At 39.6% G+C, this 64512-nt stretch overlaps 1 protein-coding gene across 1 annotated transcript; it reads left to right on the forward strand.

Annotated features, from left to right (window-relative positions):
* Positions 1–2614: 2614 nt before the first annotated feature.
* LOC118768401 (putative ankyrin repeat protein RBE_0319) lies at positions 2615–60342 on the forward strand. The gene is made up of 7 exons (XM_036514784.1): positions 2615–3217; positions 4025–4253; positions 23449–24061; positions 29946–29982; positions 39432–39641; positions 56084–56256; positions 59997–60342. The coding sequence occupies exons 1-7, from the start codon at positions 2615–2617 to the stop codon at positions 60154–60156; spliced, it is 2025 nt and encodes a 674-aa protein (XP_036370677.1). The 3' UTR covers positions 60157–60342.
* Positions 60343–64512: the final 4170 nt, after the last annotated feature.

Genomic DNA, 64512 nt, shown 5'->3' on the forward strand with positions numbered 1-64512 from the left:
CGGAGCATTTCAACATCGTGCTCAACCGACCAGTCCAGATCAATGAGGAAGCCATCGCACGACTCCCCCAGGTGCCGACAAACCACGAGCTGGCTGCTCCCCCTGCAGTCGAGGAAGTGAGCAGAGCCATCAAAAAAATGTCCACCGGCAAAGCTCCAGGCTCTGGCGCCATCCCTGCAGAGGTGTTCAAGTCGGGCGGCCCCACCATGATCAGTCAGCTCACCAGCCTGTTCCAGTCGATGTGGGACAGGGAACAACTCCCTCAATATTTATGGGACGCAACAATCGTCCACATTTATAAGCGGAAAGGAGATCGGCAGTACTGCGACAACCACCGAGGAATCTCCCTCTTGTCCATAGCAGGCAAGATCCTGGCCCGAGTCCTGCTTGACCGCCTTCTGGAACACTTGGAGCAATGCCTTCTCCCTGAGAGCTAGTGTGGCTTCCGCACGGGTCGAGGGACCACTGGCACTGATATTCGCCGCCCGCCAGCTGCAGGAAAAATGCATGGAGCAGCACCTTAACCTCTGCATGACCTTTGTTGACCTCACCAGGGCTTTCGATACAGTCAGTCGGGAGGGACTCTGGAAGGTCATGGGAAAATTTGGTTGCCCCAGCAAATTTATTGCAATTGTCCGCCAGTTCCACGACGGAATGACAGCCAGAGCCCTTGAAGACGGCAACTTGTCTGAAGTCTTCCAGGTGACCTACGGAGTCAGGCAGGGCTGTGTCCTGGCCCCAACACTGTTCAGCATCATGTTCTCGGCAATGCTGTCCGACGCCTTCAGGGACTGCAAGTCTGGTATCGACATCAAGTACAGGACGGACGGGAAATTTTTCAACTCCAGAAGATTGCAGGCCATCACAAAGGTGAGGGAGACAGTCGTCAGAGACTTACTCTTTGCTGACGACTGCGCCCTTAACGCAATCGATGAGCAGGAGATGCAGCTCGGGATGGACAGGTTCTCATCAGCCTGTGACAACTTCGGTCTCACCATCAGTGCCAAGAAAACCGAAGTGATGTTTCCGCCAGCCCCCGGCAAACAATACCATGAGCCTCAGATAAAGGTGAACGGACGAGTCCTACGAGCGGTGGAAAACTTCACCTACCTGGGCAGCACTCTCTCCTGCAATGCCAACATAGATGCTGATATCATCAACAGAATCTCCAAGGCAAACAGCGCGTTTGGGAGACTGTGAAGGAAAGTCTTGGAGCGGAGAGGAATCAGCCTCAACACCAAGCTGAAAGTCTACCGGCCAGTCGTGCTTACCACCCTACTATACGGCTGCGAGACGTGGACTGCTTACCGAAGGCACGAGCGCCAGATTAACCACTTCCACCTCAGGTGTCTTCGGAACATCCTTCACATCCGCTGGCAAGACAAAGTCCCAGACACGGAAGTTCTGAAGCAGACAGATCTCGCTAGCACCATTATGATAATGCGCAAGGCCCAGCTGAGATGGGCAGGCCACGTCTCCCGCATGTCCGACACTCGCATCCCAAAACAGCTCTTCTACGGTGAACTCAGCCAGGGTAAATGCAAAGTCGGAGGGAAGAAGAAGCGCTTCAAGGACAGTCTCAAAGACTTCTCCATCGGCACAGAGACTTGGGAGACACTTGCTGTCGACCGATCATCCTGGCGCAGCGCAATCACCACAGGAGCAGGGACAGCCGAGTAGGGACGGTTTCGGTCAGCAGAACAGAAACGCCAGATGCGGAAAGCCAGAGCCACCTGCACCAATAGCACAGCACCTACCCACTTCTGCCCCACCTGTGGGAGGTGCTTTCTTGCCCGGATTGGCCTCACCAGCCACCTCCGGTCTCATAGCAGCAATTCCACCAAATGATGTCAATGGACATCTTCGAACCTGAAGGACGAACATTAAGATACATATATATATATACACATATATATAAACACATATATACATATATATACATATATATATACATATATATATATATATATACACATATATATACATATATGTATATACATATATGTATATATATACATAATTGCAGCGTACATAAATATATACACATATATATATATATATATACATATATATACATATATATACATATATATATACATATATATATACATATATATATATACATATATACATATATATACATATATATATATATACATATATGTATATACATATATATACAATATATATACATATACATACATATACATATACATATACATATATATGCATGTGTATATACATATATATATATATATATATATATACATATGCATACATATATACATATACATCCATATATACATATACATATATATATATGTAATAATGGAAAACCTCTATAATTGGCTGATGATTACTCAGCATTTTAAAACTGTTGTAATACTTACATCATTTAATAAAATGATGTAGTACGAAACGATCGTGCCAAATTACCGGATTCATTCTTGTTGCTTATTTTGATTATAATCACCCCACGGATTTATATGGATAACACCACGCAGAATTCTGGTGCGTCTAAATTAAGTACCATATTCATTTGAATCTAAATTTTTGCTGAACTTATAATTCCATAAATTGTGTATGCTTTCCGGTACTTAACTTCTCAACAAGGATGAAAAAGGTAAATATAGAGTTTTCCCCAAAGGATATCCCATTTCATAGTAAGGACGAATACATATGGCTATTGATCCACAGAACCAATGAGTTTATCCAAAGAATTAGATGGATTACTTACCACCACGATACCAAACCGAAAGAAGACCCTCAACTAACACACTTGAATAATCGCTACAAAAAGATTTTTAGAAGTAGGAAGAGCCCACCTCCGAATCCATTGCTTGAAAACTTTGAAAAGGATCTACTGGACCTTATCGTAAATATTAAATTCAAGGAACATCCACTAAGGTATAATCCACACCTTAGACATCTAAAGGATTACATTAAATCTATTCAAGGTAAACAGGACATCCTGGTCCCAGCCGACAAAACTGGAAACCTTTACAGAATGGATTATGCAACTTACAGCAAACTCATTAGAAAGGAACTAAACTTAAGGTATAAAGTAACAACAAAGAAAAACCTAAGAGATATTAATTTAGAAATCAAAAAAGTTACGGCAAATTATGATCTGACCGATAGAACGGAGCCTCTAAAACCATGTGAACCCAGGATTAATCTTAAGGACCACAAGAAAATTTTCTCCGAAAACCCCTCGGTAAAACACATATGTACAACTAAGTCGGACATTGGTCGACTTAGCAAATCTATTTTGGACAATATTCTACCCCGTATAATTCCTAATCTCCCCTTGAGTCTATGAATTAATACAGATGAGGTAATAGATTGGTTTAAATCTCTAGATAACACTAATAGAATCTCTTTTATCCAATTTGACATTAACAATTACTATTCTAGTATATCCCCCATTCTACTTAATAAATCACTTATTTTTGCTAAGAACCGCTCTCTCATATCTAGAGAAGAAATTGACATCATCCTATTAGCTAGAAAAACTATCATCGAATTTGAAGGAAAATTATGGACTAGGGTGGATACCCCTAATAATTTTGATATACCCATGGGCTCAAGTGACTTGGCGGAGATAACCAATCTGGTAGGAGCATACTTATTAAAATGCATAAACAGAGATATCCCAGAATTACAAGGTGGTCTATATAGGGATGATGCTTTGTTTGTTGTACCTAGCAACAGTAAATCAAGTATTGAGAGCATAAAAAAGAAAATTAGCAATTTTTTTAAAGATTTTCACCTAGGCATTACATATGAACCTAACACCAAGATAGTTAATTTCCCAGACGTTACCTTAGACTTGAATTCAAAGTTACATTACCCATTTAGAAAGGAGGGAAAAGTTACCAGATATGTAAGTCATCCAATCACCTCCCCCCCGAATATACTAAAATCATTAGATAAAAATATTTCTCTGAGAATTTCAAAATTATCATCAAATAGTGAAATCTTTAACTCTCACTCTAATCATTATAATGTTGCATTATCTAAGGCTGGTTATGAGCAGGAAATCACCTTCCTAGATATTGACAACATAAATCTCCGAAATAATGAAGTGAATGTAAATGGCTTAAGTAATAAAGAATCTCATACTCTAAATAAACATAAATCAATAGAGGAAAAGAACCTAGCGTATAAACCTAATTATAAGAATAGAAATAGTAAACAGATCATAAATAAATATGAAAATGCTAGCCTAGATAAACCCGATAGGCATAAAAGTAATACTAAAAGGAATAATAATTCTCGTATGAATACTGATAACACTAAACCTTCCTACTTTTACTTTAACAAAAAATATAAGAGAGAAAATGTCATTTGGCTAAATATCCCCTTTAATTGTACGATCTCGACGAATGTGTACAGTAGATTTATGTCTATACTGGAAAATAATTTCCCAGCCTCCCATAAATATCATAAAATAATTTCTAAAAGATCAGTGAGAATTTCATATTCCACTCTCCCAAACATGGCTGCCATAATAGCTAGGCTTAATAGTAAAAACATTAAGTTAGCCAGGAGTAGAATGAATAGTAACAACAATGATAGTAATAATAGTTGTAAAAATAGCAATAATAATAATAACAATAACAATAATAATAATAATAATAATAATAATAATAATATAATAATAATAATAATAATAATAATAATAATAATAATAATAATTGAATAAGGCATTCAGTGATGAAGGAAAGGATCAGGAGAGAATGTTATCGCAGAGTAAGAGCAATACTCAAGACAGAGCTGAATGCGAGAAACAGGATCGAAGCGATCAATGCATTAGCCATACCAGTCGTGACTTACAGTTTCAATATCGTTAACTGGTCAATTACTAAAATATGTAATCTTGACAGAAAAATACGAAAACTGTTGACAATGCATAGAATGCACCACCCTAAGGCAGATACAGAACGACTTTATCTGCCAAGAAAAGAGGGAGGCCGTGGACATTTACAACTGGCAATAACAATGAAGATTGCTGCAATTGGCCTAGACACCTACCTGAAAAACTCTGAGGACTGGATGTTAAAACTTGTCTCAAAACATGAAAACAAGAAAGCATCATACTCAGTAACAAAACAGGCAAAGGAATATCTAAGTGAATTCCGAATACAACAAATTTCGGAATTAGAGATAGACATACAAGAAACAAGCACAGAAAAAGCTAAGCGCATGAAATCTTGTGCTAAAACTGTGGCCTTAGATATTCTGAATGATAAATGGCAAGAAAAACCTCTCTATAGCAAATACCCAAAGTTAGTGAATAATGCAGATGTTGACAAAGCCCTGACCCATCAATGGCTAATGGCCTCTGGCTTAAAATCTGAAACAGAAGGGTTTATCATAGCAGCTCAAGATCAATGACTACCTACAAGAAACTACCAGGCCAACATATTAAAGAACGGCTGTGGCCCAACATGTCGTGTATGTCAACAACAAAATGAAACCATTGATCATGTTGTCTCCAAATGCAGTCTTCTAGCGCCTACAGAGTACCTCAACAGGCATGATAGAGCTGCACAATATATTCACTGGGTAATTTCCAAAAACCTGGATTTGCCCCATAATAAAAACTGGTGGGAACACAATCCACCTCCAGTGCTTGAAAATGACCACATCTCACTCCTCTGGAACTTCACCATTCAAAATGACAGAAAGATAGATGCAAATAGGCCAGACATCATATTGAAAGACTTCAAACAAAGAACATGCCTCCTCATTGATATGACTGTCCCAATCGATATAAACGTATCTGTCAAGACCTACCATAAACTGAGCAAATATAAAGATCTTGAAATAGAAATCAGCAAAATGTGGAAGCTGAAGACTAAATCAATACCTATTGTCATAGGTGCCCTGGGAATGATAGCAAAAGGGGCTGATGCTACCTAACTCAGATACCAAGAAACCCCAAAATGGCAGAAATTCAAAAGATAGTGCTCATGGGAACTGCTCATATCCTACGCAAAATACTTTCTATGTAATCTCAAGGTTTAAAACAAACATAATTTTCTTTTTTTTCTTTTTTTTCTTTTTCTTTTTTTTTGGACATTCACTAGTAAAACACCAAAAAGACCCCAAATATATGGCACACTAGGCATAACAACAGCATGAACTTCCAACCTGTTGTCTCTTGAGGTCTCTGGGTGAAACTTGGAGCCAAGTTGTACAAATATAAAGCAAAAGTCAAACAGAATAATAATGATAATAATAATGGTAATGATAAAAATAATATTAATAATGATGATGATGATGATAATAATAATAATAATAATATAATAATAATAATAATAACAACAACAACATTGATGTAAATAGTGATAATAGCAATACCAATAATATAGGTAGTATAAATAAAAGTATGGTAGGTGATGATAATGGGGATGGATTAATAACTAGTAACCCTAATTTACATAACGTAATTACTAATAATGAAAATATTACTAATACTAATAATAATTTAAATAACAGTAATGGAAATGAACTGTCCTTAAATAAATCCAGTACCGGACACTATCCCCCCAGTTGTAATTGTAGGATTATATCAAAATGTCCGGTATCTGGTCGTTGTTTGTTCCAAAACGTAATTTATAAATGCACGATAATAACTTTTAACAATAGCTTTCTTTATTTCGGATGTCTTAACAATCATTTTTCCTCTTTTAGGCTCAAACATAAGGCAGGTTGCACAACATTATCTAGCAAAATTTGGGAACTAAAAACAAATAATATAGAATTCAACCTAAAATGGGATATAGTAAGAAGGGCGCAACCTTATAGAAATAGTAGGGATGGTTGTCAACTTTGTTCTATGGAAACTTATGAAGTTTTGAAGCATCAGAGTAATACAAATCTGTTGAATAACCGTTTGGAGCTGGGAAAATCTTGTATACATCGTACGAACCGAACGTTTAAATACTTTAAATAATAATTTTGTGAATATTCCTATATTTTTCAAATTTTAATTCCTTAAAACCAAATAAGTAGGAATATTCCATACTGGCTTTCAATTTAACATTCATAGATGACTAAAAAAGACTTCACTGCAAACTTAAAATTGAATTCTTTTTTCTAAAATTAAACTGTATGAATCTAAATAGTTCGAATCCTAAATAGCATGAATCCCAATAAGTAGGAATACTAAATAGTATGAACCCTATGTCCCTAAAGAAACTATTCGGTTCACCTTGATTATCTCACTTCCATTTCTTAATATATAATTAGTCTAAGATATCTTTACAAAATATATATTTAACCAAATAGGAACGAATATACCATACTGGTTTTAGTTTAACACTCATAAATAATTAAAGAACTTCATTATAAACTTAAAATTATATTCTTCTTTTTATAATGTTCTCCAATACTAAGTAGTATTAATCCTATGTCCCTAGGGTAACTATTTGGTTCATCTTCATTATCTCACTTAAATTTCTTAATATATAATTAACCTAAGATATTTTTACCTAACTAATTAACTTTTATCCGCAGGTAGTAATTTTATTCCCAATAGATACCATTTTTTAATTCATTAATATCAACTTACTATCCATGAAATTTGATTAATTTTCTCTTCTAAATCACCTCCCCTTATATATCTAGATTCCATCCTCTCTTTCGTTCAATCCTTCCATCCTGCCCTCCACTTCACCTCCACTATCTCCTATACCTCTGTCTCCTTCCTCGACATTTCGGTCAGCATTCATCACTCCTCTCTTACCACCTCCATTCACTACAAACACACAGACTCACACTCATACCTAAACTTTTCTTCCTCCCACCCCAAACACACCAAGCTTTCCATCCCCTATTCCCAATTCCTCCGTCTACGTAGGCTCTGTAGTGACGACCATGACTTTGAGACTCAGTCTCAACTCATGGCTCGCCACTTCATCCTACGTGGATATCCCCTCACCACTATCCACACCGCCCTTGCCAGAGCGCGTTCCGTAGACCGTGCATCTTCTCTCTACCCCCCGAACCCGCCCTGCAGTCTCCCGCCTCCCTTTTCCCCTCACTTATCACCCCACCACGCTACCTCTCCAACGCACAATTCTTCGAGCTTTCCGGCATCTCCAGTCCGACCCGTCCACTTCACACCTCTTCCCTAACCGACCACTCCCCTCTTTCAAACGAGCCCATAACCTACGAGACCTCTTGGTCCACAGCTTCTTCCCTGCCCCTACCTCCCAACCTGGCTCACTCCCCTGCTCCCGCCCACGTTGCCGCACTTGCCGTTACCTCTCCAACACCACCCTCCTCACTGGCACCTATCATCGACCCTATCGCATCATCGACTCCTTCACCTGCACCTCCAGCAATATTATCTATTGCATTTCCTACTCTCTCTGCCATTCCCTGTTCATCGGACAAACGGGACGCCGCTTGGCTGACCGGTTCGCAGAACACCTCCGAGACATCCGCCTTGCCAATGACACACCGGTCTCACGCCATTTCCGCTCCACCGGTCACTCCTTTGATCACCTGTCTGTGTTCGGATTGTCCTTGCACAGAGGCCATCCGGATTCCCGTTTGCGCCGTGAACAGGGATTAAACTTCTCTCTTCGATCTTTTACGCCATTTGGTCTCAACTCTCCCCCTTTTCATCTACTTCTCTTCAGTCCTTCATCTTTTCACCCCTACTCTCTTTCCCTCCTCTTCCCTCCTTTCCCTTCTTCCCTCTTCTTTCTTCTTTCTTCTTTCTTTTTCCCTCTTCCCCCTCTCTCTTTCTCTCTGCTCCCTCACTCCCCTTCTCTTCCCCTCCTCCTCTTCTCCCTCTCCCCTACTTTCCCCTCCTCTTCCTCTCCCTCTCCCCTCCTCTCCTTCTCCCCCTTCTCCCCTCCCCTTCCTTCCTCCTCCTCTCCTTCCTTCTCTCTCCCCTCCTCATCCCCTCCTCCTCCACCCTCTCCTCGCCTCATCTCCTCTCTCTCCTCCCCTCATCTCCCCTCTCTTCCCTCCCCTCATCCCCTCTCACTCTCCCCCACACCACACTACACTACACCATACGACATTACACATCACATCATACATACATACACACGTCCAGACCACCAGCCCTCTTCCACATGCACATACATACTCTCTGATGCACACACGCACCTTCAGGTTGGAGCGAGGTCACTTGACCCTGTTATCTCCCCTACTATCCCTCTAGCGTCTAATGTCTGACCTCTAACGTTTGACTTCTGAAATCAGAATGCCATGTTGGATCGTTAGCCCCTACATGCAATTTTTTTTCTCTCCTTGTTTCTTTTCTGTGTATCTTTCTGTCAAAGAGCGTAGGCTCGAAACGTAAAAGACTTGTTCTATTTCTATTCCTGAGCACCATACTAATACAATTGTTTGTTTGTACTCCACCTGCCTTCGTCCTTTGTTTATTTCCGTAAACCTTCCCATTATATATATATATATATGTGTGTGTGTATATATATATATATATATATATAATATATATATATATATATATATATATATACTATATATATATATAATATATATACATATATATATATTATACATATATATATATATATATACATATTATATATATATATACATATATATATATATATATATATATACATATATGTATATATATATATATATACATATATATATATATATATATACATATATATATATATATATATATTATATATATATATATACATATATATATATATATATACATATATATATATATATATATATACATATACACTGGAGTAAACACATATATGTGAAACAAGGTGGAAAAAAAGAGTACTCAAATACCATGTCCGACGAACGGGAACGTGAAACTCAGAGTAACAGGTTTTGTTGAATTTTCTGCTGCTTTAAATAAAGTATATACATATATATATTTTTTAGTACCTCTTTATTCGAGTGCATAAGGATACATATGTACATATACATGTGTGTATGTATATATGTGTGTGTAGGGATATATATATACATACACGTGTGCGTGTGTGTATATATGTGTGCGCGTATATACATTTATTATTTTTGGGTGTGTATGTGTGAGTGTGCATGTATATATGTATATATACATAGCGATTTGCTTGCTTATGTATGTGCGTATGTACGTGTGTGCGCGCATGTACGTATATACGTAGGTTCTTGTGTCTAGGTGCATGCACGTTTCTTCCATGTGTGTATGTGTGTACATATATGTATGTATGTATATGTGTATATATATATATGTATGTATATGTGCGGGTACGTATATGCATAAAACGTTTAGATGACTGCTCACACGGAGCCCATAGTGAAAGATGTCACCCCCACTTGGTAGACAAACAGGACAACAAAGAATATTCAAGTGAGAAACCTGGTCGGGAAGTAAACCCAAGTGCAAGTGCCCCTACCGGCATCAAAAGACAAAACCATGGAGATGAAAGAGCCAACAAAGAAGTAAAAGAAGGAAAAACAAAAAGAAAAACAAAAGATGAAACAGCCAAAGACGGAAAAACTCAAGCAAAACCAAAAGATGAAACAGCCAAGGAAAGAAGCCAACCTGACTATCCATGTACCAAAAAGGATAGAAAGAGACAGCGCACACGAATGTGTAAATTCTAGCTGAAAGGTGTCTGCTGGCATGGAGAGAAGGTGCAGGCTGCCGTTTTGCACTCCAAAGACCCTTCCACATGAAACAGGGCAGAATACACCAGCCAAAAGGAAAAGGAAAGGACTATGCACCACCTGCCCAAAAACGGAGGTACGCAGATGTAGTGTGTGTTACAAACCATCAACATGCTATTGAAAGGGAAGCTGCTGAACAAGAATCGTTTTTGTGCATGGCACAAAAGATTGTTCAGAAGCTAACCTGGCTCCATCAAACTCAAACTCGCAGATGGGACTATCCACAATACACAAGACCGCCACAGCAAATAGACTCAAGGTGGACACCACTGGCAACAACGCACACATCACCTCGATGCTCCTACTGAACATCAGCGGACTGCTAACACTCAGTAACGGGACAAAAATCCCTTTCTTGAGAGACTTTGTTGCAGGCAATCAAGCCCTATGCATAGCACTTACGGAAACACACCTGAAACCGGACATAGCAGATGCGGAAATACACATACCACAGTATGTTGTATTACGGACCGACAGAAAAGGAAGGAGTCATGGAGGAGTTGCTATGTACATCCGTGAGGACCGCACACCCCAGGTCCTTTTGTCATTCTCAATTTCGGTGTGTGACACACTAAGTGTACATATAAGGCAACTTGGTGTAGTTGTGTGTGCTACATATCGCCCTCCAGATGCCCCAAGCCATGTAGGCAAGTTTGAAGACTGCCTTATAAAAATAGAAGAAGTCCTAATCACATTAGAACAACACATAAGTGTACTTCTTATGGGAGACTTCAATCTACCCAATGTCAGATGGCCCGAGGGCCTTTCTCTCCCAGGAATGACACGATGCGAACGAGGACAGGTGAGGTCCCTCCTGAACCTCATCAACACTCAGTATATGGAGCAAATAGTACTCCAACCAACCCGGGCATTTAACATACTGGATCTCTGCTTCACAAATAATATGGATCTCATCCATAATGTGAAAGTGACACCGACACTACTCTCGGATCACAACATGGTAGAGCTGACCATGTATGGGCCAAAGGAAAGCATGGACATGCAGCCTACAAGAAGCTCTCAGAATCTTTCCAGCTTGAACTTCCATAAGGCAAACTGGAAACAAATTGAGAAAAAGATCCTCAAACAAAACTGGCATGAATGTCTCTCCTCACCAGCCATCGACATGAAACTTCAACAATTCATATCTGTAATGCAAGCCATATGCTACAAATGTGTCCCAGAGAGAAAGGCCACTGTACACAAGAACAAAATCCACAGAGACAGGAAGATTCTTATGAGACGGCATACAAAAGTTTCAAATCGCCTAAACAAACAAATTGAAAGCAGTGAAAAGTCCCGCCTGAAAATAAAACTGTTGGAAATTGAAAAATGTCTGCAACTCTCCCATGAAAAAGAAAAAGCAGACAAAGAAGCCTGGGCTATAGACAACATAAAATCTAACCCCAGAGCTTTCTACAGGTATGCCAAAGAAACAGCTACGGTGCACTGTAGGATAGGGCCACTCCTTGAAAAGGATGGCACACACACAGGAAATCCAATGAGGATAAGTGAAATACTAAATGAGCAATTCAAGAGTATTTTCACTCCACCCCTAGGGCATTTTCAAGTCAGCAATCTAACTGACTTCTTTACCACTTCAGATATAAAATCAGAGGCAATGATTATTGATTACATCAATAAGAAGGAAAACGATGTAATAAAGGCTATAGATGAAATGAAAACAAACTCATCTACTGACCCCGATGGATTCCCAGCAATCCTTCTAAAAGTATGTAAGAGAGTCCTAGCAAGACCACTGCAGTTCCTCTTTCAGAGCTTCCTTGCAACTGGCAAACTTCCAAGGAAACTGAAGGAGGGTAAAATATGCCCTATTCATAAAGGAGGTAGCAGAGTGGAGGCCAAGAACTACAGACCTATCTCTCTGACCTCACACATCAGCAAGGTCATGGAACGAATAGTCAGAAGGAAACTAATCACCTTCCTTGAAGAAAATGACTTGCTGCCTGACACCCAACATGGTTTCCGACCAGGAAGAAGCTGCTTAACTCAGCTCCTACAACACTATGACTGGGTGCTGAAACAACTGCTCAACCACTCAAATGTGGAAGTGATATATCTTGACTTTGCAAAGGCCTTTGATAAAGTCGATCATGGAATGATATGTCACAAACTGCGTGATCTTGGCATAGCTGGAAAACTGGGTGAATGGCTTCATGACTTTCTGAACGATAGTAGCCAGGTGGCAGTAGCAAATGGGGCCACTTCCATTAACACCCAAATAGTGAGCGGTGTTCCACAAGGCACTGTTTTGGGACCACTGCTGTTCATAATGGCTCTCTCAGACATGCCCTCAGCCACACAGAAAGCCATGATCACAAGTTATGCAGATGATACGAACGTTTCACAGGCAATACAGAACTCAGAAGACACTAAGCACCTGCAATGTGAAGAATAGCATGTAGTTGAATGCTGAAAAGTTTCAAGCTTTATACTATCAGCATGCAAAACTAAATGTAATACCCAATAAATACACTGGACCTGGAGGGATTGCAATCCCAGAGGCACGATCAATGCGTGACCTGGGTATTTACATGAGTAATGATGCAACCTTTCATGTGCATGTTGCTAAATATGCAATGAAATGTAGGTGGCTGACCGGATGGATTCTTAGAGCTTTTAGAACAAGAGACCAGAAAACCATGATGGTCCTTTGGAGGACACTTATCCTAAGCCACTTTGACTATTGCTCTCAGCTATGGTCACCATCCAGTGTCAAGTTAATCACGGAACTTGAGGCGATCCAACGAAGCTACATGAAGAAGATAGCCTCTGTGCAGCATATAAGCTACTGGGAAAGACTCAAGAGATTAAAACTCTATTCCTTAGAGCGTAGGCGAGAGAGATATGCCATAATATACATCTGGAAGATCCTAGAAGGACTTGTCCCAAACTTTGGCATCGAGAGTTACACAAATGCCAGAACTGGGCGCCACTGCATAGTGCCAAGGACTCCAAATTTGCCATCAAGATGTAGGACAAGATACTGCGATAGCCTGGGCTTCAGAGGCCCACAGTTCTTCAGTATCCTCCCGAAGAACTTGAGAGACCTGCATGGGTGGATGCAGATGTTTTTAAAATAAAGCTGGATCTCTTCTTGTCAGGTGTCCCGGATGGACCAACTTCACGGCAGGAGGTGCGGATGAGGGCAGCTGCATCGAACCCTCTCATGCACCAAATGGCAATTGCTAAAAAGCATTCGTGAAGTAAAATCATGTAGCAACACCAAATGGCGGTGCCCCAGCATGGCCACAGCTCGTGAGCTGAAACTAGATGAAAATGAAAGAATATATATACACATATATATACACATATATATATATATATATATATATATACACACATATATATACATATATATATATATACACATATGTATACATATATATATGTACATATATATACATACATATATATACATATATATACATATATATATACACATATATATATATACATATATATACACATATATATACATATATATACATATATATATATACATATATGTACGTATATACACATATATACATATATATATAAATATACATATATATTTTTATATATATATACATATATATACATATATACATATATACACATATATATACATATATACATATATATATATATATATATATAACGGGAAGCTTTATGAAAATAAACAAAAGACGAAGGCAGGTGGAAAACAAACGAACAATTGTATTAGTATGGCGCTCAGGAAATATAAATAAAACAAGTCTTTAACGTTTCGAGCCTACGCTCTTCAACAGAAAGATACACAGAGAGAGAAAAACACAGAAAGAAGGAGAGAAAAAAAATGCGTGCAGTAGCTAACGAATCAACAATGCGATCTGATTTCGGCCAGAGGTCAAAGATCAAACATGAGACGCGAGAGCGAAATAAGGGGAGATAATAGGGTTGATAAAAGGGGTTGAGGAACCAGCTAAAAGTGCGTGGGAGGGGTCTGGATGTGTGTATGTATAGGGTTGGTGTATGTATTAGTATGTATAAGGGTGTGTGTGTGTGTGTGTGTATGAGAGAGTATTAGTGCGTAGGATTGGTCTGGACGTGCGTATGTATGGGGTTGGTGTATGTATTAGTATGTATTAGTATGTATTAGTACGTATTGGTATGTATAGGTGTGTGTGTGTGTGAGAGAGTATAAGTGCGTATGCGGGGTCTGGACGTGTGTATGTATAGGGTTGGTGTAAGTATTAGTATGTACTAGTATGTATTAGTATTTATTAGTATGTATTAGTTGGTGTGTGTATTAGTATGGCACATCATATGTGATGTGATGTGTAAAGTCATGTGGTGTAGTGAGGAGAAGAGGGGGAGGGGGAGAAGGGGAGGGGAAGAAGAGGGGAAGAGGAGAGGATGGGGGAGAAGGAAGGGGAGAGAGGGAGCAGAGGGAAGGGGAAGAGGGAGGGAGAAAGAGGGAAGAAGGGAAGGGGAGTAGGGGTGAAAGGATGAAGGACTGAAGAAGTGGGGGTCGGGGGGAGAAAGGATAGGTGAGGAGGGGGGAGGGGGGTTAGATGAGGAGGGGGGGAGAGTTGAGACCAAATGGCGTATAAGAGCGAAGAGAGAAGATTAATTCCTGTTCACGGCGCAAACGGGAATCCGGATGGCCTCTGTGTAAGGACAAACCGAACACAGATAGGTGTTGCAAGGAGTGACCGGTGGAGCGGAAATGGCGTGAGACCGGTGTGTCGTTCGCAAGGTGGATGTCACGAAGGTGTTCCGCGAACCGGTCAGCCAAGCGGCGTCCGTTTGTCCGATGTACAAGGAATTGCAGAGAGAACAAGAGATGCAATAGATAATATTGCTGGAGGTGCAGGTGAAGGAGTGGATGATGGGATAGGGTCGATGGTGGGTGCTAGTGAGGCGGGTGGTGTTGGAGAGGTAAGGGCAAGTGCGGCAACGTGGGCGGGAGCAGGGGAACGAGCCGGGTTGGGAGGTAGGGTCAGGGAAGGAGCTATGGACCAAAAGGTCTCGAAGGTTGTGGGCTCGTTTGAAAGAGGGAAGGGGTCGGTTAGGGAAGAGGTGTGAAGTGGACGGGTCGGACTGGAGATGACGGAAAGCTCGAAGAATGGTGCGTTGGAGACGTAGGGTCGTGGGGTGGTAAGTGAGGGGAAAAGGGAGGCGGGAGACTACAGGGCGGGTTCGGGGAGAGAGAGCAGATACACGGTCCACGGACCGTGCTCTGGCAAGGGCGGTGTGGATAGTGGTGAGGGGTATCCACGTAGGGTGAAGTGGTGAGCCATACGTTGAGACTGAGTCTCAAAGTCATGGTCGTCACTACAGAGCCTACGTAGACGGAGGAATTGGGAATAGGGGATGGAAAGCTTGGTGTGTTCTGGGTGGGAGGAAGAGAAGTTGAGGTATGAGTGTGAGTCTGTGTGTTTGTAGTGAATGGAGGTGGTAAGAGTGGAGTGAAGAATGCTAACCGAAATGTCGAGGAAGGAGACAGAGGTGTTGGAGATAGTGGAAGTGAAGTGGAGGGCTGGATGGAAAGATTGGACGAAAGAGAGGAAGGAATCTAGATGTTCGCGGGAGAGTGAGGTGGCACCGATAATGTCGTCAATATAACGACCATATAGTTCAGGAGTGGGACCAGTGAAATTAGAGAATATTTGGGCCTCAACATAGCCAACGAACAGGTTCGCATAGTTGGGGCCCATTCGCGTTCCCATGGCCACTCCCGAGACCTGATGGTAGAACTCGCCCGCGAACGAGAAGCAGTTCAGAGTAAGGACAAGTTCGGCCAGACGAATGAGTGTGGAGGTGTCAGGTACAGGGTTAGGGCGGAGGTCAAGAAAGTGTCGAAGGGCCTGCAGTCCTTCGTGGTGAGGGATAACAGTATAGAGGCTTTGGATGTCCATAGTAAAAAGGATTTTGGAGGAGCCGGGAGGAAAGGAGAAAGAGTTGAAAAGCCGGAGAGCATGGTTGGTATCGTGGATGTGGGAGGGAAGAGATGCCACTAGGGGGGCAAGGACACGGTCGAGGTATTTAGAGATGAGCTCCGTGGGGCAGTTACAGGCGGAGACGATGGGGCGGCCAGGGTTTATATATATACTGACATGTATACACAAACAATCACACAGACGCACACACACAAATGTTCACATGCTCACAAGTGCAGACCCCCCACACACACACATGTATCTTAGTGAAATTTAAAATTAAAGAATTAAGGTTTGAAAAGTAGTCGTTAAATACCGTATCCAAACCTTGTCTCAGGGTAGGTCCCAGGCAGGGTACATGCAGAGCACATTTACCACTTATGGCTTTCAAGCGGAATAAGCAAAACTGTGCGTTCCTCATTGAATCTGTGTCCGGAATACCGAGTTGTGTATGTGTATGTGTGCGTGTACGCGTATGCGTGTGTCAGTGCGCATGCGCACGGGTTTACCTGTGTGTGGGAAGGGGACGATCAGTGTGCGTTTAAATATAGACAGATGCGTATATGTACACGAGCTCGGTGGCGCGATTGCATATATATGGGGGAGCATATGTCCATGTGTCCGTGAGTGAGAGAATGTGAGTGCCTATTGACAGGATGGCGGATGTCTGTCGATATGTATGTATGTGTATGCGGAGGGGCGTGTGCTTCGCATGTGCGCATGAATGTTTACATGCGTGCGCACACACGCATGAATGTATGTGTGAGTGCTTGACTGTGTGTGTGTGTGTCGGTTTAGGCAGCTGCAAAGTCTCAACACTGGAATAACATCCCCACTAAACATTCTCACCATGTTGCACTTGATTGCTGTAGCCGGCAGCAAACGATTGAGCCGTTTAATCTAATGCCATAAACACCCTTTTCACACCCCCTCCATCTACATTAGATTCTTTTTTAGCTACGATTTCTTGACGACAACTACCAACTCCCCACCGCAATTTATACGAGATACTTTGTGTGGTTTTTATTTTTCAATTTTCTTCCTGACTACATCTTCCTCACTTAACCAAATGTGTCTAAACTGCTGGAATGTTACCATTAGCATATAACCTGGAGCGAAAAGGAAATGTAAATCTGATAACCTTTGAAGCATGTTTCGTCACCTGATGAAGCTCTTTTGCACTGTGCATTGCATTTGGTGTCATTACATCGCTCACGCCCTCTCGGGAACAGTGCAGAATGAAATTGAAATGATTGTAGTGCTAATAAATGCTTTTAGTTACACTCCGTCATCAGTATTAACCATTTAACACACACACACACACACATACACACACACACACCCACACACACCAATATTGAACGAGGAGAACAAAAAATGAACACCGCATTGACGGATAAATATTTGGAGGTGAATGAGGCTATCATTGCTTTCTTGCTCAGAGAATTCTCAGCAGTTATCATGGCAGCCACATGAGACGTTGATACTTGTCTTGTTCTTGGGTGAGTATACACGAGGCTACATGAGACTAAAGCTTCACGAAACTACACGAGATAAGTATACAAGAAACTAGAATTTTTCCCTATTTTATTCACTTAGTTTTACATGTTTACACTTTTATCGCCTTCAAAGTATTCTCCATTTGAAGCAATGCATTGGTCCAGACGCGTTTTCCACTGTTCGAAGCATTGTTGGCAAAGTGATGCCTTTTAACACCTCCACATCTGCATATTTCTGAGTACTAGCTTTCGTCATCGGTGATGACCTTCAAAAAACGGGCCGGATCAACTTCCAGTTTATGACGCACATTCAGTCGTGACTGCTTTTGATCGTCCATGAAAAAGCCAGACACAAATTTTGCTACAACTGTTTTCATTCGCAATTCGTCGCTCAAGATTCGTTGTCAGGAGTTCCAGGACATACCAGTCATATCAACAAGTTCGTCAAATGTTCGGCAACAGTCCTTCAAGATCAGTTTATGAATTTTTGTAATGTTTTCATTCGTTCAGGATGTCGACGGTCGCCATGAATGATGCTGGTCTTCAAGCGACAAGTGACCATTTCTAAAGCGTGAAAACTTGTAAATTTGAATTTTGCTCATGGCAGTGTTCTTGTAAGCTGTTTGAAGCATCAGAACTGCTTTGGCCACCGTTTTCCCCGGCAGAAAACTGAATTTCACGGAAGGACGCTGTTCCTTTTTTTCAGCCATCGCAAAATTCGATGAACAGGTGAGAGGCACTGCATGTTGAAGACTCCCTATTTAACAATACAACTGCAACCGACGCCACCGGTTGACAGGTTGATGCTTGAGGATTGCATCAAGTGGCTTCTACCGGCGGAAGATTGAACTACAACAGGCTTGTCCCACAGAGAATGTTACCGGTTCTTTTGGGTGACTGTTCGTATGTGTATAAAGATGGTTGTCGTAAACACTGTAGTAAACTCTAAGGTTGGTGGATGGTTTATTGTGCAATCTGCTATAGCTTGTAACACTGCCAGACATAGCCTCCACCACCTGCTACATATCCATAATGAATATATGCGCCTAGGTGAGGCATTATGCCTCTCCTCAGTATGAAAGAAGGGTTTAAGGTTGTTAAGTTCTGTCATACCCACGTATTTATGAATGTCTTTCAGTCAGTGCGGTCCTGACATCACCTCTTCCTATATGACACCTTCTGCTGGTGACAAAAGGCCTCTCGCTCAGAGTAAAAGGCAGACTGTATGACGCATGTGTACGAACAGCCATGCTACATGGCAGTGAAACATGGGCCGTGACTACTGAGGATATGTGTAAGCTCGCAAGAAATGAAGCCAGTATGCTCCGATGGATGTGTAATGTCAGTGTTCGTACTCGACAGAGTGTAAGTACCTTGAGAGAAAAGTTGGACCTAAGAAGCATCAGTTGTGGTGTGCAAGAGAGATGTTTTCGCTGGTATGGTCATGTGGCGAGAATGGCTGAAGATAGGTGTGCGCAAAAGTGCTACACCCTAGCAGTTGAGAGAACCTGTGGAAGAGGTAGACCCAGGAAAACCTGGGACGAGGTGGTGAAGCATTGAAGAGTTGGAGGAGTGCTTAACCCCACTTAAGCTCCGACTGGCCTCCGTGCCGGTGGCACGTAAAAAGCACCATCCGATCATGGCCGTTGCCAGCCTCGTCTGGCACGTAAAAAGCACCTACTACACTCACGGAGTGATTGGTGTGAGGAAGGGCATCCAGCTGTAGAAACACTGCCAGATCAGACTGGGCCTCGTGCAGCCTTCTGGCTTCCCAGACTCCAGTTGAACCGTCCAACCCATGCTAGCATGGAAAGCGGACGTTAAACGATGATGATGATGAAAATATAAAACATCAACATAATATAAGACTTATTGACTTCATAATTCACACGATAAGATACAAGGTAATAAAGATTCAAGAGTTACTACACAGAGTCTGGTGGAGAATTTGAGATTATACAATATTAACATGACGTAGTAATACACGAAGATAATGTTCCATCGACGGGCCGTTTCGGAGACGTGTCCGATAATATGATATAAATTTCATATTCTTAATGAGACAGATACTCCCGTCATCAGGATGCTTCACAACAAGTCACAATGATAGCAACACATAAAAGGACAACTTACTTCGTTACATTCTATCCAATTTCAAAGTCTTATTGATAATTCACTGATCCCCTTTATAGAACAGTTATATTAACTCACTTTAATCTTTATTATAGGCAGGTAACCTGAACAAAGAATGGACATAACAAAGACAGGCAACACAAAACATGGGGTACATATAACGAAGAATAAATATGAATGTTTATAATGAATAGAATGGAATGGCTTACGAGACCCCAAAGCTCATTTTACTGTTCTTTTATACAGTTTATAATCTAGGCCAATTTCCAGAGGTACTCTATCGATTCTTACTCTAGCAGCTCTTCTTCCACAGTATGTAGGCAAAAGTGCACACCTAGCCATTCTCAAGGGTACAGTGGTGTGCCTTTTTGCATCCTCCTCACTCGTAAAGCGCACATCCACCGTGCCGTATTGTCTACCTCTTGCGTAGAACGTTGTTAATTGCTCAACCCCACTTAAGCACTCCTCCAACTCTTCAATTTCTACTGCTTCAATTTTCTTCGTCTCGAAGAATTAAAGGCCTGTGTTAAGCTCAGTTCAAACCATTCTATTATAGTACTTTTTTATTTTATTTTTAATTCCATTCCAATGTTTATCTGAAGTTAGCTATCCTAGTTCAAATCATACTAATTCAATCCTTACCAACATAAAATACTTATTTACTTCATTGATTATCATATTATTTTCAATTACATTTTAAATTTTCAGTTACAGATTTTAGATTTTAGATTTTAAAATTTAAATTATCATCATTATCCTTACTACGAATTAATATTATGAATTATTATTATTATTATTATTACTCTTATTCTTATATTTTTGTTATTAAATTTCTTTAAAAACGTCGAGTGTATCTTATGTGTGAAACCGGAATTGCATCAGTAAATTTATTTAGCATAGCATGATTGTAATTCTTCAAAATAAAGTAAGCCTCCCTAAGGCATAATCCACATCTAGTGGATCCGATTCCAAAGGGAGGGGCATGAGCAAAGATGGACCAAGGTAATTTGAATTCTTTACTCTTTTCCCTAAGATCGTTTATAAACGATGCTAATGCGGTGGATGTCCAATATTTTGGAATTTTAAATGAACATTTTTGAATATTTTTAAATACCTACGAGTTTTATTTTATATCATATCGACGTCTTATACATATTTTTATATCTATTTGTATATCTAATAATTTATTTATATATTTATAATGCCAACGTATTTTTAAAATATTAAAAAAATATTTTAAAATATTTTAAAATATCTTTAAATATTAAATATTTATAAGTTCATATACTTGTATGTGTTAATACTGCATTATCTGGAACTTTATATTGATTTATTAATGCCCAATGAAATTGCACACATATATATTGAATATTCTATTGGATAATAGGTCATGTTCCTCTAGTTTTCCGCTGGTATTGCTTCCATTGAAATAATATATATATATATATATATATATATATATATATATATATATATATATATATATATATATATATCTACGATTATGCCATGAAAAAGTATCCTCTCAATGCCACATAAAAATGCACTCACGTCGGTACCACTCAAAAAGCACCCTTGCCAATGCTATGTAAAAAATTCCCCGCACACTCCATAAATTGAGTGGTGGTCGAAAGGGTATCCAGTCGTACAGACCATGCCAAAACAAGACTGGAGCCTGGTTCAGCCCTCGATTTGCCATGCAAGCATGTGAAACGGACGTTAAATGGTAAAATAATGATGACGATACATACATACATACATGCATGTACACATGGATGCATGCATACATACATACATACTACATACATACATACATACATACATACATACATACATACATGCATGCATGCATACATACATACATACATACATACATACATACATACATACATACATACATACATACACACACACACACACACACACATACATACATACATACATACATACATACATACATACATACATACATACAACCATACATGTATATATATATTAGCAATAACGGAGGAATTCAAGACAAGCTGCCACTTGGAATTCTTCTATGCTGATGGCCTTGCTCTAAAAGCTGAGTCACAAGAACTAGAAACGAAGTTGAGGGTGTGGAAGCAGGATCTAGAATCAAAGAGCCTTAGGGTTAACCGAACAAAAACCAAATCACAAATTCCTTCAGGTAGATAGCCCTGCTCTGTCTGTAGAAAAGGTGTAGGTAGAAACTCCATGAGATATACCCTGCGTAAGCTATGGACACATAAGTTGCACAACAATATCAAAGGAAGGATAACCGAGCCGATAGTTTTTGTGTGTGGCAGATGCACAGGGATAATAAACACTGAAGATGTACACAAAACAGATTCCATCACATGTCAGGGGGAAAAGCTAGAAGTAATTGATATTTCCTGGGTTACATTGCAGGAGGCAAGATCTTATCATCTCCAGGCAGTCTTGGAAATAGTGTAAGGGTGCTTTTAGGGGTGTGTAGGCCCCAGTCCCAGACAGGTCTTTGCACTTGTTGTGTACAGAGACTGGATGTATATATATATATATATATATATATATATATATATACATATATGGCACGTAAAAGCACCCACTCCAATCACGGAGTGGTTGGCGTTAGGAAGGGCATTCAGCTGTAGAAACTTTGCCAGATCAGACTAGGCCTGGTGCAGCCTTCTGACTTCCCAGACCCCAGTTGAACCGTCCAACCCATGATAGCATGGAAAGCGGACGCTAAACGATGATATATATATATATATATATATATTATATATATATATATATATTATAGACATAGGCATATATCCAATAGAATATTCAATATATATATGTGTGCACTTTCAAATATACTTATATACATATGTATATATAAATATACGGTGGTGCCCCAGCATGACCGCAGCTTTCTGGCTGAAACATCTTTAAGGATTTAAGGATATATATACACACACACACATACATACATACATACATACATACGTACATACATACATACCTACATACATACGTACATACATACATACGTACACACATACATACATACATACATACATACATACATACAAACACACACACACACACACACATACATACATACATACATACATACATACATACATACATATACAGGAAACATCTACATATTTCACGTGATGTTTAGAGGGACTTTTCTCTTTCTGTGTTTTTAATTCTTGTATCTTCTTTTCGAGACGATATTGTTCATGTCTTTATTGCTTTTCAGATCAATAAACGAAACGTGAACGGTGACACACCTCTACTTCTGGCTTGTCACAGGGGTAACACAGAAGTCATTCAACAACTTCTCTTGTATAAACCCGATGTTAATCTGGAGAATAAACATAATAACACGCCGCTACACTGGGCCTGCAGTTGGGGATTCAAAGACATTGTTGAACAACTCTTGCTGTTTGATGCCGACGTCAATAGGAAAGATATATATCACTACACACCTCTACACTGGGCCTGTGATAGTGGACATCTTGAAGTTGTTCAACAGCTCCTATGGTGGAGCAAGAGCTGTTCAGAATCTTCATTAACTAAAGCTGATGTCAATGCTGTGGATTCAGACGATGTTACAGCTCTACATGTGGCCTGTGGACTTGGATACGAAAATATTATTAAAGAACTTCAAATACCTGAACTTAAAGTCAATGCGAAAGATAAAAAGTATGAAAACACACCTTTACACTGGGCCTGTCGCAGTGGACATAAACAAGCTGTTCAACAACTTCTGAATTCTAAACCTGATGTTAATCTAACGAATGCAGAGGGCAACACACCTCTACATCTGGCAGTTCTAAAGTAAGTCCTCATTGGATGTGGATTATCCAAATATATTTCTTTTAATTTTTCAATGTTTTTATCGAGCCACTCTTGTCATAATTCCAGCATGGGTCATTCTTCTATTCCCTTCTATCTTTCTTCCGCTTTCTCTCTCTCTTTCTCTCTCTATTGTAATGTTCCTCTTTCCTCTGACCCTGGGCTAAATACAGAATCATCCCGTTGCAATATTTAATTTGTTATCTTTAAGTTCTAAGTTCAAATCATGCCAGGTTTAATAAACTGTTCCCCCTCTCTCTTGTTTTTATGTCTTATTAGTTTTGGACAAAATACCTTGTGGTATTTACGACCCTTTATACTTTGAGTTCAAATCCTGCTGAGGTTCATTCGGCTTTTCATTTTTGCAAAGTCAGTAAAAATACAATACCGGTGATTGCATAGACTGGAGTCTATACAATCACTCTACCCCTTCTCCACTCCTAGATTTCAGACACTGTACTTATGTAACAGTTGTAAATTGTATATATATATATTTGTTGCTGTGGTTACTCAACTCTCTTTTTCCCTCTCTCTCTCTCTATATATATATGTATATATATATATATATATATATATATATATATATATATATATATATATAGAGAGAGAGAGAGAGAGAGAGATGAGTGTATTTTTACCTTGTTAACAATTAACACGGAAAAAATAAATAAATAGTTACCAGGGCAGCAAAAATCTCACAAGTAAAGGTGTTGTAACTCCTTGTTTATAAAGGTAGAAACTTCGTGTTTACGTTGAATATTTTGAATAATATGAATAAAAAATGGAGTTAACGCAGGTGTAAACAAATATTTTTACTTTCGACACATGCTTCGAAAATTCCACTGATCCTATTCAAAAGAATAAATGGTATAAACAATGCAATCTTCTCCTCAGGAAAGTGAAAAAAAAAGAACTCGTCAATAAGACATTTTAGCAAAAAATGATGGGTTTGTATAGCGATAGACAGAACGCTATTAATATTGTTTAAAAAAACCTTATATGATATAACGTCATAAGTAGCTAACAGAAAGAGTAGGGATATTAATAGTGAATGTTAAATATAAAGGAAATTAAAGTCTAAACTATATATAATGATAGAGACTACTTATATGCACTAAATGTATGTTTTTACCAATGCTTACATCTGTATGCTCGCTCTATAACCGTGTTTACTAGAGTATTTTTAGAAAAAGTAATGAAAAATAGCTCAGAATTGCAAGAAGACAGAATTCCTTGCCTTTGTCATATGGTATCGAAATTGAGAGGATCAACCATTCTAAATGAAATTGTTCATTGTGGTCTTTTAAATCTCAAATCAGTTTGCTGAGACCGGTACTATTACGTTTATTTCTATCCCTAAATGTTGAGTAATGGATAGAAATTCTTTTAGATAACTCTAACGATGTGCTTCCAATGTAAAATCGTACTTTATTACGAGTACTGATTATACACTGGTATATAGAATTTTTAATCTTAGAGTTACTTGACATAAATTTAATTCTATTGGAATTGACTTCAGATACAATAACCTTGTTATTAATATTTCTAGAGGGTTGGATAATATTAGCTAAATTAATGTTAGTATTAGTAAATGTATTAATATTTAACAGTTTGTTATTATGAGAAGATATAATTTGCAAGAGATTTTTTGTGTTTGAAAAACCTATCCTAACCTTATGTGAATTGATTATAGAGAAATGTTTGGAAAATTCGTAGCAATCATCATCATCATTGTTCGACCGTGGTCGAGACAATGGAATTGACTATGCCTCGCCAGACTTCACGGTCCATCATGGTATTACGGAGGTCCTGTTGCTGGATGCCTGTATCCCTGGAGATTACATCAGGGTAGGAGAGTGTGCGCCCTCTGGTATTGACGAAACAGCAGTGGGAGATTAGATTTAATTTGTCTCCCGTAAGGAATTATTAACCAAATATTTTTACTAGTATTCATAGCGTAATTACTTTAAACCATTTAAAGTGAAAACTATGCTAATTCCTAATATATAAAAAATGGCCTAAAAGGGTATTATACGTCAGCAAAGGTTGGAAAATAATGAGGCAAAGCTTTATATATATACTTACAGACACACACACACACATAAATACACCCACGCAACATATATAAGAATTCATATACCCCATACATTTACCAGCACTCACACAAACACACAAAACATTATACACACACACATGCACACCAACACCCATATATATATATATATATATATATATATATATATATATATATATATATATATATATATATATATATATATATATAAACGGCAGTTTGTCTGTCTGTGTGTCTGTGTGTCTGTCAGGTTGTACCCTCACCCTGACCACGGCTTTCAACCGATTCTGATGAAACTTGACACACACATAGCCCAATGTCATAATTCAAAACTAACGCAGCGAAAATTTTGAAAAGTTCCCCCAGTTCTGAAAAAAATCGATAAATTCGACATGGGGTCGAGAATCAGAAACACAAACCACAGACTGTCTAGGGGACGCAACTCGACCTTTTTAACTCTCAACTCCATCAATATCCAGCTACTTGAAGCTATTCCTGGTGATGTCCACGTCTACAAATCTTTTGATAGGACAGCAGACCCCGCCGAGCTTGCCGATTATCCTGTTGAATTCCTGAATTCACTTGAACCGCCATGCCTGCCGCCACACATCCTGAAGTTAAAAGTTGGTGCACCCATTATGCTCATCAGGAATTTGGTTCCACCTAAACAGTACAACAGCACACGTCTGGTTGTGAAACATTTGCCACAACATTTAATAATGGCCACAATACTTACCGGTTGTGGGAAGGGAGAGGACGTCTTCATTCCACGCATGCACCTTCAACCGTCGGGTGCTGACCTACCAATCCACTTCAAGCGTTCTCAGTTTCCTGTTAAACTCTGCTTCGCAATGTCCATCAATAAATCCCAAGGCCAAACGCTACAAGTCGCTGGGTTACAGTTGGGCGAACAGTGCTTCGCCCACGGTCAACTCTACGTGGGCTGTTCACGCGTTGGGAGGCGCAATGATGTTTTCGCCCAAAGGGACAGCTAGGAACATCGTATACACAGAAGTATTCGAGTGAAGAGAAGACATTGCGACCTACACATGCGCCTTCGTTCCCTAGAGGGAAAGGACTAGATTGGGATTAGTCGTTGCCTACTAGGGGCTCTTACATACCCGGGCAACGCCAGGCTATGCTGCTAGTATATATATATATATATACCCATCCACACACACACACACATCCATACATTCAACAGCACACATATATACACACACACATATACACACCTGCACCTATATACATATACATACAAATATATAAACATATATACCTAGGCACACACACACATATATACACTCAACGCATACACGCATTCATATACACACATACACACTCCTCAGACACATGTATATACACATCTGCATGCATACCAATATACATCCATTCATCAACCCACACATATACCCACACATACACACAAGGTCATACATCCGCATATATACACACAGACCTATACACATATGCGCGCACACACACATAAACATATGTACATACATATACATACAAGTATATACATACATACAAGTATATACATACATACACAAAATTATGTACATATAACCATACACACCCACACATATGTAAACATACACACATGCTCGCATATATGCGCGCACATACAACCGCCCATACATACACACATGTCACACACACTTACACATGCGCACACATATATGTGCATACGCATATATGCACGCATATATGCGCTCACACATCCTTGCACACTCATACATTTACGCATGCATAGAAATACATGCCAGCACATACACCCAGGAATGCACACATACATATGGACATATTCATACATGCATACAGACATACGCATACATACACACATGCACACACATATATACGGATATACATGCACGCCTACACATGCACGTACACATACTCTCGTGCATATACATACACAAATGCACACATATATATATATATATGTTATAATGAATTATCAAGTACCAGTAAATAAAAAAGTACAAATAAGTACAAACATACATAAAAACAACTTAATATTGGAGGCCACCATGTGGATTCATACAAAAACCTACATGAAAAATAAATATATGCCAGTAATGAATAATATGAATTGGTATTATCTGTAAGTCGATGACTGAAAGGAATCTGTTCCTCCATTTTCTTATTTGTATTATATATATATATATATATATGAAAGGTTTGAAAATGCAATTTTAAAAGATGTTTATTTACTTGACCGGTTTCACTTTTTTAGAATGAAATTGTCAAAAGTAAAATGTAAAAGCTTTGTTGTGTTAGGTTCTGGTTGTCCCAATTATTACAATACATATATACATTCTTTGATAATAACAAGAAAATGTGAAAAACGGTTTACAAGGAAAAATGATATATACATACATAAGCCAAAAGAAGAGTGGAGATTAATTCACATCCAAAGCCTTTTTATCAAAAAGTTTTCTACAGAATACCTAAGACTGACCAACAATTGGTTCTACTGCACCAACTACTCATTGCTCTGTATGCAAACTTCCTGCGTTAATATTCAGTTGAAGGTCAAAGGGTTTGCTTTTTAAATCGAATTGGATTCTGGTCTTAGAATCCCATCTGCTGGTATTACAGTTGAATCGTGGTCATGAAAAAATATATATTTCTTCTACTGTGTAGAATGTATATTCATTGTATGTATGTATGTATGTATGTGTGTGTATGTATGTATGTATGTATGTATGTGTGTATGTATGTAGGTATGTATGTACGTATGTATGTATGTATGCGTGTATGTATGTATGTAATGTATGTATGAATGTATGTATGTATGTATGTATGTATGTAGGTATGTATGTATGTATGTAGGTATGTATGTTTGTATGTGTGTGTGTATGTATGTATGTATGTATGTATGTATGTGTGTGTATGTATGTAGGTATGTATGTATGTGTTTATGTGTGTGTCTATGTATGTATGTGTGTGTGTATGTAGGTATGTATGTATGTATGTATGTTGGCATGTATGTATGTATGTATGTATGTATGAATGTATGTATGTTGGCATGTATGTATGTATGTAGGTATGTATGAATGTATGTATGTAGGTATGTATGAATGTATGTATGTAGGTATGTATGTATGTATGTATATAGGTATGTATGTATGTGTGTGTATGTATGTTTGTATGTATGTATGTATGTGTATGTATGTAATGTATGTATGAATGTATGTATGTATGTATGTATGTATGTATGTATGTGGTGTATGTATGTATGTATGTATGTATGTAGGTATGTATGTGTGTATGTAGGTATGTGTGTATGTGTGTATGTATTTATGTATGTATGTATGTTTGTATGTGTGTGTGTGTATGTATGTATGCATGTATGTATGTATGTATGTATGTATGTATGTATGTAGGTATGTGTGTATGTGTGTATGTATGTATGTATGTATGAATGTATGTATGTATGTATTATGTATGTATGTATGTGTATGTAGGTATGTATGTATGAATGTATGTATGTATGTATGTAGAATGTATGTATGTAGGTATGTGTGTGTATGTATGTATGTATGTATGGTATGTATGTATGTGTATGTATGTGTGTGTGTGTATGTAGGTATGTATGTACGTATGTATGTATGTATGCATGCATGCATGTATGCATTTATGTCTAAATAACCATTGGTGTAATTAGGCTATAATGACCTAATTACTTTTGTTTCCATTAAATTATATCCTAATAATTATTAATTATTAATCTCTATAATTGGTGGTATTTCTTATATTTTTCTTGCCTCTTTTTATAACTTTCAGTCAACGTTACGATGTCGTGGCCTTCCTTCTTTCCCAGGTTAGTTAACACATACATACTATATACACTCTCTAGTATTTATTGATCTGTTCAATATTTATACTGGGGGTAGATTTAATCAATTGTACCTTCACCTTTAAGTTGCAGGTCTTGGATTTGTGGAGGAACATGGTATCTTAGGATGGTATTCGTAGTGATGACACTCCAGCTGACAACCACCACTAACAAAAGCAACTCCATTGGTCACATGATACAACATATATACAACGGCTTAATTAAATTAACCCATAGACATCACATTATTTTATGTTTATTTATATATGTGGTTGTATGTACATACATGTGTGTGTTTGTACTCAACCTTGCCTAAACACAACATGCGAGTTGTAAACGAACATCACCGTAACACATGAGAAGTTGTTCATTTCCTGTCTTCAGCGAAAAACATGTTAAGCTGTCGGAAAAGATTACCTTGCTTGGAAATAGGTGACGGTTGGTGACAGAGAGGGCACCCTGCCAGAGAGAATCTGTAAAACAGACTCTGTCTGATCCATGCGAGCATGGAAAAGTGAACGTAATGTTTTCTCTATGTATGTATGTATGTATGTATGTATGTATGTATGTATGTATGTATGTATGTATGTGTGTGTGTGTGTGTATGATGTACGTGTATACACACGCACGCACATATATATATATATATATATATAATATATATATATATATATATATATATATATACATATATATATATATATATATATACATACATACATACATACATACATACATACATACATACGAGGCACGTTCAATAAGTAATGCCTCTGAACCACTTGCAGTTGTTTGATCTAGCTGAAATTTTGCATGTGCAATTATTTATATCTCTATAGATTAAGCGACAAATTACAGCTCTGAACTAATTGTGGTTTCTAATTTACAGGTGTTTGAAATGAGTCAAGTGTGAAATGGAGCCTGTTGAGTTTCGAGCAGTGATCCGGTTTTTGTATTTGAAAGGACGCACACCATGGGAGACTTTTGATGAAATGAAAGTAACTTATGGTGATGATGCCCCATCATATGGCCTTGTAAAACGCTGGCATCGTGAATTCAAATATGGTCGGAACTCCGTGGAAACAGCTCCCAGATTTGGTCGCCACACTTCTTCCATTGATGAGGCATCTGTCCGTCAATTTGAGGCTGCCATTTTGGAAGATCGACACATAACAATTCGCCAAATAGTCCATCAGGTCACGATTAGTACCGGGTCTGTGAAAACTATCATTCATGACCATTTGCATATGCAAAAGGTGTCTTCCAGAAGCAAAAACGCGTCGAGTGCTCGATGATGAATTTGAAGATGTGCCAAGTAGATGAGTCAAAATTTTTCAAAAGACTGATTACACAGGATGAAACCTGGGTCTATCACTATGATCCAGAGACCAAAGCCCAGTCAATGCAGTGGAAGCACCGTGACTCACCTCCTTCAAAGAAGGCAAGGGTACAGTCCTCCGCTGGCAAGTTCATGCTCACAGTCTTCTGCGACCACGACGGAGTAGTGATGACAGATTTCCTGGCAAAGGGTACCACAGTTACAGGAGCCTATTATGCTTCACTTTTGAGGAAATTAAGAGAAGCTCTCAAAATCAAGAGGCGGGGCAAGATCAGCAAAGGCATCCTCCTCCTGCAGGACAACGCTCCGGTCCACAACTCACGTGTCGCCAGATCAGAAGCACAGGCGTGCGGCTATGAACTCCTTCCACCCTCTGATTTTCGCCTCTTCCCAGCCATGAAGTTGTTTTTGAAAGGAAAGTGTTTCCCAGATGATGCAGCCTTGATTTCTGAAGTCACGTCGTGGTTGGAGCACCAAGCTGGGGTCTTCTAAAAAACAGTCTCCAGAGCTGCATCAAACAATTGGAGAAATGTGTAACTCTGGATAGTTCCTATATAGAAAAAGACTAATAACTGTGCCAAGTTTCTTTGCTCTACTGTTATGGGAAGTGGGTCAGGGGCATTACTTATTAAACGCCCCTCGTACATATACACACAGAATATGTATGTATGTATGTATGTATGTATGTATGTATGTATGTATGTATGTATATATATATATATAATATATATATATATAAATATATATATATGTGCGTGCGTGTGTATACACGTACATCATACACACACACGCACACATACATACATACATACATACATACATACATACATACATACATACATACATACATACAGAAAACATTACGTTCACTTTTTCATTTGAGCATGGGCAAGTGAACGTAATAATTTTGTGTGTGTGTATGTATATATATATATGGCGGTGCCCCAACATGGCCACAGCTCATGAGCTGAAACTAGATAAAATAAAACCAAAAATAAAATATATATGTGTGAGTGTGTGCGTTTATATATAATACATTAACCATGTCTTACTGAATATATCAAACATATGAGCATATATCAAGACAAACATCTGCTAACCTTGTTTTCATTTGCCGAAATCTATCCACCTAATCCCAGCTCATTCTTTCTGACCTGTCCAAATCTTTAGGGCAACCACAGTCAATGTCGACACATTGAATTTTATATCTGGTAAAATGTTTGAAATGTTAAAACAGAGTGTGTGGATGTGTGTTGTGTACAAGAGGTAAAATGGAGGGGAACCTTGTATACATCAAATCTTCTGAACAGACGTTGAAGAGACATCATATCCTCTGGAAAGACAATAGTAATTCGATTGGAGAATGGCCACGATTTTAACAGAGAAAAGTATAAATGAAGGATCAATGTCGTCAGAGTATTTGATAGGATAATTAATCTCAAATTAATCTTGGAAAATACAGAAGTGACTATTATCTCATTTTTATGAGGTATAGTAGACAATCTCCATGACAAAAGACCCTGCCTCTTTCTTCATGACTGGTGACTTCAATAGATATATAGGGGTAGATTCTATGGTTATGGGTTTGGTTCTCGAGGTGAGGTGGGATAAAACTCTTGGAGTTCTGGGATGCAAATGACCTGATGATCTGCAGCACTATCTTCAGGAAACAACCAGACACCTAATCACCTATCAAGCTAATGATACCAGATTGACTACGTTTTCACATAAAACATTTTATTGACAGATGGCTTTAAATGCAAAGTCCTTCCTTAGGGGAGGAATTTCTAGTCAACATCGATTAGCAGCTAGCAACTTCAGACTTGCAATTAAAAGAACTTTAAGATGCAAGCCAGTCTGGAAGAAGAAAATATGGATGTTTAAAGATTCATCAAGCAGTTGGATTTCGAGGATCCGTAATCAAAACAGTTGATAAAAAAGGTCGAGAAACATATAACATCCACACTTTGAAGTACTCACGGGGAAAAGTTACTGGGGTGGAGGGATGCAATCCAAATTTGTTCCAATGGGGCCAAGGTTATATCGTAGGGGAGCAGTGAAGTAGACAAAGTCATAAAAGCAAAGAAGCTACCTTTGAAAAATAGGGGAAACAAATAATAATACCAGAGAAGCTAAAAGAGAAGTTAAACAACATATATATTTAACAAGGTGAGAAGCTAAAAGAAGGCGTTTGCCAACGTTTTACAACATGAAAAGCAGAGGCATACGATGCTCCAAATTGCAAATCTGTGCACGAGAGAAAATGGAGATGCTGTAGGAGAGAAGTGCGTACGGATGGATGATGGTTCATTTGCATTTAGTGATTCTGAAAAGAAAGAGGCATGGAAGTGCTACTATGAAAGGCTATTAAACATGGAGAATGTAGGGAAGAAAGAGAGTATTCAATATTCATCAGAGAGACTAGCTATCCTAGTTAACAGTTGTATAATAGATAAAGCAATTAAATATATAAGGACATGGAAATCCCCTGGTCTTCCGGGAATTACTACTAAATATTTGGAGGAGTGCATGGCCTAGCCATAGAATAGTTAATCATGTTGTCCATGAAGGAGTTGTACCCAATGACTGGTGTAGCAGCATAATAGTCAACTGCTACAATGCATAAAAGAAATGCGTTAGACGAAAGTTCTGGAGGTATCAGTTTGGTCTACCAGATCTGGAAATTTACAGAAATTGCTATCGCTCAATTAATAAGACAGCCAGTCTCTCTCTCTCTATTTCTCTTTCTTACTTTCTTTCTTTCTTTCTCTCTCTCTCTCTCTCCCTCTCTCTCTCACTCACTCTCTCTCTCACTCACTCTCTCTCTCACTCACTCTCTCTCTCTCTCTCACACACACACAAGGAAACTTCAGAAGGGGTGTTTAGCTAAAACTACACCATTGAAATTGACTTACATCACCTTACAGAAGGCCTTCGACTGATTTCCCTGCTGCTTGGTCGGGTGGGTGGTCACTAGGAAAGTTGCGGACAAAGGAATGGTTGGTGGGAGCTGTCCAAATCATGTACCTGGGTGCTGCCTGTAAGATGTGAGTTAACGATGAGTACAGTGACAACTTTAGCGTGCAGGTAGCAGTTCATATGGGTTTCCTTAGAAATAGTAGATCGTTTCCATAACCTAAGGGACCAAATTAGCAGTGGAGGAGTATGTTCTGAAAGTATAAGAGCTAGAATTTCAACTAACTGAAAAAGTTCAGAGATTTATTACTACTGTTCATTAGAAAGGGCCTCTGCCTCTGAATAAAAATTAGATTGTATGAGGCCTGTGCACAAAAAGATATGTTTCACGATGGTGAAACATGGGCTATGGCTGCAGAGGACAAGCAAAGGCTTGAAAGAAAAGAAACCATCATACAACCAAAACCATACAACAAAGAACAATTTAGAGAATTAAGAAAAAGGGAATTCAGATGTAGTGTGCAAGAGAGAAGATCGTAGTAGCTTGGTCATGTGGTTCATATGGATGAAGACAGCTATAGAAAGAAGCGTCAGTCACTAAATGTGGATGGACATAGTGAATGAGGGAAGTGGAGGGAGACATGGACCGAACTCTAGCTGATGAACCTCATAGGAGAGATGACAAATGACTGAAATGACGAGCAATCCACTGTCCTCAAGAAGATCCATCTATCTTAGCAAAAATGGGGTTCTAAAAACATATGGTTGATGTCTATGCCCCTACATCGGTCAAACCTTACTTGCAACTTCGTACACAACTTCCCTCTCTCCCCACCCTCTAACTACCCTACTATTTCCTCAGTTGCTATAATTACAAGAGAGAATAACGACACGTATTCCCTCTCCATTTTTCTCTGCCAGAAATCTCTTTCCAGGAAACCATTCTCTTTGTTATTTATCTCGCATTTCCAACATTATCTCTCAGCCTCCTCCTCTTTGCAATACCTTCTCATATCTGCCATCACTATATCTACCCATATGTAACACTAACATCAGCATCTGCCACTCTGCTCCTCTCTCTCTCTCTTCCACATTTCACATCTCCCTATTTTTCATCTCTGTAGTTTTACCATACGGTTGCGTTCTAACCTCCACTTATGTCCTGCCTCCTCCTATCATGTCCTCCTCCTCCTCCTCCTCCTCTCTGATCTTCTCCTATGTCTTTTTAATTCCCTCTCAAACTCAGACTCACCATTCTTCACACCTTCATCCATGTTCGTCAGTCACCACATTCATCTATATTCTCATTTCTAATGTCTGTCATTCGCCCTTCGCACTCTCGTCAACCTACCGACCTAGTTACCCTTGATCGTATGCCTCTACTCTCTATTCACTTTCTTGGACCTTGAAGAAACACTATAGCATCACATCTCCGCTATTCTGTCTCCTTACCCTGTTGGGGGTAGCCATAGATCTCGTCTATAGCAAGATACTCATTTCTCTCTCTCTCTCTCTCTCTCTCTCTCTCTCTCTCTCTCTCTCCTTCCAATGTAAAAATCTATCAAATGATTTTCCTCTCTGCAAAGAAGGGTCTGAATCTTTTACTTACCATTGAGATATAGTGTGGGTCCTTCCAGCAACGTCTACTTGATTTTCTATGGCATTGCTTCCTGTTTTAATCAACATATATAGTTGGCCAATATTGCAATATTGTGTCTGTTTTCGGTTCTTAAAACGCACCTGTGATTATTCAATCTGGCCTTGAAAGGGCCATCTACTTCCTGACATAGTTTGTTGTTGCTTTTGTATGATATTGTAGCAATATTGATATCCTCACTGTTTGCGAAAAACATTAGAAATGATCTCGTTTGAGATTACAACCATCTTTGGATAGTTTAACCCTGTTGTGTCCACTGATCTGATTGGTTAGCATCTAGTGCGGTCTGTCTCTCTACTTATTTCGCACCAGTGTGTAAACTGACCAATCACGGCCTTTGGATAGGATCTTTCAATTGAGCCATCTTCACTCCTTAAATAAGCTAGTATTTTCACAATTCATCGTCTTTCGGCTTTAGACCTTCTAAGGTCTAGTCGGAGACCACAGAGCTACTCAGCCATGTTCCAGTTCGAACAACAGACGACAGCCAAGCCAACCATGATGCGAATAAAAAACAATTATATAGAACGGCCTATCAAAAAGGTATACAATCGACTAAAAATTCTAAAGTGTGTCATGCGACTAAAAATCTAAATTAAAATATCAATCGACTAAAAATAGTTTTTTTTTTTACTCCCCTCAAACAAAAAAGTACGTCAAAAAAATTAATTTCGTAAAAAGCATGGCAGGATGGAGTCCAAGAGCAAAAAGAGTTCCACAAAATCAATTCAAACACATCAAGGGCCATTTCAGGAGTTCATTGTTGTGGTTCGATTACGAGTTAAAGAGCATCTCGGCAATGACCCCTCTCATCCGAAATTTGACTTTTTATTACCCATGAGGGGCCAACAAAGAGGAGACAAACAAAGCACATAGGGACAAGAAATGAGAGAAAAAAAAACGGAAAACGAACGACAGCAAGATGAATATGAAAACTGTAATTCAGCTTTTCGTTCCCACCTCTGAGTGGCTTCATTTATACCTTTCTTCGATCTGAGATCCTGCAAAAATGTCAATCTTTTGTTTCCTTAGAATGTCCATATAGTCTAAGTAGCATGATGACTGACTTATGTCCATTTTTATCTTCCAGTATTGATATACATCCTTGCATTCCATTATTTTTCCTAATTGCTCCTTGATTATCAGCAAGCAATTATACCACCTTTGTATATTGGTGTAGGAACTTGTACCTGCTGCAACTGTATCTTCCCACGCACTCAATTCATTGCAAACTTCCTCATTTGATTCCTCATCTAACATTACGTAATTACTTTTTTCCTTGGCCGGGGGAGGGGAAGTACGGGGTTCCTTCTTTTCCCTGCCATTTCTCATTCGTTGTTCATTCCATTATCTTCCTTTTCTTCTGTTGTTGCTGGTATCACGACTGTCCCCTTACTCACTGCTCTTTCTTGGGGGCCCTTCCTGGGGCTTTTTGTATGTGGGCAGAAGTAGTATTTCTTCCATTTTATGACAGGGTTGCCGAGTGTAGCCTAGCAAAGTAAAACAGCAAAATATAACTCACATTAAACAGCCAAAAGAAACTCGACAAATTTATACTTTTATTACCCACAAGGGGCCACACAGAGGGGACAATACAAAATATGTGGGGAAAAGAAAGAAAGAAAAAAAAACAAAAAACGTATGACAGGAAGACCCTTTAAAACTAAATATTATTTACCACATCTAATATAACTTCTATATACTTTCAGAAAGTAGAAAAAAGAAACTTATGGTTTTTTATTACGAAATGAACTTTTTTGACGTACTTTTTTGTTTGAGGGGAGTAAAAAAAAATCTTTTTAGTCGATTGATATTTTATTTAGATTTTTAGTCGCATGACACGCTTTAGAATTTTTAGTCGATTGTATACCTTTTTGATAGGCCGTTCTATATATTTGTTTTTTATTCGCATAAATATTTTTTACCTCCTGTGTTTTTTTTTATACTTTATACGTTTAAGAGCCATAGTAATATTTATATATGATCAAAAGTTTTTGGAGGTTTGGTGTTGTATATAAAGTCGTTGACTCGAATTTGATGTTTGGTCTTTGATCAATGTTTTTTGGCCTCAATTACATTTGAACGCTTCTTTTTGCAGTCTTATAAAGTCTTTTGTCTCCATAAAAAGAGACAAAAATTATTTCTTGCCGTATATATATGTATGTGTGTGTGTATATATACATACGTATACACACACGCACACACACACACACACACATATATATACATACATATATACACAGATATACACATATATATATATACATGCACGTATGTAATGTACACTCTATACAGTCTTGATTTCAATCTGCAGTACAATAGTCTTTCTAAGAGTTCCTGGTCAATAATCAATACTTACAATATCAACTTCAAACTCTACTTCACAATATCACTATCAATTGCTACACATTCTAACTATTCTAACTATTGTATTGAATAACTTTACAATTCCATTTGAACTCTTACTATTCAATGATGTTCCCTTTAATAGATATTGGATTGTCTTGCCGAAGAAAAACCTCGGTACACACAGCTAAAAACATTAAATCAAAGTTACCAGCCACGTATCATATGAAATGTATATACACTGTTAGAAGACGTGGTGCTGTGGAATTGTGTGAGATAAAATCTCCAGCCCTGAAAGCTTCCGTAATACAGTGAACGTTTTATACACTGTTTCCTATACATCATGAGGCAAATTCCATTGAAGCAGGTAGTGATCAGTTGCCTTACATTGATAAACCTTTAGAAACACGAAACACATCTATCAAGAATCACTGTAGCAATGTTGCTCTGATGTATATTATGCTTTGAAAACAAGTCTATGAAGAGATATTTATCTCAGACAATACCACAGCATCATGACTTCAAGCATTGTGTAGACATTTAGTATGAATCACAGTTGGTAATCGGAATGGATTGGATATTAAACATCCCGTCTTGTTGACTCGGTCCAATTTTCTCTACAACATTAATTATCTAAGTTAATGTATTCTAGGAAATAGGAAAATATCAGAAGACCAGTAAAGAGACAGATTGGGGTGCATCGTGTATTGTAGTGGTGGTTGTCGTGGTAGTGGTACCTGACATTATTCAGTTTCGCACTAGATACTTCCTTAAATTAGTGCTATAGTGGTGAATACGAATAAACCCAGCTATTTTATGAGCCCCATTTTAATTAATATTAATTAATAAAGCGACATCAAATGTATACATAAGAAATTATAATTCTTCTTTATCAAACTTGATCTGCTAATCACGTGTTCACTCTTGTTCAAGTCCCCTAAAACTTACTATAGTAAGGGATAAAGGTAGATCCGGCTGAACCCGATTTGTTTAGGACATCTTAATGGATTTATCATGTCTCTAAGACACAGTCATAACAAGTTCTATTGAGGGACCATATAGAATTTTTAATCTGTTTAATCAAGTGCCCAGTAAAAGAAAGTAATGATACATTGATATCCACCCGAATTTTGATGTAACTTTTTAATCTTTCTTTTTCTTTTTATCTCTATAAAGCCTGATGTGGAAGTGAATACCAAGAACATAAAAGAAACGACACCATTGTTTGATGCTGTTTCCCTTAGTCACTTTGGAATACTTCAGAAGCTAGTTTCACATGGAGCAGAATTAGACGCTCTTGATGCTGATGGTAACAACTGTCTTCACCTCGCCGTGAAGAAAGATAAGTTCCATTCTGAGGAGGAGACTGGAGAGCATTTAGACTATGTAAGTCTTACAACCGTTTATAAATATTTGAGTGACAAACAGAAAGATATTACTTGTCGCAATTCACACCCATCAATCCCCCCCCATTGTCATAAAGTAATCCAGTCACTCTTGATAACCCGACTTATATTATGTGACTAACAATATTCTATTTCCTTCCTTTCTCAAAGACAACGCTCTTCCACCGTAGTAAAGGTAACCCATCTGGGATGTTAATCATATAAACACAGCCATCACAGTGTGAAGGGAAGGTGACCTATTGAAGAGAGTAAATGTTATTCTCAAATAACAATAATACAAGGTATAGGAGAGGTCTGTATGATAACCTTTATAGTGCTGGGGCCATCATACATCCAGTCTATTCAATGAAGAATTCTGAATGAACATCTCTCTGTCATACGTCTTGTACACGACGTATATACATTGACCTGTTGAATGTTAGAACACAAGAGAATGGATACAATGAAGTAAGGTCCTTAGTATGTTTTCCTTTACTATGGACGGTCCTTGGTGACAGCCTTCCAGGTACTTGGGTCAATGGAGCAGCGTAAGGGAGTGGCCTTGAGTTGACCTCGGAAATGGAATTTGGAGGCTTCGCATGCTCTGTTGCCTGATGCCAACTCCACAAAAAATATTTGATGTGGCCGACTAGCGGAGGTGGTATCAAGTTATCATAGCATCAATACAGGGTAGTCTGACTCGGAACAGAATTTCCTCTTTATTGGTAATGTAGTCTTTCCATTGACTCCCCATAATTGCGTGAAATTTTATTTGTGCGGTTCGAAACGCTCGACTTTCATCAAGCCATATGATACAGCACCCACCTCTCACAGCCGTAGAGGGGTGTGGGAAGATCAGAATACCATGGTTTTCATTTGGATGGGGAGGTCGTGGTTTAGTAAGACTCATTTTGAAAATTTTCCAAAAGAAGTAGGGGTTTCGTTGACCTTGTTTGTCTTTCTTATTTGTCTAGGCAGGTAGCTTCCAAGATATAAGAAATTCTCCACGACTTTCAAGGCAGTAACATGTAGCTTTAAGACACCAAAATCAGGAGGTAGGTGGGCCAGACCCTCCCTGTACAAAGATCTTCGTCTTCTTTACATTTGTGCTCAGATCAATGCCGGTACACAAATTTTCCTAGACGTTCACAGCTTTCTGAAGATCAAAAAGGAAGTGCACGAATGTGCATATTGTCATCAACGCGCTGCAGCTCATGTACTTTGGCCAAGGTGGAAATGTCGACGAGCTCTAAACCGTCGGTGTTGAAAAGCACTTCATCTATTCTGTAACGGATATCTGCACCAGGAGCCATATTAGGGGTTTCATGAATCATAGCATTAGGGTAGAGGGAAAACAGAGTAAGAATGAGAATGCATCATTGCTTCAGGCCAGTCGTAATTGGGATGGAACTGGCGAGAGCGTTCTTGGCGATGATTCGGCCAGACTTTCCGTCATATAGAGTGTGAATGAGGCGCACAAATTAATTGGGAGAAACATAACGCTTCAGAGTGACCCCTATTGTAGGTCTCAGTATGTTGCCGAAAGCCTTCTCTAAGTCCCAGAACACAAAGAATTGGCTTTCTCTGCTCGAGTGTCTTTTCTTGGAGAAGCTAAGTACAAAAGACCATGTCGATGGTACCCTGGGTAGGGCAGAAGCCTTACTGTGACTCTGGAAGAACATTCTCAACAACGACCACTAATCTAACAGGATCCTGGCGAAGATATTTCCAGCAATACTGAGAATAGGAGATACCGAGATAGTTTCCACAAATTGTCCGGTCACCCTTCTTGAAGACTGTAATGATGGTCTGGTCTTTACAGGTCCGCAAGAATAGCCTCCATCTCCCACAGGCTTTGGATAACCATATACATCTTAGTCTTCAAGATTTGAACACCATGAGACAGGAGCCCCAGAGATATGTTGTCAGGACCAGGTGCTTTCCATGTCTTCATACGTTTTAGTGCCTTTTCAAACCCAGGGTAGTGACATCCAGTGTCGTGTCGGATATTGGGGGACATTATGGAGCAAGTCAATCACTGGGGCAGATGACCGATGGAGGCGTATTTGAAAATGTTTCTTCCATCGTTCAAAGATATTTTGAGTGACTGCAAGGGAGGTTTAAGGCATCAGCCGATTTGAGTATATTTGTTATTCTGCAAAAGGACCAAAAGTTTCCTTTGTCACAGCATAAAAATATGTAAGGTCCCTGCTGTCCGTGAATGACTATCTCCCTTGTTTTTGCTCGACACCAGAGATTCTGGAGTTCATAGATCCTATTCCGGTATTTCTGCTTGGCCTCTTGGAAGCATTGCAAGTGGGGGAGCATATGAAATTCTCCCACGCCAGATAAGAGGTTCTTTTCTGGTTGATTAGCTTGGTAATCCGGTCACCATTTTGGTCAAACCTGAATAGGCCAAGCCAGTTACATCCTACAGCTGCCGATAAAATCAACCTTTACGTAGGAGCCGACATCATGTGGATCCGGATTAGGGGTTCGCAGCTGACCCAGCCTTCTCCTGTTGCCCGGATTACTATCGCTACTTAGGGAAGGAAGCGAAGAGACTCATTGTTCAAGCCACAGAGGGCTTTCCTGTGATTTTGTTCAGGGTGGACCATGTATTGTGATCATAAGGTCCACTCGCCTGGTCACTCGCCTTCACCAGTGGCACCACTGGGATTGGTGACATATTGGATCTGGTTAGAGTCGTTGCAGCAGGCTGCTGGATATCTCGGATATAATTGAAATCTGCCTTGTTCATGCTAGCCTACATAGTAGCGATGGTTTTCTATCAGAATTTCCTTCACCGAGACGGACTGCCTTCCAGGCTGATGAGCTCCATCTACCCGAAACAACACATGCAAGTTAACCCATAGTTGGGGGCCTAACAGCTGCTACTACTCTGGGCAGATTAGACCTGGGGACACTGGTGGTTAACAGATGGTTCCACACTCCTCGAAACTCTGGAATTCTTGTACCAAGGCCCCACTACCAGAAGCAGTTTAAATCTTTCACCAAGACATACAATTAGTGATGATAATTACATATATAAATATATATACTAGCTGATGTACTCGGAGTTTCCTAGAAAAGCGGGGCTTATCCTTGGTTCTATTTGCATAATTGTTTTGCTAATCCAATAATAAGAATACAAAATATGTAGCCCTTAAAACGGTTTTTGTTTATTTACAGAGAATATCGAACTGTCTTACATAGGATCTTGTTTTTAGGAAATCACAATAAGTTATGAATACCCAAATCGTGAAGTCAGTTACATTGTAACATGGAATTAGTTACCCGATTGTAAGAATTCAATTATAACTTAGCCCCGACAAGGGCTTTATTGCATTGCTAGAGTATACAAAACTTTGGAGGAAATACCAGTAAGTTATGTATACCAAAATCGTGAAGCATGTTACGTAATAACAAGCTGATCGGATATGAGATGCTAACAATTCAAAGCAAATAACTCTGAAGAGAGTTTTTGTGCATTCCCAGTGAATATAACCCTTAGATGATACCTTCAGATGATATCTGAAGTAAGTGAGCAAGCCGGGGCCTGAGACAAAGGATCCTATTGCGACTCCTTCCATTCTTGTACGCCACATGCATTCTTTTACTACTGCAACCGTGCAATGAAAACATGCCTCACCTTCCTTCTAGAGTCCAGTTGGCGGTATCATCTTAATCATAGACTCAGCCGAGAGCTGTACTCGTCCCAGATGCTATAACACGTGTTCTGCGTAACTTATCAAGTCTGACAACTGCCGACAGTTAGTGTTGAAATAGATTTAAAATGGATGTAGAAACAGACTGACATTTAGTTTTACAGTAGACATACAAATAACTTTTCATTTTAAAATAAAATAACATGTAGATTATCAATTCATTTATAAAACTTACAAATATTACAGTAAAATAATAAATACCTGATAATTTGGTGAATCTTATTAAGTTTTTTTTAAAGTTTTTTTAAGTTTCAGCTCAGAGCTGCGGCCATGAGCTTCTTGATAATCAACATTTTTGGTCTTTCCTTGTGGGGCATAAATAAACAAATAATTAGGATTTCCAACTCTTGAGGATCCCACATAAAGTTGTCCATGTTCAGACCTACCACATCTAAGGACTCCCCCTGGGTCTTGTTAATGGTCATTGCAAAGCTCAGTTTCAACGGGAATTGCAGGTGCTTGTACTGGAAAGGTATATCCGAGAGAATCAGTGGAATTCTAGGAATGAATACAGGCTCACCGCTTGCTTTATCAGTCAAAATTGTTGTCTCCAAGACTGTTGGCATCATCTTCTGTATTATAAGTCGTGTGCCATTGCAAAGCTTTGGTGGATTGAGGTTTCGATGGAGCATAACTAGTGCCCCAATCTTGAGGTGAAAGTTGTGAGGCGGGAGGCCGGGTGGTATTAGACTATTCAAGAATTCAACTGGATAATTCACAGCTTCATCGATGTTGAATACAGCGTCAATGGAATTGAAGATGTGACACTCACCTGGCAACTGTTCCAGAAGTTTGATGTTCAAATCATCAACTGCCACATTCTTTGGAACTAAAATGGCACGGGTTTTCAGCCAGTTGTGGTCTGTAAAGTGATTCCTTTGATGTGGAAACACCTTATTCATTAGTTCCTTTAAAGCAGATACCATATGTCCAAAAGGCAAGCTTGCCCAACCATCCTTCTCGCCAACCGAAGTACCATTACCAAGGTCCAACAGTTGCTTTGAAAAAGTCATGTCTGCATCATCACCATTCAGCTGGTTGTGAGTCTCAACGTTTGCACACTGCTCCATAGGGAGGGCAACTTTATGCTAGCATTTACATCATCAGCTCTTGTTCCCTATGGAACCACGGGCAAAGTTTGTCTAAATTCTCTTGCAAGCAAGATTGCGGCACCTCCCATGAGCCTGGTATTGTGTCTCAGGTCTTGAAGGGAAACCTTATGGATCATTGTTGCTTCATCCCAGATGATGAACCTGCATTTAGCCAGAAGTTTGCCTTTTATAGAACCACGACTGATGTTTCAGTTTGCCTTCTCTTTCTTGAACAGGTCTAAAATGAGTTTGAGACAGGAATGAGAATGCAAGTTCTATCTGTAGTCTCGGGTGGTGGGGACCGAAAATGTAACAAATATTTGGCCACGCATGGACATGGACCGAAAAGTTCAGTTCTGGAATTCAGACATGAAGCCGGGTCTAAGCTGCTATTCCAGATGAGCCGTCTTTCTATATTACATAGACCGTGTGTATGGGCGTTTATGGTGCGAGCGTGTGTGTGTGCGGGTTTGTATGTATGTATATACATATACATTTGACGAAAGATGTGATTGAAAATGTATACGTTTTCAAGTGAGGGTGAAGGAATGTATACTTTAGGCGCACGCTCATAGGTGTGCGGGCGCACATGTGTAGGTATGAACAGGCATGCTTACGCGAATACTATGAACTTTTTTACCCCCTTACTTAGAAGTCATTTGAATAGCTCTTTTGTCTTAATAACAGTCAATCCCACAGTAATTTCCCTTTGTTTAACGGTCATTTTTCATAGCATTTTTCCGATGGCCAGATAACTGAAGAGATGGCGGTGTGGATTTCCACCTTGGTATCCGAAACTCGGAGTTTTATCATGGCTACCGAATAATTGTTTCATATTACATTTACAGATATATATATATCTGGCTGCTATTTCTAGTGGGTCGAACGGCCTATTGTAGCCGTTCCTCAATTGTTGTTGAATTTATTAATAGTCTCTGACTATTTCCTCTTTCTCACTAGACCGCTGGTGGCAAAATAATTTCTATTGAATTTTTTGCTACCCTAAATTGATTAATTGATAATTTTCTGATTAATTCCGAAATTGAATCGGCAGTTTATATTTGGCGCGAGTACGATGATTTTGAAAATTTTAGGTCAGATATTACCGAGGCATGAAGGTAGCTGCCTCGTGTAATTTCTGTCCCTTCTGGCTCCTTTACTGATGAGCGCGTTGGCCTTTTGGAAGATTGACTTGATTAAGTTTAATTTAATTTAATCAGGCTGGTTTACCATTAAAAAACGCCGAAACAATGCATTGTCTAAAGAAAAACAAGGTAAATGCTCTGATTTCGGAATTACTACTATTTGCGGTTGGAGCCCTGGCTGCTATTTCTAGTGGGTCGAACGGCCTATTGTAGCCGCTCCTCAATTGTTGTTGTATATATATATATATATAAGTATAATAGCCATCTCAAAATGGCTAACCACAAAGGGGGGTGTTACTGTAGCTTTTTAGTCCCAGAAGATCAACATCTCCAGCTGGTTTTAGACACAATTTCTGTGCCCTTCAGGTATTTGCAAAGGGAGGCCATCCCTTTATTGTAAGCCTAAGTGATACGCACCGGACCGCGGTTTCGAGATTATTGTCTCTTATCAACGGGCGGTAATCACCAGATCACGATTAATTCTTTATTACGATTATAAAATCAGTACATAGAAGAACAATACAGGACATACATACAAAAAACAGTTAAGTGGTTCGTTTAAAAATTTCCAAAATATATGGATTATTCATTATACAAAAAACTGTATTTAATTGTCGTTTGCATTGACTAATATAACATTGCATTAGATTGAAATCTTACCGATATATTTTAAAGCCCGGCAACCTATAAGGCCCCGCAGGCTTCCTTTCCTCTTCTCCATCCATAGTTAAACTGGGTTTCTGACACCCACCTTTTTCTCCACTTCCTTCCATCTTTTTTCCTACACACCTCGTGGTAAGGTCTTCTTTTCTAGCCCCATTTTGCTCTTCAGATGATATCTGAAGTAAGTGAGCAAGCCGGGGCCTGAGACAAAGGATCCTATTGCGACTCCTTCCATTCTTGTACGCCACATGCATTCTTTTACTACTGCAACCGTGCAGTGAAAACATGCCTCGCCTTCCTTCTAGAGTCCAGTTGGCGGTATCATCTTAATCATAGACTCAGCCGACAGCTGTACTCGTCCCAGATGCGATAACACGTGTTCTGCGTAACTTATCAAGTCTGACAACTGCCGACAATGTACAAAAGCGTGCTGGACGGTTTCATCGTCCAACCCGCATCTTGGACATGTCGGTGGCACTGAAATTCCGTGCCGCGATAACTTCTCGCGAACAGGTAAAGCATTCCTATAACATTGCCAGGCCAGGGATCTTTGGAAATTATCCAAATACCCAGTCCTGAAAGTCTTTTTAAACAGGTTGGTAAGCTGGTCTTCGTCAAACCCCAGAGCCCCTCTAGGACGTCGTCGTTCTTTGCCTCTACCAGCCTGCTATAAAATACCGAGGTGGTATTTCCGCAGCCGGCCTTGCCCGCCTTGTGGATCACCGTGAGTGCCTGTCGGCACTCCTTTTGCCATAAAGTCAGATTCCGTCTTTTGATGCAACCGGGTTTAAAATTCACTAAGGAAGCCGGTCTCGGGAAAAATTCCCCTGCCAGCGGACTCCACACCTTATCACCCTCCAGGTGGTGCCAGAGATGCTTCAGCCTCAACGCATGTCTGCGCATCATCAACCAAGGCATTCCTAACCCACCCTTTAACGGTTCCTGGCAGCAAACGGAGCGCCTCACAAGTGGCTTTCCTCCCTTCCACAAAAAGCGGAAAAGGATTCGCTCCAACTTGCTAAGCCATGAATCGGGGCAAGGGACAACGGTCAGGCGGTAAGTGATTACAGATGCAATGAACACCTGTACCACCTCCGCCCTTCCTTTCAAGGACAGAAACCTTCCGGACCAGGTCCGTACTATGGCCTCCACCTTGCCCGTCACCTCACTCCAATTCCTCTCCGTTTGGGAGTCTGGCTCAAACAAAACTCCTAGCAACTTAAAAGGACCATCTGTCCAGTGTCCCACGGCACTGGACGATATCGACTTGCTCCTCCAGGTGCCGAGGCGTAAGCCAATCGACTTGTCCTTGTTAACTTTTGCTCCTGCCACCGCCTCGTATCCTCTGATAGCATCTTCTACACAAGGTAGCTGAGCCTCATTGGACACGATGAGGGTGACGTCATCCGCATAAGCAGAAACCGTCCTCCCGCCTCCGATCTCATCCGGGTTACTTCCCAGCCTCTCCAAATTTCGCAGCCATGGCTCGAGAGCCAACACGTACAAAAGTGGTGACAAGGGGCACCCTCGACGAACTGAACATTCGATCGAAAACGGTTCCGTTAGGTAACCGTTTATCTGGACGGTGGACTTGATGCCGCTATACATAGCGGAGATCCACCCGCGAAATTCAGGGCCCAGTCCAGCCGCTTCGGGACTGTCGCCAGGTACTTATGGTCTACCCTATCGAATGCTTTACTTTGGTCTAAATGGACCATTACCCCGCCCTTGCCGGTTAATTTACCCACCCTATCTCAGGTGTAGCGTATAAGGTGAAGATTGTCCTGGATCGACCTGCCTGGAATTGCACATGTCTGTGCTTTCCCTACAAGTTTCTCCACGACAGTCGTCAACCTTTTTGCCAACACCTTGGCCAAAATCTTTAACGCTACATTAAGTAGAGTTATGGGCCTGTAATTACTAATGTTATCCCCCTTGCTCGGGTCTTTCTGGATTAGCGTCACCACTCCCCGGCTTACAGAACTGGGAATTCTCCCGTTCTGCTGTCAGTTCGCGTAGACGCCTGCCAGTATTCCCCCGAACAAGTCCGGCATACTTTGGTAAAACTCGTAGGGCAGACCATCCAACCCCGGTAACTTCTCCCCGGCGCATCCGGCCAGTACCCCCTCTATCTCCGCGGTAGTGATCGCTCATTCACAGCACTCCACCTCACGCCCCGAGAGCCGCGGTCCGCCGGCTAGGAAGTCCTTTAAGACCCTCCCCCGCTCCAGCGACCCACACCTCCCGAACGCGCGGGCGAAATGCTGGTGAAGAAACTTTTGCATCTCCTCCTGTCCATAGATCTTGTGTCCCTGTTCGTCAGTTAAAGACTTAATTGAAGCTTTGTTACCTCTCTGACTCTCCACTCGACGGGCCCATCCGGCAACGTTAATACCTTCTCGTTTCCCTGCGCGTAGCTTAGCTCTAACGTGTTTGGAGTTAAGGTGACGGTACAATACCGTCCTTGCCGCCATCACTCCGGATGCAGAGCCAGATTCCATTGCCTCGTTTAGATTCTTAACTAAATCGTCCTCTATCCTAGACCTATCTAACCATAGCTGATTGCTAAATCTAATGGACTCTGAACGAATGGCTCTTTTGAGGGAGTGCCACCATCTATTGTTAATGATGGTGCCACATAATGCCCTCTGTACTAACACCTTAATCCGGGTACGGAAGTCTTCACAATTCAAAATAGACTTGTTCAGCTTCCAGTACCCGGGTCCCTGTCTATGGCACTTATCTAATTGCACCCTACAAGTCACAAATTTGTGATCCGTGTAGGGCACAATGTGAAACTGTGGACAAGTAAACGTATCCTTATCTCTTTTCCTAACGAATATACGATCTGCGTAAGCCGTCGTTGTTACTCCACGTCCACTGTGGAACGCTCGGCTCATCCAGTCGATAACGGTCTACTAGATTAAAGCTCTCTAGTAGACCCTTGAGGCTAGGGTTCCCCTTTCTATTGGTTGAGCTAACACTGTCGACCCGCGCTTCGAGGACAGTGTTAAAGTCCCCTACTAAGACTACCGTTTTCGACGTCACTAAAGAGTGCTCCAGATTCCGAAAAAAACCCGACTGCCTACACGCATTCGGAGCGTAGACAGCTACCAACCTGAAGGACTGTTTACTTACGTGGGTCACATCCAGAACGACCAGCCTGCCTTCTGGGTCCAGAAAGACAGTACTTACCTGCAAGTCCAAGCTCTTCCTGGTAAGGACTGCCACGCCCCTTCCTCCTCCTCGGCTAGGAGAGATAAATTCTCGAAACCATTTAGAAGAGGCGAGAACGCTTGGGCCCCGTTCATCTTGGACTCGGTTACAATAGCTACGTCCACTCCGTGTGTCGTGAGGTCGTTCAGGAGACAAATTTGTTTCCATTTCGACCCCATTCCACGCACATTCACACAACCCAGCTTTGCCATTGTCGGAGAGAGAAAAAATTAAATAAACTTACGGTTGGGACAGGGAGCATGACAGTTTAAATCTGCATGCTTCCCCTTCTTCCTCCCTTGTGGTCGTAGCTGCAGGGCTCTTAACCGGCGTTGCCATCGGGCTCTGGGTAGGTGTGGTTGCCGGGGTTATATAGTAAGTTTGCCCTCCAGTATTTCGTTAGTTACGTCTCTGATAAGGTTATTTTTTAAATGTTCTTAGAGTGTTTTTTCCTTCCACTCGTCTTCTTTTATTTTTGCAAAACGAGTGGTCGACTTAGTGTCTGCAGACTTACTGAATAATTTCAGTTTTGAAAATTTAAAATACTTGAACACTCTATCGTTTCTCTCGTCGAATGCTACAATCTTTTCATTTTTTTTAATCAATTTTTTCCAATCTTGTTTTATGGGGAGGGGCTTGGCGAACTGTGTTCCAATGAATACAGTGCCGTGGGGGTAGGGCTGGGGAATTTGTTTTGTATGTATCTCTGCGATGTTTGCTGATTTTATCTTTGTTTGGGGAGGGGAGTCCAGGGTATTTTCTTTTTTTCTTTTGTGTGTCTCCTGTGTAAATTCCATTTGTTCATTTTCATCTTCCGTTTCGATTCCCTTCCTTGTCGCAGTCTTGGGGTCTTTTTCCGCCTTTTCTTTTTCTGTGTTTGAAGCACTTTGAGGAGGGGCTTCGCTGTTTTTCTTTTTTTTTATGCAGTTCGAGCGGACGTGACCCTTTTCACCACATTTGAAACACCTAGGTCTGCGCCCCTCCACTGACACTCTCATTGAAATTCCCTCCTCAATAAATACCCTATCGGGTAAGTTTTCTAGCACCTTATTTTCTGCTTGAACGAGGAGTTCGAGCGCTTGTCCCTTCCAGTTTACCTCCTCTTTCCTTTTCATCTGCAGAATTGAGACTTTCTGCTCTACGTCGTGCAGAACCGCCGCTGCTACCCACATTATATCATATCCTCTTGGTATATCTTCTACATATAGTTTCGCAGTTCTTTTGCCCATATAGGTAGGTAGTAACATAATGTCCTCATTTTTTAAGGTCATTGATGAAATTTCTCTTGCCACATCAGCCGAGTCGAAATGTGCTTCAACGGTAGCGCTGCGGGCACCTCGACCGACGTAGCGAATTTTGCTCCACACCGGGGACAAGCACTTCTCTACTATTTCGTTCTTCACGTCCATTATTTTTTTCTCTTTGTTACTGTAAACCTTGTACACGACTGTCTTGGCCTTTATTTCCTGTAATATCGCTTGCGGCGGTACCAGTTTTATTTTGTTGCCTTCCTTTTTGACCAAGTTCCGGTATTCGAACAACTGTTCTATTTTGAATTCCACTTCCGTTACGGTTCCGCCCACTGCGACCAAAAAAGATTGTTTTCTAACCTCGATATCCTTCTGTTCCCCTTTTCCCATCACGGGAAAGTCGCTCCTCGACGCCAAGTCGAACTCCATTTCTCAAATTATGAGAACCAATTTTTCAATAAAAAAAAAAATTATCCCGAAGGTAATAACAATGTTTATACACAGAATTTTCAGCCCCGTGGGGCGAAAATTACTGTCACACAACGGACAACTGTTCAATTCACGAGCAAACACAAACAACCTCGAACAAAAAACGAACTCACTCAACAAAATAGGCAGCAAACTTCTCAATACGCAGATGAAAGAGGGGTCCCTAGACGAGTGACAAACCACCAGATCACGATGAAAGACAAGGCCTGTTTGCAAATATATAAGAGTTTTTCTAGTGACGTCTGCCACTGATTTCGAAAAACTGACTGTAAGCATTATTAAATCTCAGAACGAGATGTAAACAGTAATCGCTCGACAATGTAAAGTATAAAAGCCATCTCAATTTGGCTAACCACAAAGGTGGGTGTTACAGTAGCTTTTTAGCCCCAGCTAAAATTGCTGTTTCTTTTCAGATATCATCAGAAAAAGGTAATTAAAGTTCATTAAAATGACAGATCTATCGGACTTTCAAAGAGGTCGAATTGTTGGTGCTCGTATGGCAGGCACTAGCATAACAAAAACAACCGAAATCTCTGGTGTATCTAGAAGAACTGTCTCAAAAATAATTATACCTTTTGGGAAAGATGGAAAAAACCTCCTTGTCGAAACAAACCTCCGACAGAAAACCAAAACTTTCAGAAAGAGGCCAACGGAATCTTACGAGAATAGTTAGAAGGGATCACAAACGTTCAGCTTCCAAAATTATTGTAGAGCTTAATGACCACATTGAGAATCCACGTTCCCGAGAAACTGTTCACCAGGAGTTGCACAAAGCCGAATTTCATGGGAGGGCTGCAATCAGAAAACCCCTACTTTCAAAAACAAACGTTACAAAGGATGTAGAGTGAAGTAAAAACCTACAGAATTGGTCCTTGGAGCAGTGGAAGAATGTTATTTTCTCGAACGAGTCATGCTTTACCTTTTATCCGACTACCGGCCAAAAGAAGTATTTGACCCAAACTGCCTTCTTCTAACTGTAAAACATGGAGGAGGATCTGTGATGATCTGGGGGTGAGGGGGCTATATCTTGGAAATCTGCTGGCCCAATGGTTTCTCTTCATGTCAGAATTAATAGTCAAGACTATTTAAGCATTTTATCTGCTCAAATTCATCCTATGGTTGCGGAACTGTTTCTGGAGGGAAACGCAATCTTTCAGGATGATAATGCAACAATTCACACAGCTAAAGTTGTTACTGAATGGCACGAGGAACATTCTAGTGAAGTTAAACATCTTATCTGGCCACCACAGTCCCCAGATCTCAATATTATTGAACATTTATGGTGCATTTTAGAAAAAGAAGTAAGGTGTTGATATCCTTCACCATCATCACTACAAGAACTGGAGCCTGTTTTAGCTGAAGAATGGACAAAAATTCCTTTGGAAACAATTCAAACTTTATATGAGTCCACACCTTGTAGAATTCAAGCTGTACTTACTGCCAAAGGCGGTCCTACACCATATCAAAATAAATTTGTTTGAAATTTTAAGGTGTTTCCATTATTTTGTCCAACCCCTGTATATATGTGAATATATATGCATATAAATATATATATATATATATATATATATATATATGGCAAAAAGATGGTGGGGATGCAAAAATGACATACATCATCCGGTAGACATTCTATTATGTGTATTTATTCAAAAACATAAGAAAGTATTATAAGAATACATACACACGCAAAGACTATGCATTACAGACACATGTACTAGTAATACAAAAAAGAGTAAAAGGTCAGTTCCTTAAAACCGTTTATGCCGAGAGGCAATGAGATCCTCCATGCTATCACCATGCCATCAGTGTTCTGTAGGGATGGTGGATAAAGTTTGGATGATGAAGTGTGCCTCTAGGCTTCTTCAGAGGGTCTAAATGGTTAAGAGGGCTAATACATATAAGAAACACTTAACTATCCCTTAGTTGGTTAGCTTCCCAACCTCTAACTCTCACAGGAATATACATACATACATACATACATACATACATACATACATACATGCATGCATACATACATACATACATACATACATACATACATATATACATACATACATACATGCATGCATGCATGCATGCATACATACATACATACACACACACACATACATACATACATACATACATACACACATGCATACACACACACACATACATACATGCATGCATGCATACATAAATGCATGCATGCATACATAAATGCATGCATACATAAATGCAAACATACATACATGCATACATGCATGCATACATATATACATACATACATGCATACATAAATGCATGCATACAAACATACATACATGCATACATACATGCATACATAAATACATGCATACATACATAAATACATGCATACAAACATACATACATGAATACATACAAACATACATACATGAATACATACATACATACATGCATACAAACATACATACATACATACATACATGCATGCATGATGGCCGTCCACTCGTGACCGAGGAAGACCATCAGGAACATTGTGCGCTTTAGGACTAACTTATATTTTGCATTTGCGGCTCCGTTGGTGGCTAATGAGCCCTGCTCTTGACAAGCATACACGACTGCAAACATTGCAGACCAAGCTTTCCCCATTCACTATATGAGCCATGCGCTTTCGCGCAGCTCGCTTAAGTTCTTCATGCTGGATACGTGCTCTCTCAAAAGTGTCGATCCCTTCCTTAACCTGCTTCCTCCATCTGTGGCGATGACAGGCATTGTTCTCCCAGTCAGTGTCCTGCTTGTAATAAGGCCTTTAATGAGGACTTGACACAGTCCTTAAATCGCAGCCTTGGTTTCTGCCGGAGTCTCCTTCCATTCACAAGTTCCCCATATAGCATCTGCTTAGGAATCCTGCTATCCTTCATTCTAATAAGTTGTCCACTCTAATGTAACCAGTGCTTGTGCACCACCGCCTCAATACTCAAGATATCAGCTGTCCTCAGGATCTGTGTGTCTGGAATTTTTGAGGTCCAGCCAACATTGAGAATGTGTCTGAGACATCTCTGATGAAAACGTTCAAGGACCTTTACCTGACGTTTGTATAGAGTCCATGTCTCACATGAGTAGAGAAACGATCTCAGTACACATGCACGGTACATGGCAACTTTTGTTCTCCTTGCGATGCCTTGTTGGGACCAGACACGAGACTGATGGGACTGGGACTGGAAGGAATTAGTTGCTCTCTGCAACCTGAAAGATATTTCCTCATCCAAGGAGCAGGAACGGCTGAGTGTGCTGCCCAGGTAGACAAACTTGTCTTCTACCTTCAGAATTGTTCCTTCAACCAAGATAGCTGGTTCTTTATATGGATTTCCTGGTGCAGGCTGGAACATTACAACAGTCTTGTCCAGGCTAATGCTGAGTCCAAATGCCCTGCAAGAAGCAGAAATGCAACATACATACATACATGGGCTACATATGCTTCACAGAGAGTGAAAGCTTGGATGTGGTAAATATCCAAGTGGGGTGAATACCGTAGGCTACTCGTCAGACCAAATCTTCCATGAGTTAACATGTACCTCCTTGCAGCAAATTAAATTACCTTTCAGTCAAAATACTCTTGTCCTGATGACTAGCCTCAGCTATACACCTTGCTTGGATATCTACCATTTCCGAGGTTCTGCTCGCTATGAAACATTTGTAGCCCCAATCGTATCTACTCCATTCCTTAACTCTTCTATTCTTATTCGCTCACTCAGGAGCCCTGGTCATCTACCATGAAATATAAAGATATTTTTTTCAACTTATCATACTTCAATACAGAAAAAAACTACAACCGTCCGCCTCAATAAACCACTTTTGTTCCTGAGAGGTTTTTGTTTTTCTCATTTACTACAGATTGCTTGAAACCAACTTTCTTTCTACACCTCAATCCTTGGATCTTATATTTATATATGTGCCTGTTACTCTGTGTGTGTGGAACTCAACCAACTCTCTGGTTCCAATATGAATGAAGGTCACTACAGATGTGTGACTTTATCTCAGACAGTTTGATGAACATCTCAGTGCTGATGCAATGTTTTCTTTGGTGAGAACATGCTACGCTGACAGTCAAATCTTCGTCTCAGTTCACTTCTGGAATTGTCTATCAGACTAACAGTTTGAACAATTTATCACCTACAATGTGTTGATGTGCTGCTTCAGCTGTGACACTGATTCTTACTGTCTTTGCGTCACCTTCATCATCCAAAAATGCTTCTTTATTAATTCTGGAATCATTATCGACATGCTTGGCTCTGTCTGTGTGGTGTTGCTTGTCTTATGTCTGAAGAAATTGCTGTGTTTCAGCTGGTCTCTCTCTCTCTCTCTCTCTCTCTGATATAACATACATGCTTTGTTGTCATGTTCCATTTATATACACAATACTCCCCGATCCCTATTTCCCTTGCTGTGGCCAGTTGGCTTTATCGAGCCCCATGTATAGATAAGTTCTTGTTGGTTTGTTGTGATATTTCTTCCTTTATATTTCCTATTTTTGACTTGATTCTGTGATTTTTTAATATTTTGTTTAGTGAATGATTTATGATATTGTGTTTGACAAATGAATATTTATGCATTAAGTATCAATGAACTTGATGTTACTCAATAAGGTCAGTTCCGTTGAATATTCTGACCATATATTTAAAATATTATCTTAATGCAGAAAATAAAGTAGAAACAAACGAAAAATGGAAATAGACTAAACTTAAAACCATGAGGGAACTCAATACTGTGTTACCAGTTTAATCACTGGATATTCAAACTATGCGTAAATGTAGTTGAATTTTTGTGTAATATGGGGCATCTGTAATGTATATTTGTGTAATTTTGTATTCATCATTTTATATTTTATCATTTTCAGTTCTGGAAAAGGCTTGGATTGGAAAAAGAAGAGAAGCTATGTGGCACCGTTATTGCTTGCTATCTAGGTCGTTCGAAAGCAAACTTTCACCAAAAAAACAATTCTGGGAAGACCCCAGTAGATCTCATAGAGTCCGATTATCAAGAGAAAATAAAAGAGCTTTTCCCACCGTTGTAAGTATTCCATGGCAAAGACAATGTAAATCAGTGAATCTTCAATTTTGTACATAACCAAGTTTATATGTATTGTGTTGTGTTCATTCTAACAATAAATTATACTGTCACTAGTGTCTTGACTAAAAACTACACAATAACAGTAAGAACAATAAATGGAAAATACATTTGTTAGGGGGTCAAACAAAGAACACTATTTTGATTATAGTCACATGATTGGTTGTATTGATAGTTATAGCTTGCAGACCACCCCCACCCCCAACATATATCTCTTAAATCACTATTTCAAAGTTCTGTGACCACCAGAAAGAATGTAGTATTAAATAATGAAGTGAATGGACACATTATGAAATTGTTACTTAGAAGAGGAATTTGTCTACCAACAAGTTTTTCTGCTTCTTCTTTGTCCAAATCGGTCATCATTATGTGAGGTTTCATAAAAGAAAAATCTTCTACAAATACGCGCTAACAATATGTGTGTATGTAAGAAATATCACTTTCTTGTTTGTATAATAAAAAACACATTTGACGCTTCCCAAAACAAAATGTTGTTAACAAGATGTTATTGCATTCCAATTAAGCTTTTATAGCCTTGTTAAGCTATACGCAAACAAACTAGTGAAGATGAGAATACGTTTACCAAAAGGTTTATTACTTGACCTACACCTGGGCTTAAGTCGCCACTTATTTCTGTTTCGTTCAAATTTGTTTCACACTCACTGTTGATATTCTTTTGTTTTGAGGTGGTTCATAGTTGCTGAGGGGTGCTTTGGTATGTTGATGGACTTTGGCTTGTTGACAGGGGTCGCAGGACCTGGTCCACTCCCCAATTTTCTTGGCTATACTGCGCCAGATAAATTTGCTTGACAGCAGCCGCCGTGTGGCTTTAGTACCTGGGTGGGAAAATCCACGAATGATGTCGAAAACTCTCTTGCGCCAGGCTGATTGGAGAATTCGGTCATGTCTTCCCAGTGAATACGTCACACAGTAGGGTTGTGCCGTTAGAGCCAAAGTGTACATCCTGCTAAGAAAGTGATGTGATGGCAATGCGGTAGGCCCTGATCTCATCATCTGCCCGTTGGGTTGCAACCATAGCTTCGTAATCCAGGCCTTCTGTTATTGGTGCTAGGTAGGTGTGAGAGCGAGTAGGAGCATGAGAGAATGTGTCGGCAACTAGGTTGCCCTTGCCGGCTATGTGTTGGATGTCTGTTGTGTACTCAGAAATTGCTGATAACTGTCATTGCTGGCGTGCAGGCCAAGGTTCCAAGAGCTTGCTCATAGCGAAGGTGAGGGCTTTGTGACCTGTGAATACTGTAAATGTGCGAGCTTCAAGGAAATAGCGAAAGTGGCAGACACCTAGATGAACAGCCAGTAGTTCCTTGTCAAAAGCACTGTATTTCTGTTCATGGGGTCATAGATGTCGGCTGAAGAAGGCGAGCAGTCGCCACTGACTGTTGATGTGTTATTCCAAAACGTCCCCAATGGCTGTGTCGGATGCGTGAATGTGAGTTCAATCCAAGCGGACATATGAGGATGGGACAGCAAGTTTGCTTGAGTCAGGGCTTGTTTTGTGGATTTGAAGGCTGAAGTCATCTCACCCCACCTGCCGTTTTGAACCCTCTTTTGACAGTGCCTTGTATAGGGTTCTCATCACTTTTGCCGCAGAAGGGATAAAGTGATAGTAAAAGTTTACCACGCCCACGAATTGATGTAGAGCCTTGCTTGTGGTGGGGTGTGGAAAGGTTAGGATAGCTTTTAGTTTTCCTGGCATAAAAGACAGACAGACAGAAAAGGGAACAATTAAAGAGTGAGAAAACTCTAAGTGTGGACATATGATAGCCATATATAACTTTAAGTAGAGAACTCACAAGAAGTAGGTGAAGTGATGCTAAAACATTTTTGATGTTTTTTGTTGATTTTAGAAATGTGCTTTGTCCGTCACAGATCATTATTTTCATCAATACCAAGATCAAGTCCACCAGGAGACTTCTTAAGTTTTGTGTTATGCATGGAGTAGGTAAATTATGGAGTTTTCTTCTCAAAATCGACAGGCAATTCGAGTTGCCTGTCAGCAATCCATTACTGCAGGGAGTCAAAATCAGTTTGCAGGAAAGACCTATAGCATATACTCATATACTTTGAGTTGGCATCTATTTAGTTAATACAAGAAGCTTCAGAGGACCAGGAACAAACCCCTGCAAATCTTCAGATGTGATGCAGAATGTTTTCCTTGAACTGTGACTAATTTGATTTGACGGAGAATGAAGCATATCAACCAGATATAGTATTAGACCTTATGAATATTTCTAACAGTTTCACCAGAATTAATTTGTGTGGCATAGAATTACAAAAGTTTTGGTGCAATTTAGGAGATGTTTTCAAGAAAATCACAGCAGATGGAGTTAAAGATAAATCTGAATTGTGAGGGTTGAAGAAGGTGATGAGAGTTTCAGAGTGTTTCTTTCTGGCACAAGCCTTTATTAATTTGGTGAGACAATGAGTGAAACTGACTGGACAATAGTTGACAGGTGATGAGTGGTCACCCATTTTGGACAAAGAAATAATACTGGAAATTTTCCTTTGTTCTGGGGACACAGAGTTACTAAAATCAAATTCGAAAAAGTTGGTGTAGCAGGAAAAGGATGCTACCTTTGAGAAGCAGATAAATAACAGATAAATGCTTCAGTGGGAGGTTAATGTAACTAATCTGGATTTTGATCTAATCAAATGAGACAGATTTTGTTTTTGGGAGAAACATATTTGAAGTGGACAAGTTGTGAGACAATGGTTATAGATCAATGATTTCTTCAGATACACCACAATTGCATCCTGTGTGGCCAGATTCAGTGGCTGCTTTCTCAGTGTCCCCGGGTTGTGGATATAACTAGGGGCAGGTTTGTATACTGAGTATGATGGAATGAGTCTTCGTTGTGTGATTCTGTACGGATTCCTGCTTTAATATCTCTAATGTCAAATTTCTGAAGTTTCTGTCTGGATGCCAGCAATTGTTGGAAAAGACACACAGATCAGCCACAGAAAGGACCAGCTTCGTAGTCCTATATTTCCTACATTTCGTCCATCAGAGAACCATTGTCTACCTTTTATTGGACTGGAACACTGAAGGCAGATAGAAGCATGACATTTACTGCAATCAACTCATCAATTTTCAAAAGAGTTCTCTGATTTTGTACATATATATACACCTGATATGATTCTTAGGGCATTGTCCTGTTTTAGAGTTTTGACCTGTTTTGTTGCATATTGTTCATCCATACAAGAATCCATGGCAAATGTAGCCTGTCTGTCCATCCATATATTTCAAAATCAAACATCTAAAAATAGAGCACTTGTTAAACAAATAAGGTTTGTTCAAAGGAAATTAGCTCAAAACTAGAATTGAAGTATATTTCTGGAACATAATGTGTACACACAATATATTCCAGAAATATCCCTCAATTCTAGTTTAGAGCTAATTACAAACCAATTTCTGTGACATATCAAAGTCAAAAAATATATTCAACAGTATGTATATGAATGCAACACACACACACGTGTGAGTATAGCATTCTTATACTCACACACACATATCTGCATTTATGTAATTGGTTAAAGAATTTTTTATGTACTATTGCTGGTCCTTTTAGTGTCTCATTATATTTTGTACTCTAAACATGTACTCAATCCAATATTTGTTATAAACGAATGTTATTGGTGGGATGTGTTTCTGTTTTGTTCCACAGTTGTCTGCTGTGTGGTGTTAAAGAAGTTTCTGTGACGTTGTTACCATGTGGAGACAAAGTTATATGCAGAAAGTGCTATGAAGAGAATCAGCCTCGTGATTGTCCCAAGTGTGAAAAACCTATAAAAAATTTTACTGTACCTGGTAAGAATGCAATTTAATGATCTGTCTGTTTGTCTCATTGGCTTTACGATGGTGAATAATGTACTTTATATTGTTGTGCAGATCTAGGTCTGTCATAAGCTGACACATTTATGATAAAAGGTGTTCTAGATGTCTTCTCTTTGTGATACTATATCAATCACCCCATCCACTAAATTTTGTCTTTGTCCCAGTACAAGGTTTGCTCCACTGCAAGAGGTTGCTGTCTGCAAAAGGAGACTAGTGAGGGATACTGGAAGTTAAACAGTGACTAACAGAAATATCAATAATATTCCTGGCTTTTATCAGGAAATATCAATTTTTTAATATCAATTGCAAGTGATTAGAGGTGATTACTGATTTATGAGTATCTTGTGAATCTGATAGCTAAAAACAAAGTTAGTTACAAGAACATCAATTTTTGGTAAAATAGGAGATTCAATGAGGAAATCTCAACTGAGAGATTAAGGAACAACATAAGAGACTTTGATTGTTAGTTGTTTTGTGTTGCTGTTAATATTTATTTAGTGAAAGATAGCATCGATAGTTTCAACGAAAAATTGTCCTCCAGAAATTCTCCATAATTTGTCATCTTATGAAGAGCTCCAAAAATTACAGTAGTCTGATGTTTGATATGAAATGTTGTCCCTTGTGGTATGTACCCAGAATATCTCAGATTGCAATATGTATTGTAATAAATGAAAAGAAAATTACGAAATTCACTCCAACAATATTGATCATTCAATTATTTTTATTGAATGTTAAATTAGTATTGAACCGTTGAATGTGTGTCTATGTTTAAACAAAGTGTTTGTATTCACGTTTATAGAAATAAAATAATAGTCCCAAATGTAAACTGAACACACAACTCTTTGTTTGTAACTATATTTAACACTTACTACAAAGTTTGGATAACATTTACCATCCATATTTATGCTCATTCTTATTGGGTTTTAGATTATATTAATGTTAATACAAACACACTTTTCTGTGTCTTTTACGTTTTTGCCCCGAATTGTTTCTTACATTTAAATTAGATCATGGAACCTGGTCGTTGTTTTTGACTGATAAAAGAAATTATTGTTAGTATTTGGTGCTGGACTTGGTACCATTTTTCTGTGATTCCTCATGGAACTGCCATAATATCAACTGTTCTAAATGGCACTCCATTGGTTAGGATGATGAGAGTACCAGATTTCCAATCAATGAAACAGCCTGCTAATGAAATTACTATGAAAGTAGCTGAGTACTCCAAAGATGTGAGTACACTAAATGTAGTTCTCAGGAAGATTCAGCATAATACAGAAGGTGAAAAGGCTGGCCCCTTGAAATATAAGTAGATCTTGTTTTAATCAACTGATTGGATAGAAGCAATATGAAATAAAGTCAGATAATATAACAATCTATAGAGATACCATTATAATGGTGGTCACAAATACATTTATCAGATTATATACAATCTATATTGATATCATTATAATGAAGGCCACATATCCCTTTGCCAGATTATATACAATCTAGATAGATATCATGAGAAACGACCAAGAAAATATACCATTTGCTTGTGAAGACCTGTTTATCAAAGGAAACCCAATGGCATAGAGGCATGTCTTTTATGCCTATGCCCAGCCCTTGCACACAATATGTCCCTCGTGCATCTCTTGCTTCAAATATATCCTCTCAATACCCCTTCTCTCTACCTTTGCCTACTCATTAAATCTAAACTTACCCTCAGTATGTCCTTAACTCGCACACACCCCATATCCTATCACCTGTCCACTCACCTTTATACTTCGCCATCTTCTCTCTCTCCTGTTGTCACTCCTCTATATTTCTCTCTATCATTCTTTCCCTCTCTCTCTCTCTCTCTATCTTTCTTTGTTTTTTTTTCTGTCATCCCAAAGTTGATAAGAAATCAGTCGTTACTTATTCTGGTGATGGATCTAAAACCGGAGCTGGATCTTTCTCCCTCCAGTACTTGACTATCAATGGTCGCTAGAGACCTCTGCCGACTCTGCTTGTAGCATCAGACTCAAGAAATGATGTGACTGACTTGAAAGTGCCTCTACTTTAGCTTCTAGAAGCAGCAAGTAATATTGCAGTTAAAACACTCGATGTTGGGGTTGAAGAGAATGTAACAGCACAGAACAGGTACCTGAGCATCTGTTTTGCAATGTTCACCTTTCACTCATGTTAAATTGAGTAATAACTATACTGTGAAGTGACATCAAGAACGCAACTGAATGGGACAAAATTTATTCGAGTTTTCTTGTAAATGCAACATCGAGCTCATACAGTGCCCCTGAACAGGCCCTTGATTGCATAATAAGATTAATCAATCATGGTTTTGTTTACAAGTCATGGAACAAAGCTGGTGAATTCGACAAGCATATTCAACCGTGGTTTAATCAATCTGTTGTCCTGAAGACTGAATGCTTTAATCTTCTCGCTTTGTGCAATAACTTTGTACCACGTGAATGATATGGTATCGTACTTGGCAAAATACAAAAATGTTACAAACCAACTGGCTTGTATTGTATGGTTTTCCATAGATATGGTGTTCCTCAATGTCTTGTGTTGCGCAGGAGTACTGATTGGACTGCACCTTGTTGAAGCATTCCTTTCGCTCACCACTTCAACAAGCACAACCTACTTAAAATGTTACCTGCTTTCAAATAAATTACTAATGACCTTTCTACAGTGGATCCAAACCGATTGCTAAATGTGCATAGTCTTACACTCAGTTTCGTATCTTCTAGCAGATTCCAGGAAATCAGATATGATGAAGATATATGTTGTGCTGTTGAAGCTATTGCAACCGAGTTGAAGCCAGAGGTGTTAAAAGCACTGTCGAGTCTTCTTCCAAGGTTAGCGCTTGGTTTCCAGAAGCCAAAATGAGTTGTGTTTGGTTTTGGAAACATCATCAACGCGTCTCCCCATTATCTAGCAAATATGGATTCAGCTAAACTAGGGAGAGCTCCCATTCACAATCTCGATTCAGAATGCAGTGTTGGATTAATCAACTACATGTTGAGTCGTTGAGGTGCCAAGCAATTCAAATTAGCATCTTCTTCCCAAGTTAAACCCAAGTCGGCTGATCTGATTCGAGAGTCTGGGGCATTCAGGCAATATAACAAACTTATCATTCTTGCGGGTGAGTGGACACATGACAAACAACTGACTTGGATAATTTGATATATCATGATGTACGGCTTACTAGCATCATTGAGGTAGATGCCTATTTCATGGCAGATATACCAGATAAAGAAAAGGTCGACAGGCTGTATTTAGAAACCATATATGCCAGTGACACTCCTGTTTCTGTGCCAAAAACCAGCAAGATTCCCCTCTCAAACAACGTTTATCAAAATCTGTCAATGGAACGATAAGTAACAAATTTGAACATTTACTTGAATAATGTGAGTTGCAAGACAGACGTAAGCCTTATTGATTTCAATCATGCATTGGATGACTTGGTGTGAGGTTTTGAAGCCATAAACGTTGTCAAACTATTATTGTATCATATACATTTCAGAACTTCAGAAATGATTTTTCTTCTGTAAAATTAAATTATTTAATTATTTGTCATTAAACTGTTTATTCCATGTTCAATTCGAGCTCTTTGACATCAAAAGCATATATAAAGACATATCATGTTAGTTAGTTAGTTAATTTGGCTCAAAAGCAAATAGCAAGGCCATGTAGGGGGACATGGAGTTAAGTACAGGGTGGTGTTCATGTAAAGAGTTCAGGCCACTTGAAGTCAAGGGAGGCTTTGAACAAAGCGGTCGTCGGCATCTTCACCATCTCGTCTGGCAGCTTGTTCCACGGATCCGCAACCTGGACGGAGAAAGCTCCTCTCCTTCGATTGAGATGAAATCGTCGCAGGTAGAGCTTTTCGGAATGACCCCGCAGCCGACGCTCTGGAGCAGGAGTGAAGAACAGCTCTTTCAAGAGGTTACACTTTCCGCTTATGATGCTGTGGGTGAGAATGAGATCACCACGGCGGCGGCGTTTTTCTAGAGAATAAAGGTCGAGCGTCCTCAGCCTTTCTTCATAGGACAACTTTTGAGACCATGAACCATGCGGGTAGCCAGCTTCTGGACTCTTTCGAGATGCTGTATGTCTTTGAGGAGATAAGAAGAAGAGGCTTGAATCCCATACTCCAATATGGGTCTCACCAGCGTGACATAGAGCGGTAGGAATATGGCTGCTGTAAGCATTCCGAATGACCGTCGAATCAAGAACAGAATTCCGCGTGCTTTGTTGGCAGCATGGACGCACTGGGCCGAAGGCGAAAAGGAGGAATCCACCAAGATACCCAGGTCCTTTACCTGATCGGTCCTCTGCAGCAGCAGACGACCCGGCTCGAAATC

Source organism: Octopus sinensis, linkage group LG29 (assembly GCF_006345805.1).
Source record: "Octopus sinensis linkage group LG29, ASM634580v1, whole genome shotgun sequence".
Classification (NCBI taxonomy): Eukaryota; Metazoa; Mollusca; class Cephalopoda; order Octopoda; family Octopodidae; genus Octopus; species Octopus sinensis.

Coding starts and splice junctions, on each gene's coding strand:
- LOC118768401 (XM_036514784.1), top strand. CDS start 2,615: ATGAAAAAGGTAAATATAGAGTTTTCCCCAAAGGATATCCCATTTCAT. Junction 4,254..23,448: donor TAAACCCGATAGGCATAAAA/GTAATACTAAAA, acceptor CTTCTTTTCGAG/ACGATATTGTTCATGTCTTT. Junction 56,257..59,996: donor AAAGAGCTTTTCCCACCGTT/GTAAGTATTCCA, acceptor TTTGTTCCACAG/TTGTCTGCTGTGTGGTGTTA.